The following is a 72089-nucleotide window of genomic DNA, read 5'->3' as shown; positions in this document are numbered from 1 at the left end:
TCCATGTTAATGACACTGGCGTGAAAAACATACTTTTCAATTTCTAGTCTTATGTCCTCCAATTAAATGAATCATGTGTTACACACTAAATAACACTCTTAAGTGCACTTCTACAATACTGCAGCAAGGAAAGAAGTTAAACCACAAGCCAGTCGTTATTCGAAAAATGATCATAGGTCAACTGAACGCAGCTTATTACAACCCATACTGACGATTGTTGTTGGGTGGTCTCTTCAAGTGGCCTAAGAAACTAACACAGTTAACTAATAGTTAACTTTACAGTTTCATATATCCTAATGTCATATTTCACTCTCCACCTCCTGTCTTTTCCCACCTTTCTTCCTGCTCACCTGTGTTCCACTGAATCAGTTTAATCAATCAGTCCTTTTGTATTTGGGTCTGTGTTTTTCCCTCGCTGTGGGTTGGTCTGTGAGCGCTTCACGTGTGTTTTCCCCTATCCATGTTCTTTGGTTTGTTGTGTTGTCTACCAGTGGCTGTTTAGTTTCTTTAGTTTTCTCTGTTGCCTGCACTTTGGATTTGTTTGGATTTCAGCTTTGCTATTAAAGCTTGCCTTTTGTTTTTTAACCTGCCTGCCTCTGTGTCTTGCATTTGGGCCCCTTTGAATTTGAAGGAGAACTTCGGTCGATTCAAACATGCAGCTTCCGAAACCTAAACAAATAGTTCTTTTGTCTCAATTCAACCAACTGTGACCGTACAATGTCATGTTGTTTTCTGAACAAAAATAAATGTAGTTCTGGGAGCTGCTTCCAGTCGACCTGTTCAGTGCTTCAGATATCTGGATGTGTTGTAAACCACTCACTTCTGATGCTTGTAACTGAAAATACATGGATTTTTTTCAGGCTATAGAATTTTCCCACTTCCCGTTAAAAAATACAGAGAATTATAATTAGAGTTAGAGTTAGATCCTCTTTAGCGTCAGTCATGAGACGGATTTACTCCAAATTCTTCACGTGATCGGCTTGATCACTCAAAACATTGCCATGTAGAGCTCCAGTAAAGTTAGGTCAGGAAATAAAGGTGAAATTAATAAAAATATACCTCAACTGCATTCTTTGAAAGTTTTAAAAAACAAACAAACATTTATTTGTGAAAATAATAAGCTCACACCTGCTACTATGATATTGCTTTGCTAGGTCTATTAGTGACATGTGGGTTGATATGATGAGCATATTAACAGTAACAAGAAGAGAAGGTTGTGTGTTTTCCTCATTAACTCCCCATAATACGGTGTGTGACATGATAGTGTCGGTGGGTTTGAGTTGTGACAAAGTACCAAAATCAGTTCATTATGATCCAAAAAGAAGCCACTCTCACCTCATTAACCCAGACCTAATATGCCCTGTTCAATAATCAGACCCCCCAAAAATAGAACTTCACATATTTTCCGGACACATGGCTCCCATTTATTATAACACAGTGAACACTCGTGAGCACGAACGGTGCTATAAAACAGCCAGAATTTTTCTAAACACTGCAAGTTTCCAAATTAGGCGGTGACTCACAACGATAACAGTTTTTTAATTTTGTTATGGCTGACTAATTAGCTTTGTCATGGCTAACTTAGAGCTCTGGGCTCTGAAGATTTGGCCACGCACGGACAGCAGAATGCAGTGTTACACATTTTAGGCAGCTAAAAATACCCTCCGCACCACACAGAAGGACACCAGGAGGAATGTTACAGGGTCGAGGGCCAACTCTAATCAAGAATGGGTTTTGATTTCTCTCCTCTTTTGCTCCTGACATTTAAATCACTCTTTGCTTTTAAATAGCCGTAATCCAACTGCTGATAACAAGCCAAGAATTTCCAAATGTCTCTCACACCCACACACCTATTAAAACATATGCGAAGTTACTGCGTATTTATTTTGTGGCCGTTAAAAGTCTAAAGCGAAACTGAAGGTGTCACTGCTTTTTGGTTTGTCTCCAAGATACACACACGGGTGGAAGTTAACGGCCTCGTCCTCACTGTTCTCTAATAAACTTCTGCTTTTCAGACATTATAACATGTGTTCCTGTTGTCATAACCTTTTTGGATAATGGTACATAAAACTATTTGTCATGTTCTGACATGCATTCAGCCGGAGAGACGTCATTGGCCAGTTGTTTGGCTGCCAGAGACAACAAACTGACCGTGCTTGTGCCTGTTGTAGAAAAACACAGGCTCTGCTGCTGCCCCCCGCCCCATTCATACGTGTGTGTACGTATACGGCATACGTCCAAGTGTGTGTACAAGTGCAAACGCGAGGAGAGAGAAGGGTCTGTGTCTCGGGGGGCTGTGCAGCAGGGCGATGACTCTCCCACCTCTTCCGTCTGCCTCTCCGTGTTTTGCCAAACACCAGAAATGTTATTTGAAGGTGCTGCTCTGACCCTTTTTCACGCTCCGAGGGGGAAACTCTCTCCGTGAGCCCATGGCGCTCGACAGTTTTGGTGCAGTGGCACACTCCAACGGTGACTGAGGAGAGCCTTTATTCCAAGGACACACGACTCCCTGCTCCAAACAAAGCACCGCCAAATTAGTGATGCCCCGCGGATTTCACAGGAAAAAAAAGGCTGAGTTTGTGCATACGAGAGGGCTCGGAGTAGCTGCTCTTATGAGGGAAAACACACAGTGAGGTTATAATGAGTCTCTGTGTTTGTTTTTGTATGTGGAGTGGGGGCAATAACAATTTATGACCGTGGAAGAAAAACATGCATATCTGTCGACTATATACTAGAGCTGTCCCAAACGATTATTTTTCAAACGATTAATCTAACAATTAACTTTTCAGTTACAGATTATTTCACATGACTTTTTTGCACTTTGTTGCTCCTCGGTGCTCACACTGCTGTTGCTGCATGCCACCGCCATTGTTGTTGATTTAATTCTTCTTTTTCTGTTTTAAACTTTGGAGTCTACAGCGATTGGCGACTAGCATTCTGGTGCATAATCGCCACAAGTGGACTGAAGTGGAACAAGAGTTAGTCTAGTAGCCTAGTTGTTTGCATAGACCTAAAATAAATGGACGAATAGACTGTGTCGATTTTGTTCTGATAAGTTTGATCAACACACCTTAAACATCAGATTTCTTTTCAGATTGTATGCTAGCGTCTTGTACGAATAGTACGGTTATTTCCCTGCTGTGCAACCGAAAGATGTGGGCAGAATTATTCATGCTTTTATTCCTCAACATTAACCAAAATGAGTGCCTTTTTCATAGCTATAAATAGAAAAGGACTTAAAAAAACAGCAGAGAGTGACTAACTGATCCATCCAGGCGAGAAGTGCAGTAATATATCATGCCATCTTCCTTTTGGCTCCACACCAAAATGTGTTGGGACACTGGTCATTTACTTGTAGCACCATCTGCCATCTCTGAGGCAGCTGAAAATGCACGGGACGCAAAATTGACAGCGGGGCAAAAGAGGGTCCGGAGAGCCGGAAATCTGTTGATCATGACAACATTTTTCTTTCCTTTAGAGAGTAAACAACATGTCAAATGAAAGCCAGGGAGTTGTAACTCACAGGTTTACAGGCAGCTACTATGATGACAATTATGGTTGAGATGGCCAGGCAAATTAAAACTTTCACTTACTTTCACACAGACATTCTTTAAGTGTATGTGAAAATGACTTTGAAGCAGGGATACGGAATTCTCGCTTAATTTTTTAACACAACAAAAACACAATCTCGTGAAGTCTGCTAGATAATAAAGCCTGCCCAGAACCTCATCTGCACAGAGAACTTTGAAAGAAGACCCTCGTAAAGGCTTTGATTAATGTTACATGAAACAAGTAGTGTTTTATGCATCACTGAGAAACATCAACTTGAATTGCAAATAATAAAGGAAGCCGTGGAACGCCTCAGAGTAAGCTGTTCAATATTCCCTGAGATCTGTCAAAGAAAAGTAAAAAGGCATAACACACCGCAAGAGGAGTCGTCACTGATCCTCCACACAGGCAGCAAAATAAGCAGGAGGCATGATAAAAAATTCAGTTTCATTATTCAGCTATTTGAGCATTGTGTGCGCTTGTACCTTAAAGGTGCAATATGTAAGAACTGGCAAACTGTCAAATTCACACTAGAAAACTAATAGGGGGCACGTTATTCCTTGAGTAATTCAGACTGGGAGCTTGGGGACCAGGGGAATGTTTTTATTAACACCACAAGCACAGGAGCTTTGAAACTGAACAGGGCGGGTTAAGCTGGTTAGCATGCTAACACACAATACATAGACAAAGAGTCCAAACTGCTATTTCTTCACATTCTGTGGATACATTTTGTAAATTTTTAAAAGGGATTTAACTAAAATTATATCTGCAGAATTTTAGTTCAAAACATATAAAATACAAAATAAGATAAACATAATGTAAAGAAATGATTGCGTTTGCATGGCACAGATGTCTATCAAAGTCAGCGTGCTAACCAACTAGCCCCACCCAGTCCTGTCTTATAATACAACTTTGTATTTCAGGATGAAGTGGTCCAATAAGCTAGCTCCTTGTCATTTAAGATGGAAGATGTATGCACCTGGAAAGTTGGCTACATTTTACAAGTGCTGTTAGTCTTTTTGGACCTAAAAAAATAAACAAAGTAAACCCACAAAATGTCAAGAAAATGAATACTGACAGACTTTCCTTTAACAGTCTCTGAATTCAGGCTTCTCTGTCTTTTACCTTTTTTTTTACCTGATTAAGATGAGCTCAGTTGTCTTGTTGCACGCTTAATTCAACTTCAACGGAAACAATATATTACTCACCAAAACTGTCTCCATCACCAGTGTAGAAGCCACTTCCCTACACTGGTGAGGAAGCCTTCCTCTCGCTCCTCTCCGCTTAACCTCTCCTGTACCTGCCGGCTGTGTCTTCTTATCTCCTGGACTCAGAGTCCTGGTTAGAGCTGCGGTGAACCAGCTCCGAATTGATTTTCCCCGTCGTCATACTGGCATCTTGTAGTCTTGGTCGGTCCTGAGGTGGCTGTGCTCACTGGATTCAGTTGCCTGGGTGTAACACCAACACTCATCCATTGTTCCTAGTCTGTCAACTAAATGGGCCACTAGCTGCATGGCTTATGAAGCTAACTAGCTAACGACAGCTAGCTATAGCCAAAGATAGCTGCAGCAGAAAGTATCGTGAGCAGTTGGCAGTGTGTCTGTCGATTTGTTTGGAGCAACCTTCGACAGGTAGCCAGTTTTTACACATTGCACTGTTTGAAGTAACGGCTTATACACAGAACGCTGTTTTGTATGTTTAAGATGAAGCCATATCATTGTTATGTCCCCCGAAAGTCATGTAATCTAAGAGTCAGACAACAGCTTAATTTAGCTGAGACATCTACAATTATGTGGTTCTCTCTTAAATGGAAATTATGCAAAATTGCCGGGTGGGATCACAACTCTGGAACTTGTTTTACTACATTTCACTCGATGGAACTGCTTTGTTAAACAGAAAAATATCAGAGTTACACTCACATGCAACACACACACACACACACACCTTGTTTGGTCCCGCTCTGTGTCAACTTAATTGTTACCATATGATAGATTAGGAGTTGTTTACGAGGATATGAACCATATCCTGTTTGTTACTCTACACCAGGGATAAATCTGCATGAATGGCCTGTTCGCACCAGTAATGACTCGGAACATTGAGTTCAAAAGCCTTGTCTTCATAGGTTTGTCTTTGCATATGAGGGGTGGCAGAAGAGGAAGAGGAATTTATATTGTGGTTCTGACATATGAATCTTAATGTTGTTATGTCTTAATTACAAGTCTTATATACATTTTACAAGGAGTAGAAAAAAACTGAACAAAATCTGTGACTCCAGCAGAAAAGCCTCAATATACTTAGCTCAACCTTTTTTTATCCAGAACCGAAACAGACGCCGGGCCTGATACGGACTCCCACTGCTGCTTGATGTCATCAGACCAGAGCAGGAAACACAACCAAACCAGCCAATCCCCGTTGGTCAGACTAGCATAATAGTCTCTTTACTGGGCAGCGGGGTGGCATTGCGTCAGCAGCATGATAAGCTCTGTCTGCTAACCCTTCAGGAATCCATGGATAAAAACCTGCTTATCAGGGCTGTGATACAGCCTCAGTGTGTGTGCGTGTGTGTGTGTTGGTTTCTTAATCTCAGGTAGTCAAAGGGCCAGTCAATCTTCCACGCCGGCAGTTGCACATATGTTTGCATGTAGGTACGTGGGATATATAGTATGTGGTGTGCGCTGTATCTATAGATAAACAGGTGAAAGGGAGATGTGGTAAGAGTTTGAGTGTCAGTCCGGTCCTCTATTTGCATCCATGTGCTGAGTGACCTCAGCACATAAAGAGACAGATGTGATATCAGGAGTTGGTTTGGTTTGGCTTCGCCACCAGTCTCAGACCAATTTACTTGCATCCGGTCCCTCCATTCTTGTACGCCTTCCCTCTCACATGTGCCACCACCAACTGACCCTCTCTCTCCCTCTGTGTGTGTGTGTGTGTGTGTGTGTGTGTTTCTCCAGCCATCTACAAACCACTGTGGTCCAGCAGGATAACACACTACGGATGCTACGAATTGAGGCTGCTGGACAATTGAACTATTGTGCTAATTAATTACAAAAATTTTAAAAAATAACAGCTTCATTTGTAATTACTGGAGTTCTGTTACATTTAAAAAAAAAAAAAAAACGTGCACAAAATACATAATATTTAGATACTATATAATGTTGCTTTAAGTAAATTTATAGAAAATAAAAGGATCAGGAATTGGAGAAACAAACTCCTTTTTAGCAGCCACAAAAGGGAATGGTGAAATGAGGGATGCTCAGTTGGTTGCAATCTACATGCTCAGTTGTACGTCATGACACTAACTCAGTATGAAGTATTTGGAATGGGCGGCTGATCTTGTTATCGGAAGGTCGCTGGTTTGATTCCCCTGGTCTGCATGTCAAAGCGTCCTTGGGCAAATACTGAACCCCAAACTGCTGGTCGGCACCTTGCATGGCAGCCATCGCCATCTGCATATGAATGTATGTATGTATGTATGTATGAATTACTGTAAGTCGCTTTGGACAAAAGCGTCTGCTAAAGGCCATGAATCGTAGTTATGTTGGTTTGTTACACTGAAGCTTGTTATCATGAATGAAGAGAGCTTTGTAGAGGAATGTGCACGTACTGTGTGCTCAAGTGTGCGCACACGTGCAGACAACTGTTTACAAGTCCACCTCACAGAGAGCAGAATGAGAGAAGAGGAACAGACTTTTTCCTGTTCCTCCATCTGATCCAACACAGCAGTGCAGCATCAGAGACCATGCTTGTTAATCCCAACTCTGTTCCTGCTACTTTTCAAGCCATGAAACACACGTGTGTCCATGTCCACACACACACATTTGCCACACATGCTGTCATCTTTTTCTCTCCACAAAGGTGAATCCAGGTTTAGTGACTAACACACAGCTCAGTTGGAATACGGGTCATAATAAAGCATTAAGTAACCACACACGACAAACCAAACATGGAAGATATACTGCACCTACCTAGTGAGTAAAGCCTGTTAGTGAACATTCTGTAGATGTGTGGAACATATAGTCTTAATCTTAACCAAGTGTTTTTGATGCATAAACCTAACCAGCCAACCAGTACAGCAATGTCATCACAGAAAAAAGGAAAACTGATTTTGCAGTAATCTCTTTACCCGACAACATGGTGATAAATGTCACTTCCAGTAGCAACTGCCTGTTTTAATTCCTGACAACAAAAAAGATCAGGTTTGATTAATTTGTGCTCAAAAAGAGAAGGAAAGCGGTAAAACATGGAATGTGAAGTGAATCAGGGTTATTCACAGGTCATGTGTCTGTGTGTGTTTATGTGCGCACCTCTAAGGGCCTCTTGTTTTATCCCCATCCAGTGTGAGTCGCTCTCATGCTAATAGTCTATTTATGCTTGTTTGCTATTCACAGTAATGTTTTGTTTGTCCCTCTAAAGTGTATGTTGTTGTGTGTGGGCAATTGATTGAATAATTGTCTGCGCTTGTCTGATGATGGAGGTTTCACAATACTCAGAGCGTCACATTATAATAATTGCAAAACACAACAAAATGTAGGTCAGTTAAGAAATGAGGATTAAATTATCTCTGAATATGTCGAAACAAAATTAGACTTTTGGATACTGACGCTGCACTTCAACGTGGTCCCATCGTCTCTGTGTTTTCTGTTTTCTGGGTGTTTGTCTCCACGCCTGCACTGCGTCACCTTCATTACCCCATCCATGTTCCCAGTGTTGTTCCCCGCCAATCAGCTCCCTTTTCAAATGGTTTGAAGTACAATTCTGGCCACATTTTTACAACTTGCTCATTCAAAGAAACTGTCTGACGTTTTGGGACATGTTCTCTTCAGCTTTCTGGTGTTTCTGTCGGTGGGATACCGGTCCTGCTTTTCTCCACGCCACTGCAGTTTCTCTGCTGGCAGATTACCAATCACTACAATGTCAAACCTGGCATTCCTGAGGCTGAAGTACCTCCCTGATGGCATGATTAGCATGCAGCGTTTCTGTTCCAGTTTGCAGGACTTGCTGAGCCAACTCCATTCTTGCAACAAATTTCTTGTCAGCATGCAGTTGTTCAGCCCAAGGACCCAATTCCGTGTCAAGAGGTCCAAAGTGCTGCCAGAATTGAAAAGCTCATTTTTATTTTGATATACTTCTGTTTTGCTAATCACATTTGACACAGTGTAGGACCTGACAGAGTTTTTGATGTTATGTTGCATGAAAGCCTAATAGGAGACATGAAAACTTTTAATCCATCAGTATAGAGCTGACAGCGATGACTGTTGTACCTGTGCCAGGATTGATTAACATCAAACCAGCTCAGTTTCTCTGACCACATACAGCCGGGCGCTTACACGCATAGAAACACACCAGACAAACATGATTACTACCACTTTTAGTTGTCATTGATCAGCTTTTGTGTTGTCCAGCACTCAGAGAGCACTGTCATTAGCATCACATCACTCCTTCCTACTGTTTATTCCCCCAGCAGAAGTGGGACAAGTGGATGGTAATATATTCTAATTACAGTTTGAGATTTGTCCAGTTATTAAAAGCAACACATAAGCCTTATACAATTAGCATCATACAACATGCTCTATCTCATATTTCCTCTTAAAAACTTGATTGCCCTGGCCTTAAAAACAATGTACAAGACCTCTCTTTAAAAAAAGAAAAAAAAAAAAAAAAGAAAATTATAATCTAAAAATCATAGCATGCAATCATAGCTCGGGAGCATCTGATGAAAAACCAAATTCTAAAATGAAGATGTATTCGGGCAGACAGGGAAAGACACTTGTGCATGCTCATGCGCGGCTGCACATGCTTGAACAGCAACACTGGTGCACACAAATACAAAACCAAAGACACAAAAATCAGACAGAGAAAAAATGGAGATGCGGCATCGATACAAACTGCTCCTGCTCTAAGGTCAGAAACAGCCGAGGGCCTGGATGCTAAACGTCTGTCTTTCTGTAACAATTACCCTTCCAGAGAGAGGCGGCATGTCTTTGTTTATATGGGCTTTTGTGTCTGTGTGTGTGTGTGTGTGTGTGTGTGTGTGTGTGTGTGTGTGTGTGTGTGTGTGTGCGTGTGTGCTTGTGCGTGTGTGTGCGTGCGCGTGTGTGTGCGTGCGCGTGTGTGTAGTGGGGGTATATTCATGCAACATTCATCCTCACTGTGAAAGCCCAGACCTCACAGCCCTGCTGATCTTACTGTATGTGACAGAACCAGTCCATTTAGTGCAATGCCCCCCCAACACACACACACACACACACACACACAACCATCTCAGCATCATACCCCCCTCCCTTCTTGCTTGTCCCTGGTTGAACCCTGCTCAGTGCAGATAAGCAGTCCAGCCCTTCAAGCCTGTCTCTATGATGCTGGCCCTGCCCCGTTGTCATCTTTCTTACCTCACTGACTAAAGATCCTCTAGTATCCCACCCTCCCTATGCAACACTGTGACACTCACAACATTTTATTACACTACGGGATTCATTCACATCCATATGTCGCTTGTCACTTTACAAACATGAGACAGAAAAATCCTGGACTACAAGCTATTATTACTAATTCCCATAACACATCCCACTGCAAGCCTTAGCACAACAGCTCACATGAAAAGAGGGGCCCATAGCTGAAATCCTGAATGGCAGGCACAATACAAAAAAAAATGCAATCATGGCTATACAGCAGGCTGCCTCAATCCCTCTCAACAGAGGTTGAGGGATGCTACAAGCCTCCTTGGGAAATCTATTTGAAACTAAACCAACAAGTGTTTTCTATGGATCACATCGATACTGGTAGATCAGGGGCCAGAGTGTAGCGTCCGCAGAGAAGAGTGCAGGGATCGTGCTGCAGTAAGCCCGATCTCTGAAGTAATCAGGCTATTAGATTTTCTCTACAGTTGTCACTATTGCTTTGAAAATAACTCCAGAGTGAAGCAGAGGTGATATGCCGACCCTGTCGCCAGAACAAATGTTGGCAGTCTACATTTCCGGTAAGCACAGATATGTGGTGTACATTTTTTAAATTGTGACTTAAAACTTACAACGAAGAACTTTGATGGAGTTTTTTTCTTCGAAGAAAACATGTTGCTCTCTGATCCATGGACAAGGATTCCTGTGTCTTGTAGCAACTTTGGTATGATGCATTTTTCTCCTCCTTGCGTTCACCAAGGCTGTTCCATTTGACACAGCTAGTTTGGAAGTTTCTCTGCTTTGGCTTGTGCAATGAAGCGGGAAGAGTAAATCATGTGGTAAAATGTATGACTCGTTGCTCTTTCCTTCTGCAAGTGTGAAGCCATATGCATACTTTTTTTTAAGAATAAAAACTTTAAAAGCAGTCGCTGTGGGAAAATACATTTTTCATCAAGTTTCTGGATAAAGAAATTGCAGCAACATCAGTTTTCATTTCCATGCGATGACATCTCTGTGCTTGTTAGCTGGTAAGGTTTAGGCATGAAGAAGACCATGTTTTGGATTAAAATACCTGGTCCAGTTGCTACAAACATAGCTGGAATTGTCCTTTTTTTTTCAGTTCAAACATTGTCACGACTTGCATAGTGTGCGTATAGGGCCGGCCAGCACTGATTGACAATTTTTCCGATGCCTGGTCAAGAAAATACTGCAGAGAAATGTCTCCATCTTGTGAAAAAATATCCTGTTTTGTTGCCACTAACACAGCTTGAAATATCCCAACGTCTTCTCAAAAATATAACACACAGAATGTTGTCTCTCACTGTAACATGTAGGAGAACAAAGCCGTTGTCTTGTTGGGCTTTTTAATATTTCATATCTCTCTCACTGCCATGTACCGAACAATATATACATCCTGAGATGAGACGATTAACACTCAGCAGCCAGAAGGACTTGCCCAGCAGGTTCACTCTGGGATAACATATTCCTGTCTCTCTCCTCTACATCCCCTCTTCAATCACCTCATCCATATCCATTGGCTGACAGTGTACTTACACTGAAATAGAAACCATTCCTGAGAGACAGCGTGGTGGTTAAGCCTCTGCAGCTCTTTCTACTCTGGACAGCTACCAGTAAAACTGCTGTGTGCCTGGCTGACAGTATGGATGTTTTCAGTTAGTTGGATTCCAGACAAAAGCGTGAAATGCTCATACAGTGGCTCAGACTTTTAGCAGTGTTGGTATGGCATTGGTTATGATAGATGATGTCAACAGCAATAAAAAAAGTAGGTCTTGATGGTTAACACTTGTCAAATCTGACTTCCATTCTGGGAGACAAAGGCAACAAAGCAATAACTACAGCTGAGACCGCGTTTCAACATTTTGTAAGCATCATTCAACCGAATATTTAGAAGGACACCTTTGGACATTTTCCAGCCATGTTTGAGGTGACAAAACCAGGTATTTTAAGCAACAAAAAGTTATATTTCCTAAACCTGACCAAATGGTTTTTGTGCCTAAAGATCATTAACATAGTGCATTGAACCTTGTGATAATTTAAATTTCAACGTATCCATGCAATGCCACAAAATGTACATCACCAACATTTATTCTGGCAATTTGGTTAAGTTGAATGGGGCACACCTGTACCTGAGCATGTTCAAGGTCAGTCAGAATGTTGAAAGGAGCTTATCCTCTCTCTCATTTATGACGTCCCAGTAAAGGGTGGACATCCATCCCAACTGGATGACGTATCTATTCCACATCTTACATATCTTAACGGCGCCAGTATGCTTTAACTGAAGTGATAATTGGATGCCTGGACAGCTTCAGAACTGTATGAACCAGTTCTTTAAGAGCATAGCTTGACCTTTATTCAAGTGACAGTCAGCAGGGCTGTGACATGAATCACCAATTAAATGCAGCACTGCCAGGTTGTGACCAAAAGAATGAGCTTGTGTGTACAGCCAACCCAACTGAGATTTCCCTGAAGGGCTGCTGGTCTGTTTATATTCTTAAGGCAAATGACAAAAGGGCATGCTTCGGGGATCCTCATAGAGATACAGAGGGGACAACTATTTCTCAGCTGGCAGCTGTCTAGTAAAACCTCACAAGAACCAGTTTCCAGTAAAAAAAAAATAAATAAAAATAAAAAAACATAATAACACACAAAAAAAACAGCCATGTTCCAAAGATTATCCAAAGGTTTCCTAAAAAATTCTAACCTGACATTCAAGTATGTATATGCACATGTAGGCTGCACCCACCCAGGCAGATTAATAGCCTGGCCAATGTAGTCATCATCCTTACGGGCTTATTGCCCAGCAAGAGAGCCATTATTGGCCCATTGTAGCAGTGTCACACTGGCTCACAGCAAGCAGGCGTGCCCAGGAGTACATGTAATTGGCCTCATTCGTAAAGCCATAAACCCAGCAGTAGGCATTCAGAGAGGTGAAGAGAAGGACCCCATTTTTTCATCTCTTAGGATGGTCAAGGGTAAAAAAAAAAAAGGCATTTGAATTAATAGATTTTTCCAGTTTTCCTGATCAATATATAGCAAACAGTTGTTAAGACCTCGAGCAACATTAGCATCGATTTGGAGTCGTGCTTCTGGCCACCGGGTGACTGTATGTGTGTTAGCTGCTAAATGCTCCACTGTGTTTACCAGCTAGTTGTTTACTTTGGCTGTCTGTTGATTGGCATTGGGCAGGAGGTGTACAGTGGATTTAATCAGGGCTTTTTAAAAAACAAAAAAAACACCATAGAGCTGAAAGGGATTGCAGAGTCAGCAATTAGGCCTATCTTTGCATTTGTAATCATAAGCAACCTCTGTCGCGTTACAAATTTGAATTTGATTCGTTGTTCATATGCAGACATCAATTGTTGAACACACCAAAGCTACAAAAGTTTGTTTACTTGCAAATCTTTATCGATGGTTTGTAATGTTGCAGCTTGCGTATGCAATCTGTTTGACAATGTGCAGCGGAGGCCTGCGCCATGTTTCTTTTCTGGGAGAAACAAAAAATGGGTGACAAAATAAATCTGAGTATGAAAATGAAGAATATTGCAACATCCACTCACACAGAGAAACGGACATACACAAAGGATGCTTTACAATTTGGAAAGAAGGAGGCAGACACAATGTTACAGCAGTGGGAGAATGAGCAACACTCCCTGCTGCCTCACGGCTACCACCACCATGGCACTGACTACATAGTAAAAGAATTTGGCTGTGCTGGGCAGCCTCCAGTTTACTGCAACTTCATGCTATTTAACCTAGATAAATAAAGATGTTATGAAGCCAGTGTTGATGTTATGATGTCAGATCCCCCTTTGTGTTTCTCTTTAATGTCTCTCTTCATTCCTCTGCCACTTTTCTTAGTAAAGTAGTCCCTGACCAACAGACCACCTGGTGAGCTGACTCTCTGCTAAATGCTAAATACACTCAGCATATTGAGCAATTTATGCTGGTATGTGCATGCGTACCCCCACTGAAACACGATTTGCCCAACAAACATCTGGGAATCATGAACAGAAAGCGAATGAAGCACTAAACACAGCTGTAAAGGTCCCAACTAAACTCGACTCCCCCCGCTCCCTTCCTGCCTCTCCCTGCTTTCCAGACTGTTTCTTATCGTCCCAACACCTTCCCATAGGAGCTTGTGGGCTTACAGCAACAGAGGGCAGAGTGAGGGAGGGAGGGAGGGAAGGAGGGTGAGAAAGTAAGAAAGAAAGTAGATGGAAATGCAGATTAATGTACAGTAAACTCCCACAGGACGGTAACAATCACTTCAGCTTGTGCAAATATGTACCCGTGGAAAATTCACATCATTATTCTACATGTTTAAGTTGGTCTGGACTTAATGTTTTTTAGCAGTATGAGTGCAGCCAGATGGTCATTGCGCAGTGTGTTCCCAACATTTCAAAATTCATGTTGTGAAGTAATGATAATGATATATAAGAAAAGGCCTGTTTCTCGTGTAGAGTCATCCCAGATGATGACGGTTGGCGCAGGTGCTTTCAAATGACTCATTTTTAGAAATATTGAGTAAGTGCAAGCACATCTACATTGATTTCTTTCAGTCCCATATTGATGCATAAGAATTTAAGAATAAAGAAATAGCAGTTTATTTGTGCTTCACGTCAACGTGGGAACATAACACGAGCAGTGTGCGGGCTGCTCTGATTGGCCACATCCTGGCCTCAGTCACACTCTGCGTGCCCCCTTATGAGAAGAACAAATGGTTCACAGCACTCCGTTGTGATGTCATACATTTCCCACAATCCCCAGAGGTATTTCTATTCAAAGTTTGTGAGTTTCTCTCATTGCTGTTTCCTGAGTTACACTGTGTGTGCCATGATCCCTTCCTATAGGGCCTTGACTTGACCTTACTGTTTAAAACATACAAGTTACAGGGAAGCTTTTGTAATTAGATTTAATATACATTCAATAAAGAAAGGGATTACTAACAGGATTACAATTTTAAACTAAAAAATAATCTACAGTATTTGTGTGTAACTATGCACACACACACACACACTGAGGTAATCCAACAATAAGGTAAAGTAATTAAACGACATGACTTTGATATTGTGATGAATGGATTACGTTACTGATTACATTTTTCAACAGGTAATTAGAAACTGTTTCGGAAAGCATTTTTAAAGTAACACCCTGCTGAGGTGTTGGAATATGTTGGAATGACCTACAGGTCATCTGAGTCCTCTGATTATGCAGATGGCTGTGCAAAGACGTTTTTCTGAAGACGCGTGTGTGTGCATGCATTGTGTCTGTCTTGTGTACACAAAGATAAACAGTACAGCATAAATGTTTGAGTGTCACTGTCAGTACACCAGGGAGGAGCACATGACAAACAATAGGTAGTATTCAAACGTCATTACAAGTTGTCAGTGATTTCCATCTTGTCAAAAGTGAGGTTCTTCGAGCTATAAGAGCTTGTGTGTGTGTGTGTGTGTGTGAGATTATTAATGGCATCATCATGTCTTCCTGTACCCTCCAGTCTAGGATCGATAACATTCACCAGTGTGAGGCTGTTGGATTATCACAAGGTATATACTATACACACGCTGTGTTTACATGCATCAATATTTATGACTGATGTATGTGCACACTTTCATGCCGGCACATTTGCATTGCATACAGATACACACACACACACCTGCGGTTCAGGGGTCAATAAGTGGGGCTGAACACTGTCGAGAAAAAAAATTGTTGTCATACTAAAAACTGCATTTTCTTGAGGGTCCCATATTATGCTGTTTTTCATCAATTTCACACAGCTGTCAGGTCCAAAAACTCTGTATTCGATATGCACTGCCCCAAATCCGTCCCTGGTCCTGAATTTCAGCTGTCGAAAAGTCGCTCTACAGAGCTCTATTCAAAGCAGTCCGTTTCTGTTCCTGCACCTTTAAATGCTAATAAGCTCCGTCTGTCAACGCCTACTTGGAGAGCCCTGCCTGCTACGTCACTCTCAGAGAGGGGATGCCCCTTGCGTTAGTGTTAGCATGTGCTAATGTTGACGGTGGATGTATCGCTGTGGCTGGCGGAGATTTTTTCGTTCAACCATACAAGTTTGACCCAGAATCGGACCCAGAAAGAGAGGCTCCTGAAGAGGTACAGACTGTGTGGCTGCAGCAGGACGTTTCAGAATGGTTAGTGTGTCTGTATAGTGTTAGTTTGTTCGTATGTGTTGTTACAGTTACTACCATGAAGTTAATGGCTAGCAGTTAGCGAAAGCTGTGTTTGTCTCCAACTCAGTCTCCAAACTCTTGGACACTGTTAACATCGTCTCTGTCTCCAGTCTGCACGTTTCCAGACTTTTTACTGTGACAACCAAGCTCCATCGTGATAGCATTAACATTAAACTCGCTTCAAACGCCACTGCATAGCGGACCGAAGCGGAGCTAACTAGTTAGCCGATTTCCAGCTGACTTCACCATACACGTAGGCAACTTGAAATACTATCAAACCTCTGCGACACTTACCTGTGGCTCAGGTGCAGTTGCTGGGTCCGGTATGGCTGGGACTGATCATTTTACGAGGGTCAGTGTCGAGGCAAAGCCATCACTGTACTGACCCTCGTTACTGAAGCAGTCCGATGTGGTTAGCACACACACACAAGCTAACACGAACCGCAGCCGGCACCTTGTCGTTAAAAATGAAATGCAACCACCTTCTCTTCTGTTGTTCTGTAGCTGGAACAGAATATGGGCACTTATGTTGATTCGTACAACCAACAACAGAGTGATTTGCGTGTCTAGCTCTGAGTGACGACGTTTCGAAACACTGCTGTCTCTCCGCTGGACACACCGAACTTCACCTCGGGATGAACGCTCCCCCTCCGATAATTCCTATCACCGCGCAGAGGAGGCCGGCCTATGATAATGACTCCTCTCCTTACGTAACGAAATGAGTCATTATCATAGGCCGACAGAATCTGAACAGCCTGTAGGAGCGCCGTGCTACCAGTGGATGGGCTGCAGAGGCCATGCAGGAACCGCTTGTTTTCCTCATTCTGGGAGCTTATATATAGAGAGACCAGAGAAAACGTGTTTTTCATAATATGGGACCTTTGAGTTAAAAAAAAAAAAAAAAAAAGATCTACATGATAGGCACTCCAAACAGTTTCAGAGGGTTGCTGCTTCCGTTGTTGTTTTGTCACCAGCTTCATGTACCATAATACTCTGTTCTTTCCTGTTCTTGATGAGTAACATGACTGTGGAATATGAGCAGTCTGAGCAGCAGCAGCTGCCCCTCAATGTGTGTGTGAGTGTGAGCGTCTGAAGGAATGAATCACAAAAAGGGAGTTCTTTGTTGAAGAAAGGAACATAATCTTGCTACCTGAATTCCAACATGGACCGTGTGTGTGTGTGTGTGTGTGTGTGTGTGTGTGTGTGTGTGTGTGTTTGTGTGTGCAAGTGTGCATCTGAGAAACATGCTTATGGTCTAGTATGTGTGTGTACTGAGCACATGCATAAAAGAAGCTCAGAGTTGGAATGGATATTTGAATGGATGATAGATAACTATTTTTTGCATTGAAATATTGAATCAGAATGTGTGCCCTGGTTTTTAACTGCTCAACCATAAGTATTTCTTTACTTCCCTTGATGTGGATATTGTAGGAATAATCACTGGAGAAATATTTTGCATATGTTCAGTTCTGCCTACAGTGTTGAAAAAAAGGACATTACATTGCATATAGGCCTAAACCTGCATGCATGGTCATTCAAAATGAATATGTATTGTATGGGATATGGTTTCGACTCTCATATGGGGGATTTTATTGGGAATCATAAGCTTCTCTTTGCCAAAGCGGTGAAATAAATTTTCATGCAGCATCAGCACATTTACAGAGCAGACATATTATGTCCACGGTGTGTAATGTTTTGCAAGAATCGCCATCTGTGGCTGTTTTTTTTTCTGAGCTATGTGCAACTATGCTCTGTATAGACACACAAGTGTGAATGAAAAAAAGGGAAAATGTTTTGACTGGTGCAGAATGAGTCAAACACGGATTATAAAGCAGAATGCGTGTGGGTAGTGTTTTTGTGCTGGAGTATCACTGTATGCTCGCTCCGTCTGTCTACTCATTGGAAAGCTCCCTCATGCAGGCAACTCTCATCCCATGCCAGCACTGATGTCATAAGTGGCCCCATTTCTCTGCCTCCTATTGGTTCGTGCGGCGTGACACGGCTCTCCTGTTTGACGTACAGTTAGCAAACTCACGTCACTGTAGTAAGTGGTCTGATCTCTCTCCCCTCTCTCCCTCACACCTTTCAGCATTTTTACCCTCATTCTCGGTCATTTGCTTTGTGCCCTGCTCTCCTTAACTCATGCTGCAGTAAAAGGAAACACCCAGTGAGCCGTTTGCTGATTGGCTCAGAGGAAAACCAGCCAGTGATCCGTGTGGCTGTTAGAAACAGGAATAGACCTCAATGCAGCTGGACTTCATGTATATGAACACATGAAGTCCAGCTGCACTGAGGTCTATTCTTGTGCCTGTACTCAGTATTTTTTTTTTTATAGGAGAGTGGCCATGTGCATGGCTGGTGATGAGTTTATCTGATTTAATATTTAGTTTACTGTGATGGTAAGAAAGATACTAATAATGAAGCTATTAAGATATTTGATACCAAGGTAATCATCTTCCTTGTGTCATGTTTATACAAGCGTCCTTAAAATCATGGATAAGACATGATCCAGTAACGAGATTAAATTTGAAATGGTAAAACTGGAGAGCATCCATAAACTGTATTAAAACCCACAAAACTTGACTGAAAATCAGCAGAGATTTGGGAGATTAATGAATCTGTCATCGTTCGCCTGGACCAAAATATGTATTGACATTATATTCCCGCATTCAATTCAAAATGACTGATTCCTTTTGTATTACTTCGGTAACACTGACAAAAGGTAAATGTGCGATGTCACGGGTACGATTTTTAAAGACGACCCAAATGCAGGAGACAGCAGGCAGGAATATCAGTGGACGAAATTTATCAAGGAGACAAGACAGATCCTTCGACAAAGACTGAACTAAAGACTCTTTAGAGTTGGGAGAACTGGCCACCCTCTGGTACAAAATTATCTCAGAAGTTCAGCCTCTCTGAAGTTCTGGCGCTGGATTCTGAAATCTAACATTTATTTTTAAAAATCATATATTTCATACCTGCCATTGAACACGCATTATTATATTCATCTGTCGAACCAGTTTTATGAGAGAGAGGACAGGTAATAGAAGCACCTCTATAGACTGGTTTATCAAGACATTGATTTTATTTGTGTACAGTAAAGCACAACAACATGATGTTGTGCCTTTGAGTGAGACATTGTGGTAACTGCTGGTTGGTTCAACCCGACTTGGGCAAACAACAGCTCGGTTTTCCCTTGTGCCTCAGAAATGGCCAATCATTCGGTTGACAACAAGCAGCAGCCCTGCAGGCAAACACATATTGATCACGTCCTTCAGACTGTGTGTGACAGTGCGAGCGGTGTTTCCAAGGCACGCTTGGCCTCTGGATAAAAGTGGAGTTATACGCCTGAATGCCACAGGACATCTTAAAATTACTGCCAATCAAATGCGTGGACTTATGGACGCTCCATGCCACTAAATAGTGTGGATAATTCAGAAAAAGCTTTAAGGATCCAGTTTACTCCACAGACGGTGTCCATATCATCCTACAATGTGTGCTCGTATCATATGGCCTGACTCACTGTCCTATTTTTCTATGGTGATGAGGAAGACCACATTATTGTGCTTCAATGGACATCGCATGGTTTACCACTGATATTGAGCAGGAGTACGGTGGGGGGTTGCTGGTGCCTTCGCGTGTGTGAATGTCGGAAGTTGCACGAGAGGTACATCGCATCTGGGTCTGTTTTAGCATTCATGCATATGTGAGTAAAAGTTTGCATGGCACAAGATCAGGCCATGCATGCATGAGGGGGCAACTAGCCTGCAAACTGTAGCCTACATGCTAATTAAGCGGGGCGAGTTTCTTTTCTTTTCTCTCTTTCTTTCTTTTTAGATTTTTTTTTACAGATTAGGTGATCTCACAGTGGGGCTGTTTCAGATAAACTGCTCACTAAGGGGCAACATTGTGATTATTACCATGAGACACCAAGTTCTGTGAGTGCATAGGTCAAATTTTATTAGCCTCTGCATAATATTTCTACAGACTTCACTATTGGTCGGATGTTCTGCCCTTAAAACTGCTGGTGAGGTTTGTTGCACTACTCACTTCATGTCTGTGTTTGAATGCACAAATGCAGCGGTGGACTGGGACCAGACTTTCAAAGTGCTTTATCATCGACCACATGACGGCACGGCTGGTATTAAACTGCCAATATCCGTGTGCTGTGCAGGGGTGGAAGAAGTACTCAGATTCTTAAATGAAATCAAATAAATGTTAAATAAGTCATTGATGAAAAGTACATAAGTAGTAGCATGATCATACTTTAATCAGCAGAAGTATTCATTGTGCAGGCTGACCCATTTCTCGGTAATACAATTTATATTACCGGATTATAATTAGAAATGGATTCATGTGTAATGCATGACTCACTTTAATATTACAGCTGGTTTCGACTAGCGCTGCTGGGTAGGTTAATCGTTAATAATACATCATCATTTATTAGTTGATAGCTGATTAGTTGATTAATTTTTGTATTTGGAATTGATAAAGTCAATATACAAAGTAACTTATTATCAGGAAATTACTTGTGATACTTACTCAAGAACTATTCATACGGGTGACTTTCACTTCACCAAAGTAATACTGTAACACTATATCTTCACTTTTACTGACTTACTTTTACTGGGTGTTATTTGCATCACTGCTGGTGGCGATGGTCATCAGATAAATGTAGTGCAATGAGAGTAGAAAGTAGAATCAAATTATGATACTCTACATCTAAATTGAACTAAGAACAGTACTTGAGCAAATGCAATGTGTTGCATTCTGTCGCTGGTGTCATGAATAGAGAGGTGAAATAAGAATGAAGTGTCAAGCTGACAGCATGTTCAGCTCAGAGTAAAAGAGAGAGAGGGAGGGAGTAAATCTCCTTCATGCAGAGGTAAATATTCTCCTGTCTATTTGTTCTGCATTACTCTAATTTGTTCTCATGTTAAAATCCAGTTGCTGCCTCAGCCTCAGTAATAGTAATGAGGTGCCTCAAGGCTATACTGTTAGCACTGAGGAAAAGGACAATGCTTCCCCCTAATGGAAGACTGAAAGAAAAACCACACATGTGCCTGTCATTAATGCTGTGAGTGTGCCGCTTATTAAAACCTAAGACGCTCAGTGTTTAAGAAGCCCGGATTTTCAAAAAAGATGAGATCTTCCAAAAATACAATTAGGTGTCTGGCTTTGTTCCATGGGTAATTACAGACAATCTTCTCTTTTATCTGTCTTTTCAGTTTGGCACTTTTATTTCCATGTTGCCTCCATTCAAAGAGTCGCCCGCGCTCACAGTGACATTTTCTAAGGTCAGAGTACATTCAACCTGAGAAAATGTCACATTAATTTCTCAGCCACTCATTTTACAGTGCTAATGCACATAATGAATATTTACAGCGTTGTTTCAGCTTGGATGCTTTTTAAATTGATTGTGTTTTTTTTTTTTAGTTTAGAGCTTTAAAATGAACTGGGGAAATAAGCGGTTTGTACCTGCTGTGGCAAGATTATTAGAGCAAAGTTGTCAAAATATGTTCCTTTATGTGACTAATGTGTTTTTGTTTTATGTTTTCAGTTGTATCTTAATCTCCTGATGTTCCTTGGTATTAAAACATTATCCATAGATAATTACAAACCATGACATGTCTTGATAAACTGCTCTACAAGCACCGCTGTGCAACCATTTCATTCATAACTTACATTAAGAGCCAGGAGACTCTGAACTGCCATGACAGTGTTTCACCACTAGATGATGCTACAGGGCAAAAGTCACCCAACGGCGTCAGTAAGCCATCCTGACTTTGTCGCTATAAGATGAAGCACTTGGTGATAGCTGCCATTATAAAATATGCACACATGTTGATGAGTTGAGACTCATTTTGTTTAAATGTGTTGTACAATTGATAAAACGGCAAAACGGAACAATTTCTCATCCTGAATCGTTTTAATGCTCCTGAGCTTTCGTCATTATGTTTCATCGCAATGCAACCCAACGAAAACAGGCCTGTGACCCAGTTCTGCCGCTCCTGCCAGCAGTTTAAAAACAGACCTTTAGAGCGCTCTCATAACAGCCCTCCATGTAATCCTTATCAGAAGATGCAAAAGATAAAGTCGGACCCCACATGCAAAAGTTTCCTCTGAACAGTTTAAGAAATGTCGGCAGAGGTGCACAGTTAATGAACCTCATTGTTACCTCCATTACGGTTCTTTAATACAACAGAAGTTTAATTTCATATGATGATTTCAGTATCTGAGACTGAGTTAAACAAAGTGATTACTGATTTACTGTCTTGTGCTCACTAATGGAAAATTGTGTTCTTGAGCAGCCTATTTTAGAGGCAGGGCCTTAATGAAACTGTTGTTATAGCGACAAATTGGGAATCTTTCCATTTCACACAGTTAACTTCCTGTGTGTGTGTGTGTGTGTGTGTGTGTGTGTGTGTGTGTGTGTGTGTGTGTGTGTGGGCAGGTGTGTTTGTGTGTTCAGTGTGTCCAGATCAGTGATCGCCAACGCTCTTGTTGTTGCAGACAGCAATTTAATGTGCTACTTTAATACACACGTGAATATTAAAATCCCTCTGAGGCTCTGACACACACACACTCATGAAAGGCAGACATTAACAGTTAAACCACAACACACACACACACACACACACACACACACACACACACACACACACACACACACACACACACACGTAGATAAATGGCATACATAGCCATCATAATTACATGGCAATCTTCATCCACCTTTCATCTGTCACCGCCGAGGCAGGTGGCGGAGACTCAGTGTGTCTAATTGCTTGTTTGGCTCCAGATGGAATCGTCCCTCCTCCCTCGACTCCCTCAGTGCTCCCCACCTGCTCTCACTACTGCCCAGGGACACTAAATGAAGTTACGCCACCCTTCATTCAGGCTCTTAAAAGCTCCCAGCAGCCACCCTGATGGCAGGCCAAAGTGCTCCCCATTGCTTTGCCTTTGCCCTCTCTCTCGTTAGTAAACAGCCTGTCGATTCACAACAGCCAGCGCACTCGCAGTGATAATCCCTCATAGACTTACGTCTGTCTGTTTATGCTTTGTAGTTATTTAGTGTTTTCACACCTGACTGTGGTTTTGCCCCACTCTTTTCCTGTTTTGGTACATTTCTGTTCAGTTGTGCTGGTTTGGTCTGAGCAGCGGCTGCTTGATTTCCCCCACTGTGCCAACACTAAAATGTTTGTGTCAGTGGTAAAGTACACAAGGCCTTTTGCCTTTGCTTTGCTCTGTTTGGGGCTGTGTTGGTTCAGCCTTTGTTGGTCGGTGTTTGTGAGCAGTTTGGGAAAAGCAATTTGTGTTTTCATTCAAGGTCAGACCGCGCACATTGTTTCATGCCACACCCTTTGTGTCTTTTCCATGTTACACAACAGTTCGACTGACTGACTAAACAGCTGCCACACACACTACAGTCCTGTGATGTTCTTCATGCGATGCAGATACTTCAAACTCAATGTTATATTTGATCGCAAAAGTGGTTTCTGAAAAATCAGGTGGCTGAATGAATTACTTTATACTGTGGTAGCTTCCCGTTGCTGGACATTTTCTCCACTGAACAATATCTATTCCCCTAATGTACCAACATGCATGATCAACATACCTGCAGTTGGCAAAAGGTGATTTCATGGAAGCTTAGTGCAAAAATGGTATTTAAGCACGTTCCTTCAGCCTTCACACGATTCAGTTTGTCTCCGTTATCCGTAAAGGGTCCCTAAAGTGTTTGTCTCATGCCTGCAAATTCTGCCATATGAAGGCCTCCACAAGCCAACTCATGCTTTCAATTACATTATAAGCACACAGCGCGCAGCTCTGGCATATTCAGCACAGTGATCAAACAGTCAACATGCATTAACCGTACTATACCAGCCTATACTTTGTCAACTGTGTCAACTAGAAACGACATTTGTAGACAACTAATTTGCCACAGCAAATGTGTTTTGTCCGACTTGTAAAGCTGAACAAACAACACGTTTTATTAGCACAAAGGCGAAGCGTTGTTAATTAATGTGCCTGGCAAGTCGCAAATATGTTGACGCAGAACTTTTCTGTTTAATGTTCACTGACAGCATAACGGTGTTCAGCAAAGGCAATCATGCAAAACAGCATTGTTCAACATTTTGACAGAGATTTTAAAAACAAAACGTTGTCTGTGAATCAAGGCCAAACAAGGTTTAGGTTTGTCATTGCTCATAATTATGAACCATTAAGTAATGTGTCTTTGATACAATACACTGTCAATTTTGAAAGTTGACTTTACTTTTAAAAAGCCTGGAAACATATCAAGTAACCTATTAAAGTTTACACAACTTGCCAGCATAAGTTGGCTTTATTTGGTAATCGGAAGGCAATTGGTTAACTTTCTTGCAGAAATAGTATTTTTTCAAATGCAGCCCATGTCTTCTCTTCTTTCCCCATCAGAACAACAGATGATGCTCAAGAGGGACGGTATGTTTTTTTCCATACTGCATCACTGACAGCGGCCTTCAGAAAGCCTGTTAATGGATGTCAGTTCAGTGCGTCCATTAGTTTTGCAATCTACGGCCCATACTCTACCTATCCACCTTCCTAATTACAGAGCCCTTATCATGCTGGCCAGAGATGCTGCAGGGGAGAGGATGTCTGGGCCATTGCCCGTGGTGAATAGAGCTCTTAAGGGTGAACTATAGCCTCCTTTCCAGTTCATTACCTCCGTATCTCTGTATCGCTGGATCCTCTGCGGCACGAACTAACCAGAGGTTTGATTGAGCATCAGAGCAGAGTGGGTGGTTCGCCTGTGTCATTGAACCTTTTTTTTTTTTTTTGTCTTTAATGAATGATATTGAAATTAACAGTGAACTGAATAACAATCCTATATTGTTCTGGACTCACATTGTTCTAATATTTGCACAGTGATCATCACCATGTTACATTTCATTCTCAATTAGATCCGTGTCTACCCCGCTGAATGGCTAACAGAGCGTAGCAGCACTGATTGGATTTTGCTGTCTTTCAAGATACTGTGTCAGCGACATTGGGCAAACATCTGAGGTCCAAATATCTGTAGTAAAGCTCAGGGCTGGAACTCTGTTTAACTTCTCAGCTAACTTGGTTGACACTCGGTTGTATAGTTCAGGTAGCGCAGTCTCTATCTCCTGGATGGTATACCGTGGCTGCAAGTGTTCGATCAGGGTGCGAAATCCTGCGTTTTCTACCACCGATAACAGTTGGTCATCAAGTACGATGAAGTTGAGCAACTTCTTGGTAATCCCTTTAGCTTTCACATTGTCTGCTGGGAGTTGACCTTGCTTTTGGAATGACTCCAGAAGTGACTCCTGACGGCTCCTTTCGTGTTTTTGCCCCCTGGCTAAAAATTCCTCGTGCTCTTTCACGTGGCTTTTTTGTAAACGTTTAATTGCGTAAGTGGTGTTGTACGCCGCGAGGGAGCTTCCGTCTCTCTGAATAACGGCTTTGCAAACATTGCATTTTGCTGTACTGCTTTACAGTGTTTCCAGTGTTAAATATTTCCATATACAGACAAGTTGGCTAGCCACAGTGCTGCTCATTGCTCATTGTGGAATGGATTTCCTGAACGGGGGCGTGTCTCATAACTGGAGTCATTTCAGCAGACAATGTTAAAGCACAGACATGGCTCATGGATCGGAAATCTCCGCAGGTCGGATCGAAAAGTTCCGATCTGTGAATTACGTTGATACCAGACCCGATACCGATACTGGATCGGATTGGCCCCATCCCTGTTAGACACATCAAAAATAATTCTCTCTTGACTCTTGTCACAAACAGTACACAAATGAATCTCACTATTTTCACCACTGCACATTACTTACAGCGTCAGACTGTGTAGTGTACAGCTACTGACCAGAATGCAGTACAGGACGTGTTGTGAGTGAATACAGGCTGTTTCTAATCCACTCAGAGCAAGTGTGTGAATCATAATGTATGGAATTTTAACACATACTGAGGAGGAAGTTGTTTCTGGCAATTTATTTCCATATGCTGTGTTTGTGTGTGTGTGTGTGTGTGTGTGTGTGTGTGTGTGTGTGTGTGTGTGTGTGTGTGTGTGTGTGTGTGTGTGTGTGTGTGTGTGTTCCTCCCTGCTTGTGCATTACATCTGAAAGAACTCAGCCATCAGAAACACTTAGTTGCTCTGTTTTTTTATGGCTTGGACGTGAGAGTCTTAGATACTTTGGCGGAGCTCCGATTCTTCTTTTAAACAGTCCAGAGTGCGAATGGGTCTGTGTACATACAGTATGTACTTGTCCATCATACAAACACATTCAACATTAAGGTCACATATTGGTATTAGTCACATGTAGATGACCTTTAAATATGACATTTTAGCTCCAAAGAAAAAAGGCGTGTTTTCCAGAATTCATTAGCACAGGTTAGGATTTACTGGTGAATAAATGTCTTAGTTCTCAGTACACACACAGGATATTAATGAACAGCTGTTTGTGCTTTGTATCCAAGTGTCAGGAACACAAGTCCATGAATATGAGTTTTAACTCAGGTGGCACTGTGATGGTAATATGAATGAGGTTTCCAGGGTCCATGTTTTTTTCTCAACTTAGATGAAATTCTCTCTCTCTGTCTCTCTCTCTCTCTCTCTCTCTCTGTCTCTCTCTCTCTCTCTCTCTCTCTCTCTGTCTCTCTCTGTCTCTCTCTCTCTCTCTGTCTCTCTCTGTCTCTCTCTCTCTCTCTGACTTCATTATCTATTTTGGGAAAGTTGATCTTGTCAGCCAGCCCTCACTCCCCCTGAGAAGTGGATCAGTTGGCCTTTTAATGACATTCATTTATGGCAGTAGACTTAAAAGATACAAAAAAGGAATTAAAAAAAGGCCATAAAAAAGAAAATAAAAAGCTTCTGCGTCAGAGCAAGATTAGATGAGATTGGTTTTTCATCCAAATTCAAAAACAAATTCATGTGCATTTTCCATCCACCTCCACTAAATAGTGTTAATTGAGTCTCAAAAGGTGAAAGATATTGTAGACAACCTGATGAAAATACAGGTTGCATGTATTAATTTGAGAATGGTTACAGTCCATCTGATATGTCTGGTCTCTTTAGTGGAGTGGAGCAGCTACAGATAGCGACATAGTTTATTTTTATAATCCCAACAGATTTCTGTTCTATCTGGTTCATATCAGGACAGTTTATCTAATATGGCACCTTTGACACGACTCATGAATGAATCAAGATGCTGTTGCCACATCATGTCTATTTCTTGTTTTTCATTGAAAATGGATCAAGGACTGCCCCAACTTGCATGTGTTGCCCAGCGGTGCATCACACGTTTCAACGTTCTGATTGGATGCAGGTCTATCCAGTTGTGTCCAGAGGCATTTGAGTGAAAATGAAAAAATGAAAATGAAATAAAACTTACTGAGCTCCCACTAACATCGACCAAGTCCTTCATTTTGACTGGCCCATCTTTGCCCCAAGTGTATGTTGTCATAATGTTAAAGACTGTGACGGGAACTGACTGTGGAGATTTTTGCCCGAGTACCAGTGCCCGTTTTTGTTACATTAATGTATTTTGTCTCAGTTATATTGATAATTCTGTTTATTGAAACTCATATCCCGAAAACTTTAATTGCATAATAACATTGTGTCTCCAATGTGATGGTAGTTACTCGTAACTTAAGTCCTTGACAAAACAAGATCAGCCCCCACTGGGAATATTGGTTGTCGTGTCCTTGTGTTGAACGGTGGACGTTTGAGTCCAAATAAGGCTGCGATGGAATTTTTTCCCCCCTCTTTGTTTCCTTCCTCATATCAGAGCCTGGATGTGTATACTCAACACACTTTCCTTCATTTCTCAGTCAGAAAATCTGTTTCACACAACAAAACCTTCATGTGTCATTTTTTTTCCATGCCAGCATTTCCAAAATTACATCAGACTAGACAGTGATGCTGCAAACACCCACAATGCACAAATGGCACTATTCTGCATGCAGCAGAAGGCAGCATCCCACACTTTGAGTTACAGATTTTTCCAAATTGTAAAAGGGACGCCAAGCACTAAACACACGGTGGGATTATCTTTCTCAGTGTATTGGGGCAAGCCTTGTGTATGTGCTCTGTTTACATATGAGAGCTGCAGTGCATGGTCCTGATATCTCTGCTTCTCAGAAATACCACAGTATTTATCCCTCTGGACTAAAACGAACCATCTCGTTATCACAACAGGCACTTAATTCCCGCTCTGACACCGCTTTGTGGGTCTGCGCGTGTTTATGCACAGCTCACAAAAGGCTAAAGTTTTAACGGGCACTAAGTGATATAAACAGTATGTCCACAGGACAAGGATATGTGTGTATAAAAGACTATTAGCATTGTCGAGAACCGTGGGGAAATTCTGTTTATTGAGGCAGGATGCCAAATAAATGGCAGAGTCAATCTTCATGGCTGTGTGTTTGTATCTACAACCACATAATGATTTTTTTTTTTTTTTGACCATCAGCTGTATGTGAGTCCATTCGGGGACAAACAGACCTCTGTGACAGATGCTTTTACAGACAGCTGGCATTGTTAAATGTACTCTGTTGTACAAAGAGTCTCTTCAGGAAGTTTGAAGGTCCACTATTGCAAATGTGTGTGCAGGAAGACAGTTTGAATCTGTAAAAATTTAACGTGCTTGTTCAACCTGACCGTCCGCCCCATGACGTCCTCCTTATACAGACTTTTCGCTCTTTTTACTATATCCTCACTTCCTCCGATGCAGAGCCACAATATTTACTACAGCCACTAGAAGTCGTCGCCTAACAACAAACGTACATGTGGGTTGTAATAGGCTGCTTTCATTTTTGACCCATGTGGCTGTTTTTTTGACGAGGACAGTCTCAGGTATTGCATGTCTCTGCACACTACTCACATATAAATCTACACAAATCTTATATATTTCAGAGGAATCTGCGAGTGAAAACTACATTCTGTGAGGCACAGATTTACAGTATGTCTGATTTCCATATTTATTGGAATTATTTATTCATTATTTTGTCTTGTATCGAATTCTGTCCATACAGCGTACGGTTAACTTATCTTTGAACTTCCTGTTCAGGCTAATGGCCCTCACATCTTCTATAGAAGTCCTTGACCCTCTTAAAAATCCCAGCATTTAACCAGACCATGTTGACTCTCTGTGGCTGTCGCCCCTGCATGAAAGCCCTGTTTATTTGCAGTCATTTTATGATTTGAGCATAGCCAGATACCTGCGCAAACACGGTGCCCAGATAACAGCATGTTGGCAGACACAGGGCAAGATAAGAGCATGTGTAGCTTTCCAACCACCTCACACTGGATTCTGCATAATCCAACATTTGTCCATTAGTCGGAACGTCCAGCTGTGAACAAAGAGGGGCAGAAATGTTATTTGCTCCCAGATTATTTTCAGTTCACTCTCTCAAACATTGAAAGAGGGAGGTCAATGTTTTGATGTCCTTGTTATGACGACTGTATCTATGGTAATGTATCGTCATGATATTGTCTCGAGTTTTCTCTCATATTTTTCTGTGTTTTGCGATTGTTACGAACACACTCCAGATCAGATAAATGAGCGGAGTGCACCAGAGTTTTAACCTGTCCTTCACACAACCAGCAACCCTTTCTCTCAGTCTTCCACACCCACTGAGTTGCACAATGATGACAGTTTGCGATGTGCTCTTGAAATAGCACCGATGACATCAACGGTGAATGGCAGGAAGGAAGTTCTAACATGAAGGGGGTGAATGCACGTAGAAAACGGCCTTTAACGAAGCATCGGACAACAATAGAGCCTCACGGACCCATCCCGTCCCGACAATGATGTGATGAAGGAAAAATAACAATATACCACTTTGCGGCCGATGAAAGAGCAAACAGAAACCTCCAGCGCTGACCCGATTCACAGCAGAGATCTGAGGAAGAAGAAAAATTGCTTTCCTCTGTTCTCTTAAAAGGACTTTTATGTTCACTTGGTGGTCTGAGTTTATCTGTAGTGACAGATCTCACTGTGCTGCACTGCATTAATACTACATACAAAAACAATCCTGTGAGACATTACCTAATAATCCTGATGGATAAATGATGTACCGCCTGTTAGAGTGTGAGAACAGCAGAACAGTGACATAACGGCAGAATATAAGGTCAGTGACTTTCCCCCTAACTTTATTATTTTTAAGATAAATTAAAACCTTTAGCCTGTTGGACATTACTTCATAACTGACGTAGGAATTATATTTTTTCCCCATTTGCTTAGTTAACCTTATATTCTCAGTGGTTGAAGAAGTAGCTCTTTGACTTAAAGGGGCTCTGTATGAAAAACATTTCAGCAATCCATATGTATAAATCGATTCTAAATTGGTACATTGTGCTGCTGTTATGCTGCATGTTGTTTTTTGAGCTAGTCCTCATCTGACTGAGATAAACATTCAGTGACTATAATTACTGATAACCTGCTCTGAATTCCCCATCACAGGAGTCAGAACAAGACTGACCTACAACCCCGGTGACTGATAGATCATTAAAGCTCTCGTACGTCTCAGAGGCAGCTGGGTGAATGCTCATTAATTAAGTGATTAAACCTGTGTCACTTACAAGAGAACTAATGCTGTAGTTCAGATGGTTGAAATATTTCTGATTGTTTGTTTTCTTAGGAAAAGATGAATGTTAAGTTAAACATGTGATGTTCTTCAATGCACAGCCTCAGTTTTAAACAGTTTGGGCCATTGATCCCTTTTGTATTATACTCTTGACAGTAAGGATGAAAGGGAATCTGGTAAGAGGAGAGGAAAATGGGCAACTATGGGCAACTATGGGCAGCAAAGGCCTGTTCAGCTACCAGAACACCTCAGTTGACGATAGCTCCTAATTCTGCAGTACATGGAAAAACTGAAATTGCAAGCCCTAAACCCTAAACCCTGACCGTAACACTGATCCTGATCATAACCCTGTTAACCGTTACCCTAGCCATCAAGTTGAGTAAGACGTTACTGATTAAAATATAAAATAATATTGTGAAATTGTATCTCCATAATTCAACAAGCTATTATCAGGTTGATAGCAGAAATCATTGTCAGAATTAATTTAATCAGCTTTATTCTGAGATTCAGTATAGATTTGAACTCTAGTGTTGCTGAATTGAGCTGTTCTTTTTTTTTTTTTTTTCGGAATAGCGTCAACAAATTCTCCATTGCCAAGTTTCATATTGCCTGAGGAGCTTATCAACAGATTCAGGCAACCTTTAACCAAGCCACTGATCCTGCGTGCCCTTCTTCACCATCAGGCTTGTTCAGCCTGCATCCTGCAGCTGATGGGTCATGTTCTGTTTACTGTACATTCAGTGCCGGCACAAAGAGCGCACACACATTCGTATACACACACACGACATATACAAACGCATGTAAACAGCACCCAGCACCCTCAAAGGAAAGCTGCTCAGCTATGTAGCTCATCGAGAGTGACCATCCGTGAAAAACATCAACAGAGGAGCTTGGATTTACCTCAGCGCCTCGGCTCCAATTGGATGAGCCCCAGCATAAACACATGGGATTGGCTTTCATCTTGTTAATTGCATTGTGCCTCAGTGACACAAGCTACTGGAGATTTCGCGAGCGTTGTACTCCCCGTGTTTATCTGTGCAAATGTCATCCGTAGCTGCACGTAATGAGGGTAAAGATCAGCTTTGAACTTGACCTTGACACTCTCTTTAACGGTGAACTATTTTCAAAACAGTGTGTGTGACACCTGACAGGTGTGCTGCAATACTTCACCGAGGGACTTGTGAGGTGACTGGCAAGGCAGACTGTCAGGTAGGTGGCGGGGTAGATCGCCATGGCAACCTGCACACTGAGTTCAGGGCGTAAGAACCAAACGACCCTTGATCAATCGGCTCCATCGCCATTCCCGGAGGATGACATGGGCTTTATCGAATTATCTTCTTGTGGAACTCACACCGTGAAGAAAACAAGGCAAAAATGTGCCCCAAGGTTGAGACGAGAAATAAGAACTCCAGTCAGAACGGGGAAACATGAAGTCGACTCTGACAACAAACTACCTTTTTACCGTCAGTGTCATGACGCTGTTGTATCAATAAAACATCTATAAACACTGCAGTGTCAATAAACAGCTACTCACTGGGCCTCGTGTTGGGGAAGTAGCAAGCTCATTAACTGGCATGCTGCAGCGTTTCTTCCTGCGATCCCTTTTAAACCTTAGTTTAGAGAAACAGCATTACTTTTCAGTCATGTTTTGTTGTTTCTCATTGTGCTTCCTTAACTACAAGAAGCCTTTAATCAGCAACATCGTTAATAATACCAATACACTTTGAAGCAGCTACAAAAATGACAAACAAAACAACGACACAGTTAGTGAGAAGCTGGTGAACACAGTGGAGTCTTTAGCAGCTGAAGTGCCAGACATGTTCAGGAGTCGCTACAGACTAAAAACCCAGCTTGCAGACAGTGGAATTAAATACGAAATGAATTATATTGTTGCTCTGTGACTGTTAGATGTGTAAATAATAAATGGTGTGTTATGAAATTAACTATAACACTGCAAAAAAAAAAAAGAAAAGACAAGAAGATTAGAACAGTTCAGTTCAATAGTTAGTAAGATAGTTGACTGTTTGGTCCCAGTTTGTCAAGGACTGGTCACCAACCAAAAGCACTGGGAACAAAGCTCCAAAATTAGATATCCTATGTTCAGTCCATTGGTTGCAAAAACACCAGCAAGGGTGGTATGTGCTCAGGTCTGTGAAAGCTGACCAATCAGAGCAGACTGGGCGTTTGGGAGGTGGCCTTAATGAGACAGTTCAGACAGAGGGTGAATAGAGGTGCTGCAGACGTCAGAGTCAAGATCGGGTTTTCATTATTTGAACCCCTTGGGTAAACAAACACGGTTAAGGTACTCTTGCCTCCACTAATCAGGACTTGCAGACATAGACAATGGACAGCATGAGACAGAATTTGTGTTTTTGACCATTAAAGCAAACAAACATTTTCTAGAAGACACATAAAGTACGAACCTTCAAAAAAAAAAAAAAAAAAAAATGGGCATGATATGGGACCTTAAAGATTCACTATCACAACCTTCACGAGCAGCTCCTGAGAAATGCTACGAAAGGCACAACAGCAAACTAGTGTTTATTTGTACTGGGGGGAGAATGACTCATTATTACTGCAGCTGATGAGGTTCTTCTCACATTAAGGATTCCTGAGAGAGTAAGTAATTCCGCCCACACTTACACTGTGTCCTCACTCGCATGTTTGAACAAAGAAAGCACTGATTCCTGTAGCAGCAACATAACAGATACAATACTGCACTTCTCAATTGAAAAAAAAAAAAAACCTCTTATGAAAAGACTGTTATTATGACATCTTCATCGTAATATGCAGTCGGTGCAACAAAAAAAAGACAGGAATCAATTCAAGCCATATTTCACTTTATTCACTGAATATGTGATGCGTGTATCTGACAGTTAATTCAAATATCTGTAGACATTAGCAGTCACCGCCTCGGCCTGAAAAATCATCCGGCCGGCTGCCTCACAACATCAAACCCTTCCTGACTTGGGATTTTAACGCCATCCTCTTGACTGACAGCTCTTTTGGAGGTGTTCAAACAACTTTTTTTCTGTACCGACGACACCTGTGGTCACATCGCAAAACCCAAAACCTGAACGGGCCTTTTTCTAAATCTACGGTAGAAATACTGTTAAGAGAATCGGGGCTGACAGCATCCTTACTAATCCAGTCTGTTATCTTAACTTCCTGAATGCATGTGTGCAAACCTTCACTATGCACATACTTAAATAAATGATTAAAGTACAGCTGAATATGGCTCCGGTGGTGTAAAATGACACTGCACATCCTCATCAGCCTACACCCACTCTCTGATGTATTTGTCCAAACATCCAACTCTGCTGCCAAGTTGGAGCTCAATGTATTGTGACTTCTTCTCTTTTTACTCAAACATGGCCGAGCCAAGGACTCGCACGAGCAGTTATCTGATGATCTTTCTGCTGCATTCCTGCTTCTACAGTTGTGTTTTTTGACTCCAGGCAATTAATACAATCAAAAAACCATTTGATTTGATTTGATTTGAATGCATTTGTTCATGTTCAAAATGCCTTTTTTAGTCTTAAATAATTCTCTGTAACATAGTATAATCACGATTAACTACTTTTGTACACAGGTGACTGTGAAAACCCGTTTAACTTTCTGCCATTGTCTACATTTTGAGCTAGCTTGCCAACTGCAGTTGGTCACCACAGCCAAAGAGAGCTACTGCAGAATGGTAGAGTGAGCAGCAGCGGTCTTGCTGCCTCTTATGTTTTTGGAGCTGCCCTCATAATCTTACCAGTTCCCCTTTATGAGAGGAATTTAAAGCGCCTAAGTCAGCAAACCATTGGGATTCATTCATGAAAAGAAAGTGGCATTGCTCGTATGTGGCCGCGGCCCTCCTGATGGTTTACTTGAGAGGAAGGGATCACAGAGATAGCAGGAGCAAAGACTGTTGCACTGACATGCAAGACTTGCTAATCTCCGTCTAATCTATTTTCCAAGAGGCAACTCACTCGTCTCTAATGAGAAGAAGGTCAAGAGGCAAAAAATAGCAGTCAGGGTACATCTGCATATTTCTGCATATGTTAAGCTCTCCCTTTAATTCGTAGCACCTCAGCCTTCTCTGATGTCTCTCCTTGTACATGAACATCACACAGTCTTTCTCTTTTTCCTATTTTTCTGCTGCGGCCTCTCTTTGTTCCTCAGTCAACAGCTTCTCTTGTCTCGTGTTTAATATTGTTGTCCCACCCTTCGAGGATGGATATATCTGAGAATAAGCGTCAGTTTAGCTCTCGGTTCACAAGCTTTAAAATTGGAGCAGGGCTTCGGGGGGATGGCATATTACAGCTGACTGCTCCTGCACTGCCAATAGTTCAGATAGGATTTCATATTGAGACTAATTATGATAAACATCACTTGCAAATTATCAAAAAGTGAGAGTTTCAAAGCCCAAGGTGCATTTACTGATCCCTGTGTGGCTCCCACAGGATCTGCCATGCTGTTTGATCTTCACCTTGACAGCTTTGCAAGCTGCATCCCTTCACACAACATCAGCTCACAAGAAGGTTTCACTCTAGATTCTATGCGTTCGCCTAGTTTTGGTGTCACAGAATCTGCAAATGGGGCAGGAAGGCCGCTACAGAGGAAGTGGTCGCGTGCTCACATGTGCAAGAGGATGGTAAATGCAGCGCTGTGGCTGGATGGGCTGCTGGTGAATAAAAAAAAACATCTGCATTTTCCACCGTGGCACTCGGTCGGACAACGTTTATCCTCGAATATCATGCATGGTTTATGGATGTTATCAAAACAAGAGTGTGAAGACGGTGGAATTTGTTTGGATTCGTCTGTCTGTGTACTGCCTCGCCAGACTGCAGCCCGTCAAATATTCACCCGGAGGAGAAGTGGTTACATCTGTTTGATCAGGAGTCAGTCAACAGTGGACCCACGTCACAGCCTGGGTTCAAGGGAGGGACACGTTCTGCAACACCACATAAATAGATGTTGCTGTTTGAAAAAGTTAAGGCCAACCTAAACACAAGCGCTGCATATGGTTGCAGTTACAGAGGTTTGGTGAGAGGTGACCCGGTTTTAACATTTTCTCCTCCTTTTGTAATTGCTTAGGTGGGATGTTGGAGGACTGATTTATTTCTGTAAGTCGTGACAGAAGCAAAACCGCCCTCCGAGCCAAGACGTTGCTCCACTTCCCCCCAAATTACAGTAATGTGCTTGAAGCCAGGGCATAGTCACTGTTTGTTTTGATGTTAAAGGCTGCTGCTGTGCCATGGAGACCGAGCGTGAGGGGCTGAGTCTGAGGAGGAGGAGGAGGGACGAGGATGCAGCGACAGAGCTAGTCTCCACTCTTACTGAGACTATTAAATCAACTGACAATCCTCCAAAATGACCCCAGCTGGTTTGCATCCCCCACTGAGGAGGAATACGATTTTCAAATGTGGAGGAGGGATATTTGACCGGGCCCACAAATTAGATCTACACAGACAAACGATGAGTCATGTGGCTTCACGTCCCGGGTTCAGATTCATTTTATCTTATCTCCAGCCTATTCTTGTTCACTTTTTAGCGATTTGAGTGGGCTGTTTTGTCTCAGTGTGTCACTGCTAATTGTGATAATGGTCACATTAAAATGATGCAGTGGAGCTCAGTGAGTGAGAGGCTATCATGTTAGAGGTTGAATTCCTACTGTAGCCAACACGATGGCAAACAAATCCACTCACTGCGTTTTGGGAGACACAAAATGAGTGAGACATTGTTAAAAAATATTCTTATATGGTCTCTTGTCGACAGTTGGATGAAAAGATCGATTCAGACTCACGTCGGTACCTTAAAGCTGCTTTAACTAATGTGTTTTTTTTAATAAAACTTTGTGTTAAATAGCTCTATTTTCCTACAGTAATCAGAGTCATAGAGTGTTTGGTCAGTAACCCATGTCTCTCTGGCCTCTGCTCATGCAATAAAAGAGAATAGAAATATTCTGGTATCCCTGCCCACTTTATCCACAAAGAACTCCATAAAAGAGACGATCCTGTCAGCTTGTAAACGCACAGAGAGCAGGATTCCCCCCGTTTGCTTCTATGTGTGGCGATTCATGTTTCATGTGGTTATGAAGAGAGGATGGACGGGAATGCTGACTGCAAAATGGAGGTCAAAAGGGGTCTGTGAAAATGGCAACAGCGCTAACGCTGAAGCTCTGAATGTGTCGCTGAAGCTAAAATATGCCTATTACTATACTCATTACGTTATTTACTAAACACAAGTTGAAAGCGTCTGAATTAAATCTTCATGCAAGCTGTCTGAAAAATGCTAACAGCTAGAAGCAATCATAGTTACCATTGTCTGGAGTCTGACAGGAGAGCGTGTGAGTAAGCCATGCGACCGAGCTGAACTCATGTGGGAGTTCCACTTCAGCAGAAATAATTCAGGGATGGCTTCAAGGAGGAGGACTATCTTCTCCCTGGACTAATAGAATCTGGAAGAAATTTTTCCAAGAACTGGTATTTTTCCCCAAAACGGGCACTGTTGTGGATTTCGATTTTGGGTTCATCCTGCCAAAGTAAAACGTGTTCCGTTTGCATCTTCATACTGGTTGTACCAACTCTGCAGCGGTGAAGATCTGTACATTTCGGCAGAATGGCAGCCAGGAGACTTCATTCATTAAACATCTAGTGAGAGAAAGTGCGATCTCTAGGCAACGTCTCCATTTGGGCCCGGTGCGTTTCCAATTCGGTCAGCACTCTGGGGAAAGACTCCCGATTCTGCATGTCTAAGCACAATGTTTGATTGGGGATTAGAGGTGCGTGTGTGTGTGTGTGTGTTATATCTTTACCAACCTGAAAGTATTTGCATGACCACCATGACTGGCCTCTTTTGTCTCCACCATCTATCTGTCCCACCAATCATTCATTTGTGTGCTTTTTTCAGTTGTAAACAAACCTAACGATGAGGGTCAGGGTCTTCAAACACAGGACGGAGGTCCCTGTTTGTTTTGAGACAAACTTTTTGACAATTTTCCCGAGGCCCCTCACATTGACCAGGGTTTTTGACCATGTCCCAGTTATAACGTTGTAGTGTGTAGTGTGTAGTGTGTAGTTGAGACTGGCCCCACCTTTAACAGTTCTAACGTCACTGTGTGTGCTTAGCTTTGGTTCGTAAAGTACGTTTCGATGCTAATAGAGTGAGTTTTGCCTTTCTTTTCTTTGTCATTGGCAGTTTTCTTACTATTCCTCACAGACCTCTTTGACAAACACTGAGCTTTGACATCTATTCATTATCAAATACCACTTAGATATATGAGAGAGGATATAGAAATGCAATCTAAATTGGTTTTACTTAAAGTTTAATATAAACAACAGGCGTTGTCATTGAACTTCTTGAGCCCAAGGATGGTTTTGCTGATCCTTCGCTCCATATGATACTGTCTCAACCAGACATGTCATTTCATTAGCCATGCAGCCAGTTTCACTAATATTGTTTTTTTCAGAACATTTGGAAAAAAGCTTCATTTATGGGGAATAAAAAGTTTTCCAGACTTGCAGGAAATTGAATTAGGTAGACAAAAATAACATTTTAGTGTCCGGACGGCTGTTTTATAGACCACTGCAGAGCTCCTAAGGTTATAGCGAGAGCGTATCATTTCATAGGGCTGCAACAACAGAGATGCTTATCACACACAAAAAGGGAAGTGTCTCATGATGAGTGTCTGCGACTGCATACAACATAACAACGTCCCCCACCTGGCTCTCCGGTGCACCAGCTGGAAGCGGTTCTGCTCTGGTGTCTAAAGTGTCTCTGAGGTGATACGGAGATCATTTCCCTCCACTCATCACTCATTTGTCTTTATCCCCTGCTCGCTGGCTGGGCATCTCCTGTTCTGCCATTTGTTTTCATTTTCCGTTGGCTCATCCACAGGAATGGCATGGCAGAACTGGAGCAAATACACAATGATCTACTGTCTTGTCACTTTCCGTCCGGGTCTGTTTTTCTCTTTTGCCTGCGCACACCATCGGTTCCACACCACATTCAATTTATGTTCAGCCGGCTCCAGAGCTTTGTTTTGCTGGCATCGGTTAATTGAGTGTCCCAAACAACATGTCTGTCAAAAAAAAACAGATGGAAACGCTCTGGCTTTCCATGAAATCTATCAACCCACTGAAGTGTTTTTGTGACTGAATTAAATATTCCACGAATCTCTGAATCATGTAAAATGACAACTATGTCTTCAACACGTGGACACTTGACTGTGAAGCTGACAGTAATGTGATTAAATAGGAGGGAAAATATTTTTTTAAGCCTGCTGCTTAAAGGGTAATCCACCAATGTTCCACATCAATGTGTGTTTACAGGTCTTGGGGAGTACAACTGCATATGTGACATAAAAAAAATTGATATTAATCCTTTTGTGGTTCAGGAGGAAGGAGGCATGTAATCTGATAAAATGCCTCCGGCGATGTCATTCCGTGGTTAAATTGCATTGTGGGTAATGTAGGATGGAAGAAGAATGTGTGGGATATGACATTTAAAAAAGACAATCAAATTGTACATACCATTATGGGTGATGTGGAGGTTTTCTGCTGGCACTTATTGTAAATAAATGCTCTGATTTGTTCCCTTAAAGGAGCCAGGCTGCTCTTTTAAAAGGTAATTCCATCAGTTTTCCACATTAAAGTGTGTTTTCAGGTGTCGGGGAGAACTGATGCATATGTGAAAAAAAGCAGAATAAAGTCTTTTGTGACTCCAGAGGAAGCTGCTGATAAATTGCCTCTGATGATGTCATTCAGTGACTACGCTGCATTATGGGAAATGTAGGCACCAGGTTTCAGTCCACGGGTCTACATTGCACTCCTGTAACACTGCTGAACTCAATATGTAAATAATTCACTTCAGCAAAACCCGAGGTCACCTCTTTTATTCCACACATTCTCCTTCATCTTCAAAACGTAATGTCTATATTATCCACAATGCAACTTAGCCACTGAGTGGCCATCACTGGAGGAGATCCATCAGACTACATACAGCTTCCTGTGGAACCACAACAGAATTTATATTCTATTTTTTGTTGTTGTTTTTTTTTTTGTTTTTTTTTTGTTTACATTTGCAGAAGTGTTTCCAAACCTGCAAACACACTAATATGTGTAAAATTAGTGAAGTAAGCCTTTAAATTCCAAAGAGAGGGAGCAACTATGTGGACGACAATCTCTGTTCTCTTCCGTTTGAGCTGCAGATAGTAGAAAGAGGAGTGGGGCCTCAGAAATAGCAGAGAGGAGGTTATCACATTACATAAATGTTATAAGCCCGCACAAACACTGTGTCTGCAGCGCTGCTGTGCATCACAGTCTGCGGTCCGAGGCACGTTGGCCTACTTTCACCATTTCCTTCAACTTAGTTACCAAACCGAGCAAAACCTGAAGTTGTTTACTGACATAACAAAGAGGAGCTGCCCAACAGGTTTCATTGCTTTTTCCTCTGAGGCTCATAGCAGATCACTTTATCTCCCTCTTTGGTAATTTGTAAGCATGACTGGTAACAGTGAGCACATGCTGCCATACTTAATCAGAAGGAATTCACACAGATTACTCAATGATCACTACAGGGGTGACAGAGAGAGAGAGAGACTTGTGGCTACACTGCAGAGGGAATGAACGCTCAGGATGTTTGTAGTGGGTGTACTGGAAGTAATTTAAGGGGAAGTCTACTACAACCAGCGATCATCACGGGGTACCTGCTCACTCTTGGAGGGGTTGGGCGTGATGTGGGGGGAGGCGTTTCCAGCCTCCAGCCTGCTCTTCGGCAGTTCCTGCGCTCAAAGCTGTTGGGTTGAAGCGCCGGCCGAGCGCAGTCCTGCACAGCCACGCTTTCTGCACCAGCTCGAGCTGGACGCATGACACACGGGCGGGATCTGCGCGTTCTATTTAAATTAGTGCCTGCAAACAAAACCGGGAAAGACGAAGTCGGATTTGGAATGAGCTGGAACAACAGAAGCGCGTAACTGAGCGAGCACGCCTACAACGACGAGGGGACCGACCGGTGCGCCTTGGCACCGGAGGGGAGCACCAAACTTCACCGAGCTGAGCATCAGTCCGGGACAAACAGATCGTCTCTCTCTCTCTTTCTCTCTCTAAGCATGTGTCCGTGAGACTGTTTTCTGTAGCGTCAATGTGTAATTATCAACTTTCAGATTAAGGTGTGGATAAAAAGCCTCGCTCTGCCCGACCGTGCCAATGCTGGAATGGCTGGCGGCTCTGTGCTTCGTGATCCTGGCGGTCTTGATATGGCCAGGTTCGAAGTATTTTGGCACCGTGAGCCAGACGGATGCGCTCCTTCAAGGGCTGGGCATTTCGCAACAGGCGGCGAAGGACATGGACGGCGTGCAGCCGGCCTGTGCGGGCGCCGGGACCGGGGATGTCAAAGCTCGCACCGTGGCGCTCATCTGCAAGCCGTCCGCGCTGGCCAACTACCTCCTGAAGCACTGCAGGACTTTCAGCGATTACTCCCCGTGCGTCGGCTGGACGTGGAGGGCGAGCGCCTTCCTGCAGAGCGTGTACGAGGCGTGCTGGCCCTACGACAGCCCGGTCCAGTTCGTGCGGGACAACCTGCAGCTGAGCGACGAGGGACTGGTGGCCTTGGACTGGGCAGTGCCATCCTACCAGAAGAGACGCAGGACTTCCAGCCACTCCACCAGCCCCGTGCTGCTCATCATCCCCAACTCTTTTGGGAAGATCACCAGAAATGTGCTGAAGGTAATCTGCGCGCTCTCGGATGAAATAATAAGCATTTTGTAGAGATAGTACTCGATTAAATGCGCCACATGTAGTTCAGGGGATTTTAATTTTGAAGAGATCCTCATTTGGTTGACTGTGGGACAACAACACTTCATACTGGTGAACTTTGTGTCCATGTGTTGGATCTTTCTGTTCTCCAACATTGTTCTGGGCACCTTATTCCCCCTCTGAGGATATATCAAGAAATATATCTGAGTTTCTTTTATTACCTTGTTAATATTTTGGATATATATGTATGATATTATTATACTAAGTAGTGCACATTGAACCATAGATGAGTCGTTTTCATGTAGAAATTGAACAGGAAGTCACACAAAATGTAAAAGTTCAGCGCTGCCCCGATTAATCAATTAGCTGTCATTCATTAAATTATTCTGCAGCTTTTTTTTAAAAAATCTAAAATGAGAATATTGTCCGGTTTCTTTACTCTGCTATGACAGCAGACCGAATATGTTCTGGTTGTAGACAAAACGAGACATTTCCAGATGAGCGGAAATAGTAAACAGCATTTTTTTATGAATTTTCTGCCACTTTTTGGACAAAGAATCTATTGATAAACCAAGGAAATAACAAACAGATTAGGCTAATCGACAATTGAGATTAATGTTAGATGCACCCCTACCGAGGTTCATAATAAAAATAGTAGGTTAAGTCCTCAAATATACCAAAGAGATAATCCACAAACCATACAACTTTCATTAAGGTATAAAGCAGTAGTTTCTCTCATGTCTGTGGACACTGACAGAATCATAACGTTGTTACTGTGTCATAAAATATTCCCAGAAACTCATTTGCATCCATTTCATTGACAGCGGTCTTTGTATCCTGAGCTTTCCTGCTCCGTGTCACAGTACAAGACAGTTTGACAGGGTGTTGTTGTCCTCTCATACACTGTTAGAGAAGAGGGTTTATATTTGTAGCTTCAGGGTCAAATCAGCTTGTTACTGGGTCAGTCCCCTCTAATGTATATCTGTTATCCCCCCTGACACTGGGTACTTATTTGAACCTTTGTGGTCTGTAGATTAAAGAGCAGAGTGTCGTACCTCTGGTGGCAGTTTTTGTATCTTAACTTAAGGTGGCAAAATCAACCTTTTAAAAAAAGGGCACATTTAGAAACATTGGTGCACATATATGTACCACTCAGGCCCTCAGAGGTACACATAGTTACCTCGAGGACTTCGGCTGTACCCCTATTTCTGACAGCGTATTCAAACAGAGGCATTTCTACACTTTGAAAAAGTAGAAGTGAAACATTTTCAAAGCCAAAATACATCACTTTCAAATTCGGAGGGTTGAAGAGAGAAGCAAGAGGATGCATATTTAATGCACGCACATAGACTGAGAGTATTTTTGCAAGTGTTCAACGGGTCAAAATAGAAGCCAGACATTCAATAATTCAAAAGAGACGTGGGACGATGCCAATGCAAATCAACAATAACCATTTGGGCAAAAGGCAATCGTGTTAGCTCAGGGCATGCCAAGCTCAGTTTGAAAAAAAAAAAAAAAAAAAAAAAAGCAGTGTGGTTTCAAAAAAAAAAAAAAATTAAAAAGAGCAGATGCGGAGGCAGCACCAGCCTTTCAACCGCTCTTTCAATACACTGACTGAGGTAATTGAGTGAGGGATTACAAAGCATCGCTTGACTTGAGGGGCCTGGGGAAGTGCAGCGCCGCTCCACATGAATGCCCGCTGGCTCCCGCCGAGCTCTGGGCACCTGGCATCAGCCTCGCTCATTTCATTTCATACTAATAGCTCTGTGTGGAGGTCCGTCGCAGGCTCACTGTCAGAAGCATGTCAGAAGTCACGACTCCGCAAGAAGTCTTGTGTGTTTGACATAAATCTGGGGTGAAGAGCTCCAGAGGATGACAGAGGAGAGGAGAAGAAGACGCAAGTAGAGGGAAGACAGAGTGTTACTACAGACTATAAATATGTGGTGAGATCAAGTTCCCCCCCCCCCCAAAAAAAAAAGATAATGGAAAGATGAAAAGTAATTGTCATGCTGAGACAGATCTGTGCCTCATGCATCATCAGAGTAGAGAGTATTTGTGAATCTGTCAGCCAGTTACGCTTGGGAGGGCTGGAGGCTGAGGCACCACAAGGGATATACACCAATTAAGATTGCTCCTGTCACTGCTTAGATTCACTGTGTATAACCCAGTGTGTGTGTGTGTGTGTGTTTGTGTGTGCGTGTGTGTGTCATACGGAGGAAGAGATAAAAAAAAAAGAGCTTATGTTTGCGTGGGCACACACACACACGCGGTTCTTTATCTGTGACAGGGAGAAGAAACAGAGCGGGGGATGTAGACTCTCTTTTTGAAGTGTACACACTTCAGGAGGCTCATGAATTTATGAATGAACCATCTCTTTCTTTAATCATTCATATTTTTTTTTTTTTTTTTACCTTCAGTTCATCTCATGCTCCTTTTGTCTCATGCAGCCTGGCAGGATTCAGACACATTTACATAAAGCTGCGTTAAAGAAGAATTCGAAAAAGTCAGATCGGTTCGGTCAATAGTCGAACAATGGCGTAACTGTCAGTGCTGCAAAACGATATTTGAATAGAATCAGATTGTGGGTTTGGAGAATAGTTGCACCCCTGTTGATCACTTCTCCTGATCACTTCCAACTTTCGATCCTCAGCATCAAAAAGACGGCGCGCAAACGATGAGGTGGCGCACAGACGTGCAGGAACGAGTCCCGGCGGCCTGTGATCAGCGCTCAGAGCGGCGTGTTGATGAAAGGCCATTAATGTTCCTGGAAGCAGACGCCCAGATGTTTGCAGCTGCCCTCGCCTCATGCGATTTACGCGCGTCACTCTTCCCTGACGGAGCACGTTGACTTGAGAGCAGTTTTCACCGTAACTTTTGTGACCTACTTACAGTCATAAGCATTTCATTCAGAATGCTTTTGGCGCTGGTTTCCTGAGATCAAGCATTTTTCATTCCTCACAGATAGGAGGTACGATACAATCTGGTCATTATGTGTAATTTACACTTCAGCACTTAGAATTATTGTTATTCAGACCGTTGCTTTTTTGCGTTCTGATTGCTGAGAGAGCAGCTTTTCCAGATTCCTCATGGGATAGGATGAAGGCTTGACGCTCGTGGAAAGTTTTACCGTTAACAGTCCGGATTGGATCGTTGATACAGGTAATGATAGCAGTTCTACTTCATCAGTCTTCTTTCAAGGAAAATGTCTCAATCATTGGGGCATTACTGGAAGTGCAATGCTCCAGAGCCACTGTAGATAATTGGCACAAATGGACCAATATCTGTGTATTGCTGCTGCCGTGGATCAAATACCTGCAATCACGTCATAGCTTTGACAGAGAACAATGACGATGAGCGGGCAAACGGGCTTCAGATCGAGTTTTCTGCCCTTTCGTCTCTTTGCGAATTTCACAGTTTGGTGTCGACGTAGCAGAGTGCACTCTAGTGTCAGGACAGGGACTTTATTTTGAGGTGTTGGCTCTCAGTTTTTCGAAAATGGAACAATGATTATGTGCGTAAAGAGCTTATCTTCAGCTTTAGCTTTGAGGTTTGCTGCACCATTCAAAAAAACGCTTGAAGTGTGTGGAGGGGACAGGAGGGGATCGGGAAGAACTTTGGGTTCAGACACTGAGAGAAAAGGCAAACCTGTGACCCAGACCGTGTCAGTTATCAGTGCTCAGGCCTTCAGGAGGCAACAAGATTTAGCGTGGCTCGTGTGACAAAGGTGTCGTCATTTTTACCAGCCAGTACAATAGTGTATACTCATTCACCCTAGAATATGGACAGAAAACCCCAGTATGTGTTTCAGCTTTACCATGAGCCAAATGTGACAAACCCTCCACGTGGAAATCTGTGGAACAGGAGCTATGACATGGAGAAAGTGCCGGGGAGTGTGGCGTTATCTTTATTCATAACTTCCTGCCCCTTTTCCATGAAGCTTATCACTTTGAAATGGAGCCTAAAGGAATAAACTGTCTTGCAACTGCAGAATATATTTCAAAGTCCATACTTTTGCCTGCCTTTGTGAGACTTTCCCAGAAACCTGTATCCAGGGTGTCATCATATTTGAACTCAACACTCTTCTCAAGCAGTGCAAAAAATGATTTTGCTCGATGCAAAATTCTGAAGAAGAAACCCCCCTCTGCATTTTTTATTCAGTTATATTTAGAGTTCATGTGATTAGTTAAATAACAGCCAACCAGTAGACTCTAAAGATGGCAGTCACGGCTTTAATTATATAAAAAAAAATAGAGAAACTTTTAATTTAGATTTAGATCAGCAGAGCAGTGAAAATATTAGAGGGGATTTAATGTATTCTTCATGCTGGGTGAGCCAGCACAGCAGAATATATCGTGTTCCACAAAAGTGTCACAAAAACAAACATATTCTCCCTTATTTGTAAAAACAGCGGCTGCACTTTTTCACTGTCTAACTCACAAGAGAAAATCTATTCCCTGGACGTGTATCACAGCCCTGCTGGAGAGTATTTAGGCAAACTATTGACCTGAACAGAGGACAGAGCGTTGTAGCGATAGGCTTTGTTGCCTCTAAAAGGCTTTTAATCGAATAACATCCCTAATTTGACTCAACGTGTGGTCACACGTCCCGGTGAAGCTGCCGAGGTTTGCTCAAAGCTTGTGAGGTGGTCTCACAGACGGAGATCACACTATTTAATGTTGGCGAACGTTGGGGCGTCTTTATTTTTTGTCATCGTCTCGGCACAGAAGGTGACGCTGCCTCTTGCATGTGTGTACGAGAGCTGGCATGCTGTGCGGTGTCTGGAGTCCCTGCCGAAGGAATTTGTCACCGAGCTGACAGTTTATCAGCTCTGGCAGGAAACTGCTGGACGAGCCACTCTCGGGATTTTGCACTCTTTCTGCAGAGGAGCTGAGATCTCGCTCAGAAAAAAACAAAGCAAAACACAATGTCAGTGTAACATTTCAGGGAAAGGTCTGCCAGGAACTTGCACAAATATGATCCATGAAAAAGACTGTTACTATATTTCATTGTGATCGATAGGAAAAATAGGAATAGTGTTTCCCTTCACCAGTCATCGCAGTGGGCAGAAAAAATGTGCGCCTCTCTAAACAACAGATATTTTTCAGCCGATACGATAACTGATAATCACCTGACTCTCATGACCGATACCAATAAAAAAAACGATACCAAAAACCAACATTTATCATTTTGTCATGCACGCACAGCAAGAAAGGCTCAGATGTCATGTGCAAAGATGGTTTACTTGATATTCCACAGCTGTGATGACGTGTGGCTGCTGTCTACCATGCTTGGCTCTACACAGGCGCAGCACTTTGACATCAGCGTGTTAGTTGTTCTTCTGTTTTTACTGGCTGCTCGCAAAACAACACTGAAGGTGCATACCACCCCCTGCTGTGTGTAGACGACGCACTTTGACTTTGTATTGTTGGCTAGATGTATCGGCTGCAATTTCTTTACATCTGCCAATTATCGCTAAAGTCAACTTGCCATTAATGGGACAATAATTTATCTGTCTGATGTATGTCGTCCATCCCTAGTGTCTGTGGTTTGCAAAATGCCATATGCCAACATTTGGACCTGCGTCAGTTTAATCATTCATCACACTGTCCCCAAAAAAATCTTCCTTGATGGTCGCGTGTCACCGCTTCACTTCCAGACAAAAAGTAGATTTCTTTTTAATGAAAAATTCTACAACGGATCAGAGCGAGCTTTTCCTGACCAGCCAATGCTGTTAATGAAACGTTTATATGCCATCCTCAAGGTGTGTTTAGTATCTCACACTGGGCAGTCCTTACTCAGCACTCACTGTGCCTGTTATGGTGGCTGACTCACACAGTGAGTCATCACAAGTTTACACAGTGTTGCTGTATTAAAGCCTGGCATGAGCCGGACAAAAATCCCTCTACACTCCGCTCACCTAATTGAATCTCAGCTGCAACATTCATCACTCAGCGCCGGCTCGCTCCCATTTGCTCCCATTTTAAATGACAAAATATCTGATCGCGTCTCTCAGTATCTTTGGAGATGAAACTGAGCTCACATGATTCATATTCACTTGCAATTGCTCTCTTCCCCTCCCCCGAACAGCCTCCTCTTGAACCACAATGATTGGAAATGGTATCTATGGAATGAACCACGGAAGATTCAATGAATGATGTTCCGGTGTGTTAGCTCCGCGCCGACGCTGCCTCGTCATGTATCTGGACGACTGAATCCTCTTCCTGTTCTAGTGGCAGAAATGCTTCTGCAGTCTTTCTCAGCTGGTAAATATTTAATGCAGTGGATTCTGCAGCTCCTCCTCGCAGGCCTCTCTGCAGATTTTACGCAGAATTTAACTCATACAAACCTGAGTGTTCATTTGCTCAGCTTTTGCATTTTTGAAACGTTGATGCAATTAAAAAAAAAAAAAACCTCCCAAGTTGAGGCGAAGCAGAGTGACACCGCAAATTTAGAGGGAAGGCAAATCTTCTCCTGGTGTTTCCAGACACTGTAATGGATTTGTATAATTTATTCTAAAGGTAATTTACTGAGCTTTGACTGGAGCAGCCTCTGCCTGGAGAGCTTTTCAGTGTAATGTATTTATGAAACTGTCATTTTTGTTCTGCTAGCAATAAAACCTCCTGTTCGTTACTTTTCACATTTTATGTGTTTAGAAGTTACGGCTTAAATTGATTAATGTCTGGTGAACTGTCCCGAGTGTTGTTTCTCCGCTTCTTTGGATATGATAGAAATAGATATGTCTCATGAGAATCTGCGGTAGTTATAATATCAACACTCGCTGAGATTTGGTGAATTTATGTTTACAGTACAAGAAGTTATGTATTTAGTCTGCTCCCAGTACTTCACACAATAACAGTGGCAAGGCCAGCAAGCAGTCAACATGCAGAGGATAAATAACCAGCGGTGCCATCAGAGTTTGAAGAGCCAGATCCTCGAGAGCCTTGGATGGTGGGGGAAAATGATGAAAATCATTTGTGCCTGAAAGATGAAAAGGCTTGTTGGGGAGCAGAACAGCCTCATATTCAGTGATACTTGCTGTGTGAAATAATCGTGTTTTTCCCGTGTTTTTTACGTGATGATACATTTTGCAGTTTTGCACACAGATGTTCTTTTTACATTACATTAAGGATAGATACTTCTCCTACGCTCTCCACGGCATTTAAAGTATTAAAAAAATGTTTTCTGTGAGCTGAATGAAGCCAAAAAGTCTTGCTAAGTTTACAACGTATGTTTATGGCGGTGCTGTTTACTCAAGTACCTAAAAGTCGTATCTGAGTGAAAGTAAAGATGTTGTATTAAAATATTACGTTGGTTGAAATTAAGTCACCCATACGAATATTACTTGTGAAAAAATCTAGAATGTCTGCAATTTAAGGTACTCATGTAGTTATTTTCTGGCAATAAATGTATTTACATAAAAGTAATCTTCACATATATTAACACATATTTACACTTATTTAGATCCAATATTCAGCATTTTTTAAATAATAATAATAATGTTAATAATGTTTTGGTTAATTTTTTGTTTTTGTTTTTTTTAATCTGAGTGCAGATAAAATAAATTAATTTTACAAAGTGATAAAAAGCTCTGAAATAAAGGTAGTGCAGTGATACAATAGTTGTCTCTAAAATGTAGTGGCGTGAAAGTATAAAGGAGCAGAAAATGGAAATACGGTACAAGTACCTCAAAATGTTCTTTAAGTGCAGTACCTAAATGTCTGTAAATGTACTTAGTTACATTCCATCGGTGCTATTGACGTACACTGATTAAATTAGACATACATGTTAAGAAAACCTTATATCAATTATCTGATGTTTCACATTTTGGTCAAATTAGCCGAATATTGAATGTGTTTCACTAGAGTTGGCTCTTCAACTGTTCAAATCAGAAACAGGTGAAACTATACGCATGTGATTCATCGATATGACTAAATGCCCCATGTGTTCGTGTTTCAACCTACTCTGTATTTTTCTGTGTGCACTTAATCATGTTGAAGCAGCACAATTAAAGGTAGCAACACTTCTGTATCCTGTAATCCTGTAGTTTTACTGCGTTCACACGTCCCTAAGCGACTGGTTAATTTCTTTTTCCATACAATAAAAAGCAGCGCTGTACATTTTCAGGTGTGACGACTGCAAAGACAATCAGTGGGGGAACAAAATGGAGACATTGTGTGATTCTGTTGTATTGTAACCAAGAGAGCAGGTCACGCTGGTTCCACTGTGTGGCCAATTCAGAGAGACAAACAAATTAATTAGGCTTAGAACCGGTAAACTGTATGTTGTACATCAATTACTCAAGCAACAATATTAGAGGAAAAAACAGTTTAAACAATCAACTATACTCATCAACAGAATGTAAAGAAATATGTTTTGATGTTTCATAATGATGTCTATGTGTTGTTAGCATGCTAAACAGCTAGCCCTGAGCTCCCAGTCTGGCCCGCTATCTGCATGGCTAACTGAGCTAACGGCAGCAATTTGTAGAAGCAGTTAGCGTTTACTCTGGTGATATGATGTCCCCCTTATGCACACATAATTCCAAGCAAATCCTCCACAATGCTTCAAAACCATAACACATTTTTGAAGAGATATATATCGAGAACATCCTTTTATTTATCTCCGTCTACCCTCGCTCTCTCTCCAGCTGTGTGAAATGGCGCTGTCCCACGGCTACCTCCCGGCAGTTTTCAACCGCCGCAGCCACAACGGCACCCCGCTCACCACCCTCAAGCTGCAGCAGTTCGGAGACCCGGCAGACCTGCGCGAGGCCGTGCGCTACATTCGCTACCGACAGCCTGCGGGGAGACTGTACGCCGTGAGCGAGAGCAGCGGGTCGGGCCTTCTCCTGTCTTACCTGGGGGAGTGTGGATCGTCCAGCTACGTGACGGCGGCTGTGTGCCTGTCGCCTCTGTTCCGCTGTCAGAGCTGGTTTGAGAACGGGCTGTGCTGGCCGCTGCAGTGGGCTTTGGTGCTCTACCAGAAGATATGTCTCAGCAGGTATGGTGGGGGCTGGGGGGGTATGTCACCAGTGAATAGAAAGACACAAACAAACTCGGTAGGCTTTTAAAGGATAATTTCTTAAAGCTTTATTTTCACAGTTTGGGTCTTGTTTCTGTTGGGTTCACATTTTACTCACCATCTGAGAGCGCAGACACACCGCTGCAACAGGCCAAAGAAATCAGCAGGTTTAACGAGACTGGAAGCAAAACCGAATACAACCACACTTGAAATGTCTGCAACGACCCCCCACACAAGAAAAATACATGCATGTACAACTACGGCAAGAAGCGTGGGTCAGAATTTAACCAGAATGATGTTAAGCTAACCTGGGAGTTTGTTAGGAACAAAGGTTGCTAATCCCTCTTGTTAAGTTCTCTGTTAATGTGTTAGCCGTTGAACACTTTCGAGCAGCTTTGCTGCATTCTCAGACGTTAGCAGTTAGGCTAATTAAATACATGCAAGGAACAACAGAGCTGCAAAAATATCAGTGTATGAAACTTGCCTTTTATTGGCAATCGGTAACCCGCAAAATTCAAGAAGGTCAACAGCAGATTTCTGGGTGCGGATTTGCAGTGCATACAAATCTTTTTGGAAATCGACGCATTCATTTAAGCAGACTTAATGAGTTTGGAGAGACAGAAAGAGACAAACAGCTTCCCTTCTTCCAGCTCACTCTGGGGAATAGCTTCATGAATCTGCTGCATGTGAAGGTCTTGAACAGAACACAGCGAAACAGGTAAAATGATTTTTGGGTGAGCCAAAGTGGAGACACAGTTGGAGATTGTACGAAAAACAGATGCAGGTGCTCACCAGTCATTTACTGGAAAGGCACAGCCAATTAAGGGTGCAATCAAGTTACTGTAGCAACAGATGGTCTGCTCAGTGTCAGGTCATCGATTCTGAGAGACATCGTGACCCAGGTGAAGCCTCTCAAATCAATGCTGCAAAGAGAATATGAGACCCATGCTGCTCCTCAGAATTGATTTACTGGTTTTCTCTTGTTGCCTCTGTTTAATGTGCGTTTGTGTTCTTTCTCGTGCGTGTGTGTGTGTTTGTGCCTGTGTGCTTGAACGCTATACATAGGTACAAGACGGCGCTGGGTGAGACCATACAAACAGACGCTCTGTTTTCCAGCTGCTCCTTGCGTGTCCTGGAGGAGTCGTTGTTCTGTCAGACTGGACCTGCAGCACCGACCGGGCCCGGCGCTAGCGGCGGTGCCTCAGGTGCGTGGGATGCCTACTGGGAACGCAACGAACCCTTGAGGGATGTGGACGAAGTGGCTATTCCCGTTCTGTCCGTGTGCGCTCAGGATGACCCTATCCGTGGTGACACCCAATCCACAGTGCCCTTGGAGCTCTTTGAGACAAACCCGCATTTTTTCCTCCTTCTGACTGACCGTGGAGGTCACTGCGGTTTCTCCACCCAGCCCGAGGGGAGCGCCGCTGGTGCAGCCGGTGCAGTCGGCTCGGCGGCTGTGCCAAGCAGCGGGGTTGGGAGCGGCGGGGTCAACTGGAGCCACAAAGCTCTGCTGGAATTCTTCCGGGCGACCACAGACTTCTTCGCTGCAGAGGAGAGAGCGAAGCAGCTGGCCGCGAGGAGGAGGGGGCTGGGGGGTGGAGCAGGCGGGAGGGCCTTCCGCCACCGCAGCGTCAGTACGTGTAAACGAATGCCAGCGTGCTCCCATAATATCCATGCCATTTACAATTGGCAGAGGTCCTATACACGATGAGGGAGCTTCATGGAAGTTAATGGACTACACTGATGCCTTCTGATAGCGTTTGGATTTGGGATGTGAAGGCTCAGTTTGTTCTGTGACACTCCGCTACAAAGTGTTAAACCGAACTACAAACGTGCCGGGGCTGTGAGGATCTGAGGGCACAGAATGCTTTCAAGTGTTCATAAATCACAGCCATAACACAAGAGCTCTTGCACGCAGTTGTTACGTTCTGCTGAACGCTTGACACTAAACTCGCAGGATGGGTGGCTATATGTTTTTCTAGAGACTGATACAAATTGCTTCACTGCCAGCTGTTAAAACTGAGGGATTCTCTCACTGTTTTGTCAACACACACATACATCTTGCCCCCCTGACTAGAGACGAGAAGTAATGAGCCAACTAGTCTTCACAAGTTTATGATATTGATTTAATTAATTCCATTTCTGGGCCATGGGGTCGGGTGCAGCTGAAGCTGCAAAAGCCATAACAATTCTGAATGTGTCGAACAACCAGCAATTATTTCTACACAGTGTGACAATACAAGTGACTCGCTGTTGAAAATGTTGGAATAAATAACCCCCGAACTTCACAAAAACAAATACTCATAGACTAGAAAAAATGCACACCTGTCCTGACCTCACCTGAATCTGCCTCCTTCATCCCTGGAGGCGGAAATCGCAGTCAGGGCTGCTGTGACATGAAAATCATCCAGTGGATTTCTTTCTTTCTCTTGGGTCACGGTCCTGCCACTCACCTGGCTTTAAAACGTTTCTTTAAAACGTCCTCCATCAATTGGTCCAGCTCCTGTGTTGGTGGTGTAAACACCCTGCTAGCTTCATGGCGATCTGAGCTAACTGGCAGCTACAGTTAGCAGCAGTTAGCAACATCGACGTTACAAGGGCAAGGCTCCGTGTTGCAAATGTCTCCCTGGTATTTTGCTCCCAGTTGGACTATGTGTCACGCAGTTTGCAGCCATGTTAGCTACAGTGTGTTGGCAATCACGGCTGCATGGTCATTTTGGATATTTGAAACCTTGACACTTAACTATTGCGTCTTACTTTTATTCTTTGTATCACTGACAGGATATTTATTGGGGAAGGGTGAAAGTCTTGTGCCTAGAGTAGAGTATCCAGTAAGGATCTGAAGTTAATTTGAGCTAAATGTCAAAAGAGTTTAATGAACTCATCTGGTGTTAGATGCACACAATGAAGAGAATTCATTGTGTATATTACTGAATGGTCTCTTCTGTATGGGGAAATGTCCTGATGCCCAGAATAGAGCACCACATGTGTGATTGCAATCACCTTTTAGAAGTGAATTCTGTGTAATGAGGTTCTATTTTAATGAGCTTCGTGGCCGAAGGCGCGTTTTGAGTTTTTTCCGGCCTCATCGTCTGAAGCCCAGAGTGTGAAGGTGGCGAAGATGTGATGGTGGCTGGTTTCGTACTGAGGAGGAGGGTCCCCGCAAATTCTATTAATTGTTTATCCTTGTGATATAGAGTAATAAATACTGTGTCAGATGTGGTTAGACCAGAAGCACTTCAGAGGGCAGCTCAGACGACGAGCAGTAGAAAGCAGAGGTTCAGATCTTTGTCTTCTGTTGTTTCATTGAAATGCCCCACCTGTCAAATGTGTAAGTTTGTGTGATGGAATCAGATGAATAAAATTATTTAAAAAAGTAAATATGATTAATAATATATCTTGGTCACTATTTTTGCTCATAATCATCATTACTTTCAAATCTCATCACACTGAGGTTATGATCTTTGGTCTTGTCAAACCCCCGCTGAGTGAATCCTCACAGACACTCCCTATTTTAGCACAGTCCCTATAGCCATTCCAAGCTGCATGTGTGTGTGTGTGTGTGTGTATGATATTCACTGCAGTGCTTGTCCACCCTGCTGAGTCTTATCCACTCAGACAGCTGGAACACAGCAGTGTACACACACGCACACACAAAATGTGTGCCTGCAGACCCACTTTCAACACACATCCTCGCCACTACACATCAACACACATGCACAAACACACACACACACACACAGGGGTATGCAGGAGCTGCCATGCGTGCAGGATATTCTTATACACGGTCATTATCTGCAGGAAGAGTCACAGTTCTTTACGAGACAGAAACAGCCTATGACACACACACACACAGGGACACGTGTAAATTACATCGCTATTATTGATAAATATAATTCTTCCATTAAAAGCAATCTGAAGCAATGCAAAGACTGAACCTGGCTCATTATAAACTCAACAGTAATACACAATGACTTTAAAATGTGTGTGTTAAATGTGTTAAAATTTTGCAGACACATTTTCACAATGACACAAATGATGACAAATGATGACATTTCCCTCTCGGTGTTGAGTAGAAGCTGCATTGAGGGGCAGAGCTGTTGTAGGAGGGACCCAACAAGCCATGATAATGACTCTGTAACTGTCAATAATTAAGTCATCATCAGCACAGCAACTGTGGGTGGAAGAGCAGCTGTGGCTTTAATGGATCCCTTTAATTATCAGGTTTTCTAATGTCTCCATTAGAAGCAGAGGCCTTTGGCTTCATGTGCAGGGCTGAGGAGCAGAAACAAGAGCAGATAAGACCGACTGACTCAGCAGGGAAGAGGTTAAGATGCTGCACAGATGTCACCAGACAGACTACACATATACATCAGAGCTATGAATGTGTTAAATAGAAAACAATGCTTATATAATAGACGTACAAAAGGTGTGCTTTCTCCTGTCCAGTCATCAAATAAATGTTGGCCATGTAAGTTTCTGCAAACCAGGGATATAAACTTACCATTTCTTTGTGTCTTTCTGTTCTGTATCTTTATCTGGTTGCTCTGTGAAATGCTGTGGTTCCTCTTCAGGAATCTCCAGTAGTTTGCCCCTTAAAAATGTCGTAACAAAGTCTCCAACTGTGGTCACTTCTCGCCTGTCACTCCACCACCATCTCCTCCAGCCTCCAGACATGAAAGTCAAGGTCATGTGAACGTAACGTGACATACTGTGTTTTGTAGGAATGTCAATACGGTGCGTAAGTCTGCAACATGTGCACAGGAACATATCGGTGGTTTGCAGAAACTGCCAACATGGTTTTTTCCTGCTGCTTTCTGTTCATAACAGGCACATGAACGTGTCCATGCAACAAAACAGCGCTCACGAACGTTTCACTTTATCAAAGCAATATTTTGGCCGTTCGTGCACTTTCAGCAGTGAACTTTCTCCTTACACTCGTATCCAGATAATGCCTTCGGCTCTCTGTTACTTTGCATTTACCAGAATGAACAGTGAAACTCTGTGTAAAGTCTGCGTCTTTATTACTGGAAAAAAAATCTGGTCAGCACATGTTGAAACAGAGCACGACAGCAGGGGTACCATGCTAGAAAAATTGCTTTTTTACAACCCGCCGTGGTTTTCTGTTGATGTAAAGTCTCAGAACAAATGTCCAAAAGTAGACGCCATTTCCTTGCAATAAACGTCGGCTTTCATTGGCCGTGAGCGAATTAAGCCATTAAGGTTGAATTGCCCTTTCCCACTTTGCTTAATCAATTCAGACCCAATAGTCTGCCTCAGTGATCAGGGACTGATTTAATGAAAAAGGCTGATATTTAATTAACAAAGAACCTGGCATTCACATCACTTTGATTTTACAAAATCATAGGGTCTGTAGATTGGGGCACACACTCTGATTGGGATTTATTGAAGAAAATATGTTGGTGCCGTCTCAAAAATACACAGTGGTTCCTGCGTTAGAGTCCTAATGGAAGTTAAAAGGTGAAAATTGGGATTGAGAGACTGGTTAGTCCAAACATTTAGACAGTGTTTGTACAATATGCATTCAGTATGAGTTGAACAAACAGGATTTAGAGTTACGAGTCAGAGTAGAATAACATTCTTAATCTTATAAATGAAAAAAGCTGATAAGCAATACAGTGTACTTATTCTGCTGCAATCGTATTTGTCTGGCATGACCAGTAGCTTTTAGTTGCTAATGTTAGCAACGTAAATAAATTTCAGATAGACATTACTATGACTTTCCTGTATGTGTACTACTATTACACTATTACACATCAACAATATCCCACATTTTGGGATATAAGGCTTGGTTCGTTTTCCTGCCGAATATTAAGTCTCTGGTTCCACAGGTACAACGCATGACAGTTGATATCACTCAGAACTGACTGTGTATTTTGTTGCAGAAACATCTACCGAAGTTAGCGTGCCTCATCCTGCCCAAGTCTAAAGTTCCTGTTCAGGCTTCCAGTCTGGATTACTAGCTGCATGGCTAACTGAGCTAATTAGCTAACGGCAGCTACAGTTAGTGGTTACTGGAGTCATCTACTGACCCTTATTCATATGTATGTATGAATTTGATAAATGTCCAATTCTTACATATCACCCCTTTCAAGTACTGTTTTTGTAGCTGGTTGCTGTACCTTCTGCTGGTTGTCATGGCGAAGCAGGTGTCCAGGATGTGTCTGTCTCCAGTCAAGAAGCAGTACCCAAGAACTTGTTGTTTCTACGCTCAACACACCGTTTTCAGTGTACATGATAAACAGACTTTTACATAAAGTTTCATGAGCCTTAGAAGTGCTGGTAGGCACATTTTGTGACCGTTGGACGGAGCCAGGCGAGCTGTCTGCCCATGTTTCCAGTCAGTGTGCTAAGCAAACTGTGCTGTAGCTTACTATTTAGAATACACTGCATGAGGGAGCTATCAGTTTTCTCATCGAGATCTTGGCATGAAAGCAAATACATCCACAGCATTTCCCAAAATATACTATCAACCATCCCCCTGAGGCATTTTTCTACCGTAAGACTGTAATGTAGGCACATTTTGGTTTAAGGACAATGATGCCACCAAATGTTTGCAGACAGTTTACCATGATAAATGACTCCCGAGGTTTAGAAAGTGTATCCATTTTTCAGTCCTGAGTCACTCTACCCCAAAATCAACATTAAATCAGTTCAGGATCAAGAAGGAGCAACAAAACACCGACATCTGGTCAGCACAGTTAATCAATCACGAGAATGTGTGTGGGCAAAGCTTTTACGTGTCTGTTCCGCAGAAAATAGCACTCATGCCTGAGATTATGTAAAATCATTTAAGAGATATTTCAGATAGAGGCATTACGTTAGGCATTACGTTATCAGAGCCTCTTCGGAATGTGATCAGAGTGGACCCAGCGACCAGCAGGCCAAAAGAAATACAAAACAGATGTTTAGTTTTGGGTCGCTGACACTCTAATTGTACTTGGTTTGGATGCTCGTCAAGAAGTGAGCAACAGGAGAGTTTTGGTGTTTCTTCATTGGCTCTGGTACTCCGTAAGTATCCAAAAGAGTTGACTGTGCACGAGCTGTGATCATACGTGTTGTCTCCCTGGTGTTTACATGTGTGAATAAAAGCAGAGACAGTGTGGACAGATAAAACAGTCACAGGCATTTAGTCCTTCCTACCCTTAACTTCGGACTTAATGATGACATTTGAAATTCAGCAGAGAGGTGGCATCATCTATTTTCTTACATGAACAAACTGGAATTTCTACCACAAATTGACCACAAGAGGTGGAGTCAGAAGCCACCAACTTACCCTTTGCCCCACATAGCAGGCTCTGAGAAATGAACATCAAACAGTGCACTTTGAATTTGGAGAGATGACAGACACCAATCACACAGCTACCTGGGGAAATGTGAGACTGTAAAATATTTAAAATACACCTGCAGTGAACAAGTGAGCATGTCCCATTTTGTTTCATTGAATTAAGCCAGACTGCCTCAACATCCAGGCCTCAAACTGTCCATTAAGCTGTTCGGAACTTATGTTAAATCAACTTTATGTCTTTCATATTATAAAAGTAAAAGTAAATGTGATTTTTGTTTCATTTTATAGTTCTATGGTAGTTATAGGTCAGGCGTTAACTTTGGCTGTCTGTGAGATCTATCAACTTCTTGATGTTTTCAATTTTGTTCACTTAATGTGTTTTAAAGTAAAGCTATAGAAAGACAGCAGCCGTCACAACCGGAGACGTCGGACTGAAACGTACCTTGATCAGGGGCACCATCTTGTGGTTGTTGTGGGGAAGAGGGTGGATCTGTATGAGGAGGGCTTGAATGTTCATGTTCAATTTACAATTTAATTTGAATACTAATTCAGGAGAGATTTCCTAATTGATCAGTTTCGTCTTATTTCTCCAAATTTGTCATCAATTTAATATGTGTCTGTTGTTTTAGTTGAGGATATGTACAGTATTACCAAAGAATAAGACTGCGGCATTTTTTCCTTAGGATCAAGAATCTCACCTAAAAATGATAATAATAATAATAATGATTAGTTTAATTAGGCTTTACTCTATGACAGCAAGTTTTAATACAAGAAAAGGTGAGCTTAGGGGAAAAGTTTGACTCAGAAAACACATTTTGCTTGCAAAGTGGTGGCAAAAGTGGTTTTGGGAGCAAAATGTAAAGTAAACTACTGTCAAGAGAAGTAAACAGCGTGTTGGCAATACCAGGAACTGAAACCACTGCAGAGCTGTGATCACATCATCATTCACGGCAGCTTTACAGCCGCAGCCCTTTAAATATTGTATGTCTGCCTGCTTCCCTGTGACCTGGTTTTACAATGATGTCTTTATCAAGATCACTCGACCTACTTGCCCATCCAAATTACCCAACCATGTCGTCTGACGTGGCCATGGAGACCTCCTCCTGCTCTGACTGCGGCGGCAGCCAGCAGATGGTAGCATCGACGAGGTTTTCCGCCTGGAATGTTCCACGTGCTCCTACTTCGCCAGGGGTTGACTCTGCTCTGACAGACACAATGACGCAGCTATCTCTGCTTTTGGCTTGGAAACTGTCTCTGTATATTTAGCGCCCTCCCTGTTTAAAATTAGAGCTCAGCACATGGGGAATAAATTAAGCTGGCAGTTTAAATAGATATCTGCCAAGTCACACAAATTGGCCCCCGACACACATATGTCCATTAATGCCGTGCGGATGTTCGACTTTCTGGGAAACCTGGCGCCTTTGACTGAGGTTTGAATTTGTTAGCCTGGCCAATATTGATCCACAGTCATACTTCTGAGGAAACGACAGATCATCATTCATTCGCATTCATGAAATATGTCACAAAGGTTACTTTATGTCGCCTGACTCCATACAGGTGATATGAACACACTTTTCATGGTGTATTAATTAGTTACAACCAGTTGCAGAGAATCAGACTGGATGAAAACAGACTTTATTTGCCTGTAGTAGTGTGTGTAAAGGACTAAATTAAGTTTTTAAAGGAACAGTTAACCCAAAGATGAAAATGAAGACATTAACTTCTCAGCCCCGAGTTGATGGAAAGGCAGGTTAAGTAACATAATTCACAAAACATTGGAGCTTCGCAGCAAAATGATGTCGCAGCATTCCTCATTAACAACTGGAGCAGATGGGGACTTGAGTTTAAGTGGAAAAATACCAAAAACTGTTTAAATGGCTCCATACAGCTCATCCAGCATGATTCACATCTCGGGAAGTCTCAACATCCTTAAAAATATGTTGTTAACACACCTTTCAAAGTAATAATCTTAACTGTAGCCGCTAAGCTAAAGTATTAGCATGTGCTCAACCACGTATCCACGGTGTAAATAAAGTCTTGTAAAGTAATTTTGTGATCTTCAGCCTTCTAGAGACTTTGATTACACCAGATGATGTACAGAGACGATGATGAGCCATTTTGTTTTTTCCTTGTTGTTTTTTGACGTTTTAAAACAGACTCTAGCTACTTTGGTTGTTTTTGAGAATTCCGCGGCGCTGTCTTGCTGTGAAGCTTCAAAAACTTCACCAAACTGTCCGCTGCCACGGAGGAGAATAGATAATGCTTGAATTTTCACTTTTGGGTGAATTTACCCATTAAGTTGTCTTTTAGCATTTCTTCTGTTTTCATTTTCAGAGGTACTTGTAAATAAATACCAAAGTACATTGTAAGCCGTTATTTTCTTGGCATGCTTGTATAGTGGTGGGACATGTGTTCTCCATGTGCTAAGCATCCGCTCACATGAACTGTGTACCTTGTGTACCATGTGGTTGGACTCTGAGCCTCTGTGTGGGTGCTCACCTTGGCTTGTGGCCAGTCTGATAGAAGCATAATATCCTGCTTAACCTTAATTTAATGCTGAAACTTATTAGCAAGAAAATCTCATTAAATAACCCTAAAATAGAATCTCGCATTTAACATGTTTGCGTAGGTAATTGTTACACAACCAAGCTCCACTGAACGTTATCTGAAAGACCAAAAGAGCATTTTGACACAGATTACTCATTTTCTCGCTGCCTTTGGTCCACAAATCAATAGAGAACTGAACACCCAATCAGTGATTATGAGCCACATGTGGTGTGCATAATCTGAAAGTGCAAAAGCAGGACTCGGTCAATGAGATCCTGAACAGCTCCATTTAACAAGAACAAAAATCACGCTGAGTTGCCGTGATTTGGCACTTGTGGGAGAAAGAATGTCTCGCAAACAAGAATGTAATTCAAGTGTCAGTGCGAGGCATGAGAGGAAAGAATGCCCTTTCTCCATTAAGTCACAAAACAAGTAGTGAAACCAACGTGTGAAACAATCATAAATATGATGTAGTTTTGCAATAAGCACATTCAAAAATGCCTTTTCTGCTCTCTCTGTGTGCCAGGCTTTAACAGGAGCTGACTGGTAAGCTTTCAGCTTTAGTAGATTAAATGTAAGTGTAAATCTGAGCTGATCAACTGGTTAATTCCAAGGTCATCAGAAAGTATGAGGAAACAACTGGTGTTGAGATAACACAAGCAAATGTCCCAGTTTTTTTTTTTTTTGCTAACCTTGGGAATTTGAACAAAGTCTTAACTGGATACACTATTGTTCTGTTTCATACTGAGTGTTTTTGAAAATGTGATATCACCTGCAGTCTTGTTGCTCTTTTCTCTTGACTCGTGGCAGCATCTGTCAACGCACTGTACTCAAAAGCTCAGGTTTCTAAACTTGATCCAAAAGGAGAAATATAGTTGTGCAGTGTAATATTACCACTTATTGGGGACCAGCTGAAAAGTCTACATTTTCCAAGCTATTGAACTCCCACAGTACATTTGTATTTTGTGATGTCAATAGACTTCAGTGCTCATGTGACTCAGTGGGTGTTGAGTCGTACTTCCAAAGCACAGTGGGAGAGAAGTCACGGCAACCTAAAATACTTTATTCTAAATTTGTTTTAAAGGTCACGCTAATAACATTTTCTCAAATGTTTGTTGGCTCCAAAATGATTGTTTTGTTTATCTCTGTGAAAGAAATCCAGTTGGTTCCAGCTTCTAACATGGTTTGTGAGCCAATTACGTAAAGCCGTTGGTATCACGTGGTATCTGTTCAGCAGTGACAGTCAAGGTAGTTGCCAGTTTGTGGGGGGAAAAATCAGTAACACTGGCTGATTTCTACCAACAGTTTGGGCCCATCATACTGTCCTGATGTTAACCAGCACTAGAAATATTAGCATTACTGAGCATTAGCAAGTGTTAGCAACATTAACACTAGCAATGCTGCCGTTAGCTACAGGTAGCATTGGCAACATTAAAGTGAAACTCTCACCAAAAAGCAACTGAGGCTTTATTTGTGATCAAATATGAGTCAAACCTTCGTGTAAAAGCACAGTTACGACGCAAGAGGCGCTTTTAAGATTTTCCGTAGTTTTGTTTTCAGGCTGCCGTCATGGCAGACAAAAAGAGTAGATCCCTGAGTGTGACCTAACAGGCAGGAGAGTAATGGTGGACTGCTCCTCAAGCCTTCCTGTTAGGTCTCACTCGGGGATTGACACTTTTTGTCTGCCATGACGACGGCACACTAGAGATCCTACAGTGAGTAGTTCAAAAACCTCCTTTTTAGTAATCTCTGCGTACATAATGTTCTCAATGTTCGTGTTCATGTGTAGAGACCCTGGTGATACTACGAGCAAAGTTTCATGTTGTGTCAAGCCTTCTTATTGTTTTTAAAAATAGCGATTTTGATGCTAGCGTGCCATTGCCCCTGCACTCCATTGAAAATTAGCTTGCCCAAAAACAAAACAATGGTAAATCTTAAAAGTGCCTCTTTTGTCGTAATTATGCTTTTACATGAAGGTTTGACTCATATTCAGGTTGCTTTTTGGTGAGAGTTTCACTTTAATCTTTGTTAGCTAGATTTAGTAACAACAGCCAGTGCAACAACTGGCAACCACAAAGCAAGGCAACACATTCTTGATAACTTTTCAAAACCAACTCTTTCCTGTACACATGGCGATGAGATAACATGTCAATTTGTGGTTATGTACCAACCACACCAACAAACTACAGAGAAGCTAACCAATTTTTACAGTTTTAATTTTATCACTTAATAGTTCCAGATGCAGAAAATGCCGATTTTCTCGCAGATGGTCTGGTTTGCCTATGTAGGTCATATAGAGGCATCGGTATTAGATACCACATGATACCAACAGCTTCTAGTGCCAATGACAAAATAAAATAACTTTTTCTCTAAATGCGTCACCTCAAAATGAGTCCAAACCCTGAAATCTTCAACTGAGACGTCTTCGGGGTAGAATGCCACAATGCCATTATGCAAATACTATAACCCCCCCTCCCCTCCCCTCTTCCAAGTACAAGTATTTCAAAATTGCTAAACATTTATCTAAGCACCCGTTAAAGTCAACATGCTGAAAACAGTTTTCAACAGGCCTGATTCCCGCTCCACAATTTTCCTGTCACCACAAGTGACATTCGACTATCTCGGATTCAGGCTGCAAGTATTTGTGGCTAGCCTGCAGCAAATTCCTCAACTGTCACATTACATGGGCTGTACAGGGTGTGGCCATTTTCTGCTGCAGAGGAGCAGTTCATCTTACCAGCAGCTAATGTGCGCTAGTTTTTTTTTATTCTTGCTGGGCCTGAAAGGGACAAGAGAAGGAGACACAAGAGAGGGACACAAGGTCGAGGCAGGGCAGGACAATGACGGTCATATTGCTTGTCAGTGCTCCGCCGCTGTGAGAGTGTGTGCATCACGGCCTGCACATGTGTATGCATGTTCTCCTCTCTGAACGATGAGGTTGCTGGTAGGTAACCACCTCTCCTTCAGGCTAAATTAGAGTCAGCTAACACTCGAAAGAGATAATGCAGCATGACAGCCAGCCCGGTCTGCCCAACTGTCTCTGCACAGTCTAAACAGCCCCGTAAACCAAAACCAAAGCGTCTCTGAAGGCAAGCGTCGCCTGCACTGTGCGCCGGGTCCACCCTGGTTTATTTTGTCTCAGTTTTTGGGAGAAATTAAACAAAGTGGCTCTTGTGACATATTTGTCGCTGCAGTGACTGTCATGTGCTGTTACTGCTGCTGTAGTGTACTCGTTCGAGATGCAGTTGTATTGTGTAATTAGGAAACGAGGCTCATTACAGAGCTTTCTCACGCAGCAGCTGCAGTCGGGATGAGAGTTTAAACAGCTCAGCTTGAAGATCTGTGTCAAACCTTTCCCTCATTTGTATTCTCTCTCTCTCTCGTTCCCTTCGCCCGTAAAGCTATCTTGTTTTTGCTTTTTCTCTCTCTCTCTCTTTGTGCGACCCGCGGAGTCTTGTGGAAGGCGGCGCGCTGTATGACAGAGCAGCGGTAGAGGAGGGCCGTATAGCAGCAGGTGGGCTACCGGGGCGCAGCAGGGCTCATCTTTCCCCCTCATCTGACCCCACGGTACCTTAATCTCCAGACAACTCAGAGGGCTCTCTCTCTCTTTCTCTCTCTTTTTGTCACTCTCTGTATCTATCATCTTGCGTCTCCAAGATGCAGACAGACAGAGAAGCACACACGTCTCGCGGTGCAGCACCGAGGGCAGGGCCTTTGTCCCGGGCAGCCGGTTTGTTCTTGTTCTGCTGTGTTTTACAGTACAGGCTTACATAAGCAAACAGCCCCACGAGCAGCTGCTTTCAAAATGGACTCCAGGATGCAGTCTCAAGCGCACACACACACACAAACACACACATACATGTTGGCATCCGTCTCGAGATGCTCATAAACTGCTCGCACACAAAACAAAAGCCTCCTTCCTCCAATATTTTTTTTGCAGGCTGTCATATCAGTGCGCGTGCCCTCGGCGAAGGCGCCACCGGAGGATGTTCCCTTGCCCTTGGTGGCTGACTGACGAGGGCCGCAGATGGGGACCGAAAGGGGAGGGGAGGCCGAGATGGGGAGTGAGTGAGGGAGGGAGGAAGGAAGGAGAGAGGGGAAGGAAAGTGGAAAGAGTGAGGAGGCTAGGCGGGGAAGAAGAAAAGTAGAAACGGAGGGAAGGAGTGGAAGAGAGAAGCACGAGCAAAAGAAGGCAGCGTGAGGAATAAGAGGATGTGAGGACGACCGGGAGGCTGGACAAGAGAGATGAGAGGAGTTTCTGTGTGTGTGTGTGTGTGTGTGTGTGTGTGTGTCAGCTGTGTTTGTGTGTGCGTTCACGTGCAGAGGAAGCCTCCCTGGAAAAATACCAGCCCTCTTTCTCACTTCCCTCACTCATGTGTCTCATCGCGGTCCATTTGGCCGTTCTGCTGCGCACCCAGCCGTCTCCGCCGCCACCCTGGTGGTGGCACCCTGTCCTTCTCCTCGGCCCCCAGTCTTTCATTCCTCTCATTCTTCTCCTTCTCCCTCCCGGTTGCCTTCTTTTCTTCCGTGCTTCAGCCGCTGGAGTGTAAAAAAAAAAAAAAAAAAAAAGTGGCAATGCCTGAAGATGTCACTGTTCTTCATTTGCATTCCTGTGAATTTTTGGCTCTGAATGTGAGCCATTTGTGTTCCTGGGAACTTTGTAGTCTGTACCTGTGAAGTGCAGGAGATTACACTGGATCACTTAAACAACTTTCAGAAGATAAACTAAACCGTAGTTTAACTGTAGTGACTTTACAATGCTTGAGCTGAAAGGATAAGCGAGATCTTTACATTTAAATGAGTGTAGGTTCAATAAGAACTTGCTTGATCAGGCTTCAAACTACAGAACGTGTCTGTGGGACATTGTCAAACTTCACATTCGTCTTTAACTTGGATGCTGAAAAGATGCTGATTCAGTTCAAACGTTAGACTTGAGAAGTACAATCCCTCTTGTCTGTTTCAGGGAGGGGAGAAACAAGTCGTTGACAGATATTTAGGTTTATTACAAAGCATGAATAAAGGAGATGGTTCTGCAGTCTGATTGGTACCTCGTGCTCAAGCTAGTGAATAACTGGCTATTTATAGAAGCAGGAAGCGAGCCTCTGATGAGTCACTGCTACTTCCTAAAGAATCAACAGCAGGCCCAGTGCAACTCAGACATCTAATTACTTACACACTGTACCAGAGCAAGCAGATGACTGAGCGATAGAGTAAACACACACAAAAAATTCCACATGAAGAGAATTAGAAAAAACGCTGCGTGAATCCAAGTCAGTTTTTCCATCACGATGAGTCACGATTACAGCCGGGAGCTTCAAGTTTTATGTTGCCTCGGGATACCTGGTCTGGGGTTCAAAATGAATCAAGCTGTCACGCATTGGGCATTGTGCACTTTTCAGGCCACATATGTGTGTATTGAGTGGAAGTGAAGCAGTGCGCTTTCACCAAATGATATGAAGTCAGATCACAGTGAATTTTGCTTCGTCTAACTGATGTGGTAAAACAGATTGATTCAGTCCATGTCTACTTGCCGGTCACACTTTTTATTGATTTCAACACTCCATTTATGAATCTGCCACTCACCAGAGACAGATGGGCGTCACTCAGCTCTCAGCTGAGCACAGCATTAACGTGTAAGGTAAGGCCAGTCTTTTCTTTGCGTTTCGTCTGCAGGCACAATTAGACTTTCAAGTGTGAGCAGTATCTTCAAGTGTAGACCTGGTATGTGTTTCACTTACAAAAGCATCAGTAGGAAGCAAAAGTTCATCATTTTTTTTGGCCAGCATCCATCATGACAGGCAGTGAAACGCCTGGACTATCTTGTTATAGTTACTCTTCTGAGAGTAATTGAGGTTTCTCAGCAGAGAGACAACTCGTCACTCAGCTGCCCAGGGTACACCGACCTGAACAAGATTCAAAGGCACCTGTGTGGAAGAAGTTTTAGCGAAACAAACACTTAAATAGGACACCTGCTGTGGCCTAATCAGCTTACTGTAATGCGAAGTCAGACAGGTTAATGTAGCAGGAAACCAGGATGGGGTTCACCTCACTAAACCTCAGTCTCACTGTAATGCTGTCTGATTGTTCGCTTTAAGAACATCACTGAATTTAGCAGAAACAATGCATTGTGCAAGCTGCTACTCCTATGCATGTGTGTGCGGGTGTGTGTGTTGCTGAAACACATATACACAAACCACATATCTCCCTTCTCTCCTGAAGGCACAACAAGGTTATGTTGTGTATGGAAACATCCGTTAGTCACCCGGCACCTTGGACACAACCTCAGAAAACTGGACAAACAAGAGCTGAAGAAAAGCACCACATTCATCGCTGCTTATTAATCACTACTATCAGACATGGTAATTGAGAAATAAAAAAAAAGAACTAGCATTACTCATTAGTATTACTAAGTTAACTCTATTCTGTATGAAACACGTGTTGTGATTTATCAAACATCCAGCCTATGGTCAGATAGTCTGACTCACCGAGTGTAGACTGTTTGTATAAGCCTGTCACTGGGCAATTATTTTAAGCAGCATTCTCCTTCCGTCCGCTATCCATATGCTTTGGTTTTCAAAATCCCCGTCCGCAAAAGAGACAACTACAACAACCTCCAAGCTGGCAACCTGCACACTGAAGACAGCAAGTTACCCTGACATTATATTGGTCCCTAACAATACAAACCTATACTAGAATGATAACTGGTGCAGCCTGACCCCTTCTCCTGTGCTGACACAAACAGCAGAGTAAGAAAAAAACATGTTCTTGTTGGCCTTTGTGTTGTAAATTTGAGTTAGAGATATCTAGCATTTATGACAAAATATCATCCACTAGGTGACAAAGTTTGCAGGAGTGTTCACATGACTGGAGCAAAATGGTCGCCACCATCACTGGCATGCAAAAAAACTTTTGCTCAATCAGCTCAAAAAAGGCCCTTTATGCTTTACAATGTGTGTCTGCTGCAAAAATAAGCTAGTGATATTTTTTTTTACCTTAATACCATAATAACACGGTAATAGCTTCAAAATCATGTGGATATTTCAGTAATAAAGTGAATGACGTCTCTGTCTCAGCCACTCCACTCCCTGTCTCTTGTTTCTGCACTATGTAACTTCAGTGGGGGGGTAGTATCACAGCCTTACATACATGTTTCAACACATAATATTGTTATGACGTAAAGAGTTTTGCTGGTAGTTAGCGCCTACATTACGTCTGACAAAATGTTGCCTGGGATTTGTATTTACGACTGGGTCTTGATGGTGGGGGGCAAATCGCCCTACTTTGATGGGTAAAGGCAAAGTAAAGTATTACAACAAGTAGAGTAGACTGGTAAGTTCAGAAAATGAAACCCTTTTTTTTCCTCAAAATCTCAGACAATATATAATTTCATATTATGATAATAACTGTATCTATTGCCCAACCCTAGAAGAGTGTATAGGGGAAAAATCATCCAGAAACACCTGTTGTCTGAGCCCATCCTAAAAGGGCAACAACTTCCAGTTTGCCAGAAAGTCTTCTCATTCCTGACTCGTCAAATACTGATGCTTTGGGATTGCAGGTTGGGTCAGCTGTTGGGAATGAGACACAACCTTTCTTACAAATTGGACCTTTAAAATGGCAACAAAACTAAATCTGACAACATTGATGTACAATCTCTTCTAACGGTCGCAGTACAAGTACTTGAAAAAAGCAACCCCAATTACATATAAAATGACGCAAAATAATGCATAACTCTCATTATTGGCTTGCAGTTGGAGGAGAGACCAAAAAAAAAAGTTCTGCCAAAGCATCAAGCCATGACACTGTATCTGAATGTACTACCATACAAAGTCAAACATTTTCCGTGGCCACCCCTGCAAGCGTTATGTCATTTGTCCGAGTAAAAACTACTGCTCAGCCACCAGCTATTCCCCGCGTGTGTCATTCGTTCTGTCTGGGTGCAAGTCTGGGCACGTCACAGAAAGCCCTGACCCACCCAAGTCTGGATCCGACTGCCTACATGACTGCTTCCCTGAAGGGTGTGAAGGGGTAGAGAGGGGTTTGGGCTAACGGAGGGAGACTTGGTGGGAAGAGGAGACGGACGGCAGGAGGGGAGAGGAGGGGAGGGATCTCGGGAGGAGAGGGAAAATGTGGGTCAACACAGTCAAAGCCCTGTCACATGTTCCAGTCAGCTGGAATCTCGCCTCTAGTCCAAACCAGAATGTTATGTAAGAGGTTATTGATCCGTGAGAGTGCATGTCGGAAAACGGAGTGCCAGTTGGGGGCTGAGGCATCTCGCTGGTCTGTCTGCCGCAATGCTGTCACATGGTGTCACAGCATGGAAAGCAGACATGCTGGGATATCGCTGGAGGTGCCCAGCCGGCTGGCACAAACCGATCCAATGAGTGTGAGATTCTGAGTTAAAATGAAACAAAGAGATTCAGACGGCATTAATATTTAACCTGCTGGTGTGAAAAAAAAAAGCAAGCCCCTGCACTGTGATACTGAGAGAAAGAAAGTGCCTGAGAGTGGCCTGTCAGCTCTAATAGCTTCCACTTGTCACTAACACGTCTTCTCTCAAAGTCTCCCCATTGGAGTGATGTCATCACTTTCAGTGGCCACGGCTCTGCCAGCCTGTCTCCAGCTATCAGCTTCAACAGCCCTTACCATCGTTTCTTTTCTCTTTTTTTTTCTTTCTAGGAAGAGTGAGGTGCATTTCGGACACTATCATCATTAGTAGCTCTGAGCATCCGACAAGTAAGGGGTGTTTGGAAAGAATGGAGGTTGGATCAGACTGTCTGAGGATAATGTGTTCCTTTTCCGCGAGCAAGGCTAATCATATCAGTAAGTAGGCCTTGGCCCTGTATATGTGGCAACCGAGATAAACCTTATGGAAATGCTGTTCTCCGCATTGCCGTGGCCTCCTGGTCCTCACATGCAGAGAGATCGGAGTTCTCTGTCTGTTGCGGGAAACAGTGGGTAATAAGTCGGAGAGTGATGTAACGGAGACACGCCGACCCAGGTAACCATTTACACCTCAAGAATCTGCTGCACCTGCAGTCTAGAAGTTACCTTCAAGTGTGACCACGCATGAAAATTCTCACTCTGCGGTAAATCCCGACATGAATGAGCTGACATCACAGCCCAGCACGCTTATGAACGAGCCGTATGTGGATCACATGAATCAATGAGGAAACAGCTGATTCCTTTTTTTCTTTAGAGCTGTGAAGAAAGTAGGTGATTTGTCAGAGGGTTCAGGGTTCAATTGAGAACATTTCCTGGAACAAACAAACTCAACGTGGAGAGGTGACGGAGACCGAGGGCAGCGGTTAGAGTTCACTAGCTGCAGAAGAGTACAACGAGCACAGAGAGGAGAGCACGAGGAGCTCAGCACTTTGGACCAATGTCTAATCTGCTGGGAGCAGAATTATTCCTTTATCTGCAACTGCTGTGATGGTTATGCAAACAGCCCCCACAGTCACATTGTAGCATGAATAGAAAATAAATGGTGATATGTTAATATTCATCTTAGCATTCATAACTCCTCTAGTATTTCTTTAGCTGCACACTTGTACAACTAAACTGACTTTGTTTTGTTTTTTTGGAGATTTACATATTTTTACCCCAACAGGCAAAACCTCTCAGACTTGTTTGGTCAATCATGTACTGAACCCATGTTAAATGTGTTCAACAGAGTTACAAAATGTGTCTTTTCTTGGTTGAGCATCACTTTGATTTCAGCATTTTTTCAACATATTAGAATTGTCAGCATGAAAAATAAAATGAACCTTTCAGAAAGCTACATGGTTTGTAACACTGGCGTTGGTATGATATGTAAATGTACGTTTAGAGAAGAACTGCTATCAGGATAACAGGATTTTGTCACTGGCTGCTGTCTGTTGATGAAAACCTGGGTAATGTAGAGAGATTAAACAAAACTTCATTTTGATCAAAGATGTCTCATTGCTAACAGCTAAGAGAAGTTTCTTTATTTTCCTTTAAAAAGATTTTAATTTTTTAATTAATTTTCAATTTAAGCTGAAACGTTTTTGAATCTCATGCCACCAATGTTTTGTCTCTCATGGAGGTTTTGAAACAAAAGTTTGTCTGATTCATTTTCAGAAGCAATCTTTCTTCTATTGTTGATGCTTTCTTATCAGGGAACTGGGCCCAGATCTGAGTACACTAGCCCCCAAAGTCCAGTTGTGTACAGGTCTGCTTGAAAAGGTGGTCTTGAGTACAGTTCATGTGGACTTGGGCACAGTTCCCATCAGGTGTAAAAGCAACTGAAAACACAGAAGTAGACTGCGATGACTGTTTTGCTATGTGTTGCTGACACATGAATTTGCTGCTTCTTCTTTGTGTAAATAGGCGAATTGCAGACCAACAGGGCTCATGTCACTGTGTACGTGTGCAAGCGTTCTCGGGTAAAGATCCACAATACTCATGTGAAAGCTGACAAGCTCAAAAGTTCCTGGCCAAGACTTTCACTTCCATGTGCAATTAGCAACTTGAGAAACAAGAATTGAGTTGGAGTTGTGAGACAATTCTTAATTTAACTAATGCTAAATTGTCATCAGACAATAGCCGATGGCTTCTGAGGCTGCATTTCGGCCAGTGTATTTTGCCCCTTTTGGTCTCTATGTGAACTGTTCAACTGCATGCAACCAAAGCACACTCAAAAGTGACTGGTCAGTATGACTCAGACTACTAACAGAAACCAGAATGCTTATCAATCCCAAAATCTTGACCCTTTTCTGCAGATTGTATATCATATGCAGATGCCTGTGTATACAGATTATTGGGAAATAGACCCTTATTCTATCTGTATTTTCAACAAGCTACAGCTAAAAGCCTGTTAGCCTGGCTTAGCATAAAGACAAGAAACAGGGTCAAATACACGGCTTGCCTGAATCTGCTCAAAGGTGGTCATTTGTGAGCTTCAGAGACACTGTGGGCTAGCTGTTTCCCTGTTCCCACTCGCTAAGCTAGGACAACCAACTCAGGAACAGATTTCTTTCCCAAGATGTCTGTTCTTTATGAACTGTGCCTTTAAGAGGCCCTTTCTTCTCTTGCAGTAGTAGCTGGAATGCTGAAGATGACTGCAGTTGCTGAATTACTGCTAGCTACAGTAAATATATATAGCCCCTGTCTTGTCACAGAGGTGTGCTGTGCTATGCTGACTGTTGCAGGCCTCACCAGAACAATACTCAGGAGTATACTTTTCCTGTGGCCTGATGGAAGTTTCCACTGTTGCTCACAGACCTGACTTCTTCACAGTACTGCCCTGGCGTTACAGTATAGAGAGAAAGAAGGAACAGTACCCGGCCAGATTATAATGTGGGTCATTCAATCTATAACAGAGCTGAAAGGGCTGACTGATTATCAACTGCAAATCTGTGTACCGGTGTGAGGATGACTCAGCTGGTCATATTTGAGGAAAGAGATTATAGGGAGTGGAGGATGGATGAATAGATTCTTATAGCAAGAAAAAGAAAACCATCTTTAGAGTGATATTCCCCAGAGAGCGACTTAAAATACAAACCAGGTCAAATCTAAACTTTCATGACATAGAGTCCATTCATAGTAATCATTACCAAACTGAAGTCCCAGAGCTGGAGCCTCATTCAATATCCCCCACATACAGGCAGAAAATTGCCTCCAGTGCGCACACTAAGGTTTCAGACACTTGTGGATCGTCTTTACTTTTTCACCATGACGGCTGTCGAGTTGCATCACGGTC

At 42.6% G+C, this 72089-nt stretch overlaps 1 protein-coding gene and 1 long non-coding RNA gene across 2 annotated transcripts; both read left to right on the top strand.

Annotated features, from left to right (window-relative positions):
- The first annotated feature begins 29703 nt into the window (after window positions 1–29703).
- Window positions 29704–32129, top strand: LOC119011294. The gene is made up of 4 exons (XR_005072153.1): window positions 29704–30292; window positions 30625–30680; window positions 31322–31817; window positions 31900–32129. It is a non-coding gene; the product is annotated as an uncharacterized LOC119011294 (long non-coding RNA).
- Window positions 32130–40345: 8216 nt separating this feature from the next.
- On the top strand, window positions 40346–54063 carry abhd15a (abhydrolase domain containing 15a). Its single transcript, XM_037084281.1, has 3 exons — window positions 40346–41460; window positions 50138–50490; window positions 51577–54063. The coding sequence occupies exons 1-3, from the start codon at window positions 40942–40944 to the stop codon at window positions 52220–52222; spliced, it is 1518 nt and encodes a 505-aa protein (XP_036940176.1). The 5' UTR covers window positions 40346–40941; the 3' UTR covers window positions 52223–54063.
- Window positions 54064–72089: the final 18026 nt, after the last annotated feature.

This window comes from Acanthopagrus latus, chromosome 2, assembly GCF_904848185.1.
Source record: "Acanthopagrus latus isolate v.2019 chromosome 2, fAcaLat1.1, whole genome shotgun sequence".
Classification (NCBI taxonomy): domain Eukaryota; kingdom Metazoa; phylum Chordata; class Actinopteri; order Spariformes; family Sparidae; genus Acanthopagrus; species Acanthopagrus latus.
The sequence above is the reverse complement of the archived record's forward strand: the minus strand, read 5'-3'. Positions and strand labels throughout refer to the sequence as shown.

Coding starts and splice junctions, on each gene's coding strand:
- abhd15a (XM_037084281.1), top strand. CDS start 40,942: ATGCTGGAATGGCTGGCGGCTCTGTGCTTCGTGATCCTGGCGGTCTTG. Junction 41,461..50,137: donor TCACCAGAAATGTGCTGAAG/GTAATCTGCGCG, acceptor CTCTCTCTCCAG/CTGTGTGAAATGGCGCTGTC. Junction 50,491..51,576: donor CAGAAGATATGTCTCAGCAG/GTATGGTGGGGG, acceptor CGCTATACATAG/GTACAAGACGGCGCTGGGTG.